The following is a 72,089-nucleotide window of genomic DNA, read 5'->3' on the forward strand; positions in this document are numbered from 1 at the left end:
TCCAAAAAAATCGCCTTAATCTCAGCGCAGTCGGAGTTACCGATCTCCCGGAATATAAGAAACAGTTTTCGACTAGATCTGGGGAACGCGAAACAGAAGAGAACAAAGAGGGAGATCCAATCTCGGAGGGGCTCCCGCCCCTCTGCCACCATGGAGGCCATGGACCAGAGGGGGAACTCTCCTCCCATCTAGGGGGAGGCCAAGGAAGAAGAAGAAGAAGGAGGGGGGCTCTCTCTCCCCCTCTCTCCCGGTGGCGCCGGAGTGCCGCCGGGGCAAGGACCGTGACAACGATCTACATCAGCAATCTTGCTACCATCAACACCAACTTTCTCGCCCTCTATGCAGCGGTGTAACACCCCTTCTCCCCGCTGTAATCTCTACTTAAACATGGTGCTCAACTCCACATATTATTTCCCAATGATATTTGGCTATCCTATGATGTTTGAGCAGATCTATTTTGTCCTATGGGTTAATCGTGATCTTGGTTGGTATGATTGTATATTTTATTTATGGTGTTGTCCTACAGTGCCCTCCGTCTAGCGCAAACGTGAGGGGCCCCCACTGTAGGGTGTTGCAATATGTTCATGGTTTGCTTATTATCAGTGTAGCGGGGGATGACAACAGCCGAAACGCGGATAAGTGGGTTATGGCGTATGGGATAAAGAGGACTTGATACTTAATGCTATGGTTGGGTTTCACGACCTTAATGATCTTTAGTAGTTGTGGATGCTTGCTAGGGGTCCAATCATAAGTGCACATGATCCAAGTAGAGAAAATATGTTAGCTCATGCCTCTCCCTCATGTAGAATTGCAAGAATGATTACTGATACTTGTTATCGATTACCTAGGGACAAATGACTTTCTTGTTGACAAAAGCTATCCACTTTTATTACCTTGCAATTTATTCATAGTTTTATTCTCGCAAAGTACTCGTAGTTTTATTCTTTCAAAATAGTTTCATACTTGTTTTAGGTAAAGCAAACGTCAAGTGTGTGTAAAGTTGTATCGGTGGTCGATAGAACTTGAGAGAATATTTGTTCTACCGTTAGCTTCTCATTGGGTTTGACACTCTTATTTATCGAAGAAGGCTACAAACAACCCCCTACACTTATGGGTTATCAACACCTTTTTCTAGCGCTGTTGCCAGGGAGCAATAGCGTGGGGTGAATATTCTTGTGTGTGCTTGTTTGCTTTATCACTAAGTAGTTTTTATTTCTTGTTCTAAGTTGTTCTCTATCTTTAGTTATGGAGATGGAAGACGAAACACCAAAAAAATTAGTTGTACTTGCTACTCATGGAGATGGGGAACCTCCTAAAACCCTCAATGCTCGTTAAGTGAAAAATATTATGCACTACTTTGATAATCCTGAGAAAACCCCATTCAACTTGTTAATGGGAGTAACATTGGATCAACGTGAATACTTTAGGGATTATCGCTTGACACAAAAAGGGAAAATATTATGGGATCAAATTCATATGTTGCATTGGTATGCTCGGGAACTATGGTTGAGATATGATTATACTTGTTGCTCTAGGATGAAGGCTCGACATCTTCCCTTTTCATGCAAATTTAACGATAATGAAACCTTAGCTTCTTATGCTAATGGTAGATATGATTACTATGATGTGGAAAGAATAGGAGAATTTGTTGCTTTTAAGGGTGCTTATGAAATTGAATCTTTGTTTGAAAAGTTTGAAGATTTTGATGATTCATTTTATAGACCTAAATTTTTTGCTATCCTTAAATATTGCTATGATAATTATAAATACAATTCCGATATTGATGCGTTTATTGAGAAAGTCTCCGCTGTCCAAGAAGAGACTAATATTTTGCAGGAGTCTATGGAAGAAGAAATTTATGAAACTATGAGCTCATTGGATGAAAAAGATGATGATGGGAGTGAAGAACAACAGGAGAAAGAACGAATTAGCTACCCGTGCCCACCTTCTAATGAGAGTAACCCTCCAACTCATACATTGTTTAATGTCCCGTCATTCTTTCAGAAGGATGAGTGCTATGATAATTGCTATGACGCCGTTGATTCTTTTAAAATATCACTTTTTGATGAACTTGATGCTTGTGGCCATGATGCCAATATGAATTATGCTTATGGAGACAAACTTGCTATAGTTCCACATTAAGAATGAAATTATTGCTATTGCACCCACACATGATACTCCTATTATCTTTTTGAATTCTCCCAACTACACAATATCAGAGAAGTTTGCACTTATTAAGGATTACATTGATGGGTTGCCTTTTACCGTTGCACATGATAATTTTGATGAATGTAATATGCATGTGCTTGCTGCTCCTACTTGCAATTATTATTAGGGAGGAACTATATCTTCACCTCTTTATGTTTCCAACATGATAAAATTGCAAGAAACTTCTTATGCTATGTATTGGCCTTTACTTCATGTGCATGAATTGTTCTTGTATGACATGTCGATGCATAGGAAGAGAGTTAGACTTCGTCATTGCATGATATATGTTGCTTTGTGCTCACTACTAAATGCCAAATCATTGTTAATTAAAATTGGCTTTGATATACCTTGGGATCTGGGTGGATCCATTACTTGAGCACTTTATGCCTAGCTTAATGGCTTTAAAGAAAGCGCTGCTAGGGAGACAACCCAGAAGTTTTAGAGAGTCATTTGTTTCTTTTGAGTGCTTTTATAAAGTTTAAAAACAAAAAAATAGAGGGGAACTTAAAACTTCACATCAAAAAGAAAAGTGAAAGTGAGATAGACGAGCACCGTGGAAGCGGGAGCATGCCTTGAACTTTGTTCATGCCCATGGAAACTTTTTGATCTTGAATTTCAGAAACTTATCAACAAAAATAATTATACTCTTGTACAATTCCATTCTATTATAAAAATAATGTGCCAAGATTTGCCTTTAGGATGTTTAGATTGCTTGTTGGTATGTGTGGTGCAGAAACAGAAACTTTCGCTGTAGTGCGCGATTTTACATTTTTTACTGGAACGTCCAAAGCTTCTGAATTTTTTTGCACAGTCTTTATATACAAAATATTTATTTTTCCTAATTGTTTCAGATTTTTTGGAGTACCATAAATATGGTTAATGTTCAGATTACTAAAGACTGTCCTGTTTAAGACAGATTCTGTTTTTGATGCATTGGTTTGCTTGTTTTGATGAAACTATCGATTCTATTAGTGGAATAAGCCATGTAAAAGTTATATTACAGTAGCTACAATGAAAAAACAAAATATTAATTGGTTTGAAACAGTACTTAGAGTAGTGATTTGCTTTATTATACTAACCGATCTTACCGAGCTTTCTGTTGAGTTTTGTGTGGATGAAGTGATCAAAGATCGAGGAGGTCTCAATATGAGGAGAAGGAGGAGAGGCAAGAGCTCAAGCTTGGGGATTACCAAGGCACCCCAAGTAAATATTCAAGTATTCTCAAGCATCTAAGCTTGGGGATGCCCCTGAAGGAATCTCGTCTTTCTTCAACAAGTATCGGTATGTTTTCGTTCTCGTTTCGTTCATGTGATATGTGTGAATCTTGGAGCGTCTTTTTTGTTTATTTTTCATTTTTATTTTAAGCACCATGCTGGTATGAGATAGTCCATGGTTGACTTAGAGAATGATCATTGCACTTCACTTATATATTTTGAGTGTGGCTTTATAGAATGCTTCATGTGCTTCACTTTTATCATTTGAAGTTTGGATTGCCTGTTTCTCTTCAAATAGAAAACTGTTGTTTGTAGAATGCTCTTTTGCTTCACTTACTTGTTAGAGAATGGTATTTTGTATAAAGAATTAAACTCTCATGCCTCACTTGGATCTATTTAGAGAGTCAACAGGAATTGGTCAATTGCATGGTTAGTCATAAAGTCCTACATAAAACTTATGGATCACTGAATAAGATATGTTTGATTCCTTGCAATAATTTTGCGATATAGAGATGGAATATGTGGGAGGTACTAGTAAATGGTTGTGTTTAGTAAGAATGTTGGTGTTAAGGTTTGTGATTCCCGAAGCATGCACATATAGTCTCTCATTATACTATGATGTTGGAGCATGATTTATTATTGATTGTCTACCTTATGAGTGGCGGTCGAGGACGAGCGATGGTCTTTTCCTACCAATATATCCCCCTAGGGGCATGCGTAGTAGTACTTTGCTTTGAGGGATAATAAACTTTTGCAATAAGTATATGAGTTCTTTATGACTAATGTGAGTCCATGGATTATACACACTCTTACCTTTCCGCAATTGCTAGCCTCTACGGTACCGTGCATTGCCCTTTCTCACACTGAGAGTCGGTGCAAACTTCGCCGGTGCATCCAAACCTCGTGATATGATACGCTCTATCACACATAAGCCTTATTATATCTTCCTCAAAACAGCCACCATACCTACCTATTATGGGTTTTCCATGGCCATTCCAAGATATATTGCCATGCAACTTCCACCGCTTTCCATTTGTTGACTTGAGCATTCATTATCATATTGCTTTGCATGATCATATAGTTGACATAGTAGTTGTGGCTCAGCCACCGTTCCTCATTTTTCATACATGTTACGCTAGATAATTGCACATCCTAGTACATGCCAGAGGCATTCATATAGAGTCATACTTTTTCATAGGTATCGAGTTGTAATTTTTATTTATTTTGAGTTATAAGTAAATAGAAGTTTGATGATCATCATTATTCATTTTTAGAGCAGTGCCCCAGTGAGGAAAGGATGATGGAGACAATGATTCCCCCACAATTCGGGATGAGACTCGGGACAATGAGAGAAAAAGAAAAGGAAAAAAAGAAATAAAAGAAAGAAAGAAAAGAAAGAAAGAAAAAAGAAAGAAAGAAAAATAAGAAATAATAATAATAAACAAAGAGAGAAGGGGCATTGTTAGTATACTTTACCACACTTGTGCTTCAAAGTAGCACCATGGTTTTCATATGGAGAGTCTCCTATGTTGTCACTTTCATATACTAGTGGGATTTTTTCATTATAGGATTAGATGCACACCCACTTAGTTTTTCATATTGAGCTTTCATACACTTATAGCTCTTACTGCATTCGTTGCATGGCAATCCCTACTCCTCTCGTTGATAACAATTGATGGGGACCTCCATAGCCCGTTGGTTAGCCGCGTCGATGTGAGACTTTCTTACTTTTTTGTCTTCTCTATATTTACCCCTATCATCATACTCTATTCCACCCGTAGTGCTGTATCCATGGCTCGTGCTCATGTTTTGTGTGAGGATTGAAAAAGCTGAAGCGCATTAAAAAGTATGAACCAATTGCTCGGCTTGTCATCGGGGTTGTTCATGATAAATACTTTGTGTTAAGAAGACAGAGAATGAAAAGACTATGATTTTGTAGGGATAACTTTCTTTAGCGTTGTTATTTTGAAAGACATGACTGTTTGTTGGGATGCCTGAGTATTGATGTCTTTATGTCAAATTATAGACTATTGCTTTGAATCACTTATGTCTTAATATTCATGCCATGGTTAGATATATGATCAAGTTTATGCTAGGTAGTATTCCACATCGAAAATTATCTTTTTTATCATTTACCTACTCGAGGATGAGGAGGAATTAAGCTTGGGGATGATGATACGTCTTCGTTGTATCTATAATTTTCGATTGTTTCATGCCAATATTATACAACTTTCACATATTTTGGCAACTTTTTATATGATTTATTGGACTAACCTATTGATCCAGTGCCCAGTGCTAGTTCCTGTTTTTTGCATGTTTTTTGCCTCGCAGAAAATCCATATCAAACGAAGTCCAAATGCAATAAAATTTTACACATAATTATTTTGGAATATATGTGATTTTTGGGAGTTGGAATCACAGCAAACGGTGCCCACATAGCCCACAAGACACTAGGGCGCGCCCCAGTCCCCTGGCGAATGGTGGTGGATTATGCCCTCCTCGAACATCGGTTGGAGCTCTACTTCAGGCGCAAGGAAGCTTATATCTGGAAAAAATCATGTTAAAATATCAGCGCAATCGGAGTTACGGATCTCCCGGAATATAAGAAACGGTTTTTGGCCAGATCTGGGGTACGTGAAGGAGAGGAGAATAGAGAGGGAGATCCAATCTCGGAGGGGCTCCCTACCCTCCGCTGCCATGGAGGCCATGGACTAGAGGGGGACTCTCCTTCCATCTAGGGGGATGCCAAGGAAGAAGAAGAAGGAGGGGGGCTCTCTCTCCCCCTCTCTCCTGGTGGCACCGGAGTGCCGCCGGGGCAAGGATCGTGACAGCGATCTACATCAACAATCTTGCTACCGTCAACACCAACTTTCTCCCCCTCTATGCAGCGGTGTAACACCCCTTCTCCCTGTTGTAATCTCTACTTAAACATGGTGCTCAACTTGATATATTATTTCCCAGTGATATTTGGCTATCCTATGATGTTTGAGTAGATCTGTTTTGTCCTATGGGTTAATCGTGATCTTGGTTGGTATGATTGTATATTTTATTTATGGTGCTGTCCTATGGTGCCCTCGGTCTCGCGCAAATGTGTGGTGCCCCCGTTGTAGGGTGTTGCAATATGTTCATGTTTTGCTTATAATCAGTGTTGTGGGGGATGACAGCAGCGCAAACGTGGATAAGTTGGTTATGGCGTATGGGATAAAGAGGACTTGATACTTAATGCTATGGTTGGGTTTCACGACCTTAATGATCTTTAGTAGTTGCGGATGCTTGCTAGGGATCCAATCATAAGTGCATATGATCCAAGTAGAGAAAGTATGTTAGCTCATGCCTCTCCCTCATGTAGAATTGCAAGAATGATTACCGGTACTTGTTATCGATTGCCTAGGGACAAATGACTTTCTTGTTGACAAGAGCTATCCACTTTCATTACCTTGCAATTTATTCATAGTTTCGTTCTTGCAAAGTACTAGTTGTTTTACTCTTGCAAAATAGTTTCATACTTGTTTTAGGTAAAGCAAACGTCAAGTGTGCGTAGAGTTGTATCGGTGGTCGATATAACTTGAGGGAATATTTGTTCTACCTTTAGCTCCTCGTTGGGTTCGACACTCTTATTTATCGAACAAGGCTACAAATGATCCCCTACACTTGTGGGTTATCAGGAAGTTTCATCACGTTTTATGATTCGGAGCCACCGCCACCTCCTCTTCTTCATCGGGAGGCCTGATCTGGAGTTCGTTCGGGGCTCCTAAGAGGGGGATTCATCTCCATCGTCATCATCAACCATCCTCCATCACCAATTCCATGATTCTCATCGCCGAGAGTGAGTAATTTCTTCGTAGGCTTGCTAGACAGTGATGGGTTGGATGATATTTATCATGTAATCGAGTTAATTTTGTTAGGGCTTGATCCCTAGTATCCACTATGTTGTGAGATTGATGTTGCTATGACTTTGCTATGCTTAATGCTTGTCACTAGGGCCCGAGTGCCATGATTTCATATCTGAACCCTTTATTCTTTCATGAATATATTTGTGTTCTTGATCTTATCTTGCAAGTTATACGCACCTATTACGTGTTATGACATGCATACCCCAAGGTGACAATAATTGGGATTCTTTCCAGTGATTACCATAGTTTGAGGAGTTCAGGTATTCACTATGTGTTAATGCTTTGTTCCGGTGCTCTATCAAATGGAGGCCTTAACATCCCTTAGTTTCCTTATGGACCCCGCTGCCACGGGAGGGTAGGACAAAAGATGTCATGCAAGTTCTTATCGCAAGCACGTATGACTATTTACAAAATAAATGCCTATATTACATTGATGAATTGGAGCTAGCTCTGTGTCGCCCTAGGTTGTAACTGTTACATGATGAGTGTCATCCAACATAATTATCCATCACCGATCCAATTCCTATGATCTCTTCACGTATTGATCTTGTTAAGTTATTACCGTTGTTACTACTGATGTTACAATTGCTACAAAACTATCACTGCTACTGTTACTGTTACTATTGCTATTGCTCCTATCACTACCAAACTATCATACTACTGTGCTACTGATCACTTTGTTGCAGATATATAGTCTCCGGGTGTGGTTGAATTGACAACACAACTGCTAATACTCGCAAATATTCTTTGGCTCCCCTTGTGTCAAATCAATAAATTTGGGTTGAATACTCTGCCCTCGAAAACTGTTGCGATCCCCTGTACTTGTGGGTTATCAATATGGCGGTTACCTTGCTCTGTTTCAGGAGGAGTTGCAAGGCAAGTATTTGTATTGTTGCTACTAAGAGTAAAATGACGGGATTTGAACATATTGCATGATCTTATTCTTTCTACATTATGTCATCTTGCTTAAAGCGTTACTCTATTTTTCATGAACTTAATACTTTGAGATGCATGCTGGATAGAGGTCTTGTGGTGGAGTAATAGTAGTAGAAGTCAGTAAGTTTAACTGTCTAATTGTCAGGGATGTAATGCATATATATAATTATGCCATGAAGAATCAGCATAACTATGCGATATTCTATCAATTGCGCGACCATAATTTGTCTATCCACCATTTCTATGCTTATGATAGAGATGTCTTTGGTGAACCTATGCCCCCAGGTCCATTTTCCATATTTACTAAAACCCTAAATTTTCTCACTATTTTTAGTTCTATTTTATTTTATATATCTACCACTATCAGATTTAATCCTTGGAATTGGCGAGAACAAGGGGATTGACAACCATCTTGCTTTCATTGGGTGCAAGCATTTGCTTTATGTGTGTGTGCATGTACCGCTTATCTTGTTTGTATGGTGTCTCCTACTAGTTCGATACACCTTGGTTCTTAACTGAGGGAAATACTATATGCTACTATACTACATCACCCTTCCTCTTAGGGAAATCCCAACGCCTATCACAAGTAGTAGTGGCGGCGGCTCGTACGTAAAACGCGATGAAACTTTCTCTCTGGTTTTTTTCTCAGTAAGATGGAATATATAGGCTTCGAATTAGGTCGGATGGAGGTTTATGGGGCCCACAAGTCACCTGGGCGCGCCCCTTGGCTTATGGCCCCATGGTGGCTCCCCTCTGGTACTTCTTTGCTCCGGTATTCTTTATTTATTCCATCAAAATTCGTCATGCAGTTTTGTCCATTTCCGAGAACTTTTTATTTCTTCACAAAACAACATCAAGGTAGTTCTGCTGAAAACAACATCAATATTGGTTAGTTTCACTCAAATCATGCAAATTAGAGTCCAAAACAAGTGCAAAAGTGTTTGGAAAAGTAGATACGTTGGAGACGTATCATCTCCCGCTGCATTCGGACGCCCGACGAACTGCACCGCCTTCGATGAGGCAGCAGTGACACACCTCATGCTGGATCCATGCGCCATTTGGGAGGATGCAATGAATACCCAAAGAATGGAGTCCGAGCGCTGCCATCGGACGGCCTCCTCCGAGGAGCATTAGATCGCAAGGCGGGCGGTGATTTCCTCCTCAGGGCCGCATGGGACGAGCTCTGGATCAATGGATTTGGAGGTGTAGGATTCAGATCCATTGCCTGCTATGCTGGAGAAGGCCGGAGACCTTCGGGTGGGAGCTTGGGGAGCGGAGTGGAGTAGAGTTAATAGGGTTTGGTGCGGGGAGTGGATGGGGATGAATATATGTGGGGCCGGCAGGGCCATCTTGGGCGGTTCCGATGTGGCGGACCTCCCGGTTGTGTCTGTCCCTCCCCATATCCGCGCCATATTTGGGCTGGATATGAGGGGTGTCATTCAGCCAGGGCATTTCAGGCCGGTTTGAGGCGCCCGTCAGGGTCTGATTTTTTAGTGACCAGTGACTGAGCTTTCCTCCTGGGCGTTTGAGGGGTGTTCAAGGCGCCCGACTGTAGTGCTCTTATATTGTGGGAGTGAGTGAGTACATTTGACAACAAATCTACATATATTTTTTGTAAAATATAATACATATTTCTATAGTTAAATTGAAGATCTAACTCAAGGGAGTACATAGTATAATTTGTTAGATTTGGTTACTGTATACCATCAGATATGTATTGTATATCCCGCAAAAAAGATATGTATTGTATATACGTAGCATGATCCTTGGTTGGCTCAAGGCTGATCCTTGAAGCTCATACATTTTTCTCGATGGATGTAAGTGCATTTAGTATCTTTTCATGGGTTCTAGATGTCTCACAAAATAAAGAGGATTAATGTATTTGTGAGTATACATAGGTGAAAGTCTCTGAGGTTTGATTTATTAGTGGATCATGACCCCCTAAAAATAATGTAAGAATGTTTAAGTCTTTGGAATGCCATATAAAGAATTGGAATCCGAAGAGTATAATTTTGTTTACTTGTTTCTTTACTCTTCATTGAGTTATAGGACAGTTCATAATATTAAGGGGTTGTAATTGAAGCAATAGTGCAATACTGAAAGTGTTTGTGTGTGTGCTCAATCGAACATATATACACTTGTGAGTGAAGGACTGGAAACTTCCTTCCACGTAAAACCTTCTAGCTCGTGTGTCGACGTTAATTCTTCAGACACTTGAGTTAGAATTTGATGGCACAACATTTCGGGGGTGTGCCAGCAACTAGAAGTCGGCCCATCAGGTTGTACCACTTACTGGACAGAAGTCGTCGTGGTTGTTGACAGTAAAAGCCACGGTGCCCACGTGGATCGTGCAGACAAGGTGGGTTGGTGTGTTCATGTGACCTGGACCACCCTATTGGCGGTGAAGGTGGGGGAGCCAAAGGTTAGGCTCTCTCCCAGCGAGAGGCCTCCATAGGATGGAGAAGACCCGATCTGAGATCGGTCTCCAGCTAATATGTCTCGTGCCTGGCGCACCAAGTAACGGTGCAGAAAACCGCCAGATCTCTCGGTAGGGGTCCAAGCATAGCTGGAAGTCACAGATCGGAAGTCACATGAGGGATTTACCCATGTTCGGGCCTATGGAGAGTAACACCCTACATCCTGCTTGTTATTGTTATTCATTGTAGAGGGATACCTCGGGCAGGGGGTTACAATGGTATATGAGATTGCTACCGAGAGTTTCTATCTGAGAGCAGATGGGAATGAGAGCCCTTGTAACATCCCAAAATTCTAAATTTTGGAATGTTATAATAAGTAGATAGATTTGATTGATTGTTTGATTGGTTGTCTGAAAGTGAGTGAATTCGAAACTTTTGAAAGTTAAATGAGAGGGAATAAAAGGACTTTCCCAAACTTTCATTTTTGCCTTATGCTCTTCGTGAATTCAAATACTTTTCATCACGAAACCCTGGAGAGAAGATGACATGACTTCTTCCATTTATTAAATGACAAGGGGTGTTGAAGATGTTTGAATTTCATTTGAGAATATTTCCAATTCTGAAACTTTATGCAACTCAATGATTTTCACGAGAGAAGATAAAATGACTTCTTCAAATTATGAAATATGAGTTGGGAGTTTCAAAGGATCAATTTCAAGTCCTTTTGGAATTAATTTTCAATTGGATTTATTTGAGTTTTATTCAAATTATTTTTCTCCAAAAATAAAATATATGGAAATTAGGGTAACATGATTCCCTACATTAGAAAATTGGAGAAAAATTAATTTGAAATCATTTTGGTATTTTTAAAATGAGTTTTGCTGGATTTTAATAGACCAGTAGCACTCTTTGAATTATCTGAATTTGTGTGTATCTTATTTAATGTTGGAAAAATGTCCATGTTGAAGAAAATCTTTTTCTGAAAATTTTGATATATTATATGCCTATATAATATTTTATTTTATTTTATTTTTCTTTCTTTCTTTGTCTGTGTTTATAAAAAAAATCCCCTCACCAACTGGGCCGGCCCAGCTAGCCAGCCAGGCCACGGCCCAGCCGGCCCACGCCGCTCGTCCCCGAGCTCGGGACGAAGTCCCGAGCCAGCACGCCACCGCCGCCGCCGTGCTTCGCCTGGCCACTCCCGCCGCCGCCTCTCCTACCCCTTCCCCAAGCCGCGCCTCCCCTCCCGACCTATAAAGGGCGCCGCCCCGGGCCCCGTCTCTCCTCTCCCCGCAACCGCCGCCTCCCGCCGCTGCTTGCTGCCCGCGCCGCCGACGCACATCGCCGCCGCCGCCGCTAGCTGCTGCTGCCGCCGCCGCCTCGCCCCGTGCCGCACCACCGCGCCGCTAGCCCGCCGGAGCCGCTGCTGCACCGCCACCGCGCCGCTCTCCGCCGGCTTGCCTCGCCCCGCTCGCCGGAGCCGCCGCCGTGCGCCTTGACGTTGACCTCGCCGCCGTCGTCGGTTTTATTCGCCGGAACCGCCACGAACCGGTATAAAACCAACCCCGGTCTTTTAAGTTCGTTTTTTTTTAAAAAAACCTAGACTAGATCTGTTTTTTTAGGTTTTATTAAACAGCGAACGTCCACTGTTTTGATCTTATATACGAGCGTTCGTTATTTAGTATTTTCGTTTTCTGGTTATTTTTCGGCCAGGGACCTATCCGTGAAGATTTTATTCACAGATTAGTCCCTAATTTTCAAATGTCTATAATTTTTTGCTCGTTAGTCGGAATTAGATGAAACCAACGCCCACGTCTTCGTTATGATCTCCTCTATCCAGTAATCCAACCCAAACATGTTTTTGAAAAGTTTAAAATTTGATTTAGATCAGATTTGAATTCAAACTTCGTTTGATCATAACTTGAGTTTCGTAGCTCCGTTTGAGTTGATTCTTTTTGCAAATCGAAGCTCTTGACCTAAACATTATGATAAGGCCAAATTCATATAATTTTGGTACTGTTAGAAATTGTTTTATGTTGCAAGAGTTATTTGCTTGGTTTTGAAGTTTTCCGAATCGTCTTCTTCGTTCTTTCTGATCTTTTGAGTGATTGCTTATGTGTGGTTACTATTGCTTGCTTACGATAGATTGACCGGAGTGTGACGAGTAGAGCTATCAAGAGTTTTGAGTGCGAATCATCTTCATCAACATTGCAGGCAAGTTCACACTTTGATCATACCTTTTCTACAACCCAGTTTTATTGCATTAGATCAATCCTCACACATTGCATGACTAGGATCTAATTAAATTGTGGGATGGGAAGTAGATGAGGTAGTACCTATTACCTGTTTATTATCAAACCTTTGGGAGTTACTTCTACGTTTGCTTATTATGCCATGCTGTGCTAGTAGACGTGGATTGGGTGAGTGATATCCATGACAGATGTGAGATTGTTAATTAATGGTTTATCTAAGGTGGCAACCTAACACACATCTGGGTGGATTGAGGCACCTGGGGTTACCAGGACTTGCCTGTTTTCTTGGACCGCCACCCAGGCTCAAAGGGATCATGAGATTTTTCATACTAGAAACTTCCGTGTGCAGCCACAAGCCATTATGGGCTCTGGCATAGTTGATTAAGTCGTGCGAACTCTTACGGGTAGACTAGCAGATGTAGGGGAAAGTAGGTGTACCGGTCTACCCACATGTAAGGTGCTAGCACTTCTGAAAGACTATGTCTCGATCATCCGTCTTCTCAAACACCCTGTAGTGCGAGAAACCAAACGGAGGCGATCGAGTCTTGTGGGGAAAAGTGCGCAAACCTCTGCAGAGTGTATAAACTAATCATGATTAGCCGTGTCCCCGGTTATGGACGTTTTGAGTATCTAGTACTTGGATATCATGTGAATCTCATCATGTTACTCTAATTAATATTGTTGGGATGTTAATGAGTACTTTTAATTGGGATTGAGAATGCTGTCAACCATTCTCAATGTTCAACAACCACCATGATAGTTAAATAAATTTATTCCTTTGCAGTAGGGAAAAATTGGCTTTACGCAAAAACCTTATAACCATAGAGCTTTTCCACCAGCCAAATATGCATGTAGTGATAGCCTTTATCCATCATTCTCTATGGTGTGAATTTGCCAGTACATTCAATGTACTGACCCTCTGTGGCTGCAACGTCTCATGTTGCAGGATTATCTTACGACGAGTAAGTGATACGTTAGGGTTACGATTTCTACACTCAACCTTGCCGTTGGTGTTGATGGGAATCCACAACCTTGTTGCTTCCGCTATATGGATTGAGGTAATAGTATTTACGTTACTTTATACATGTGATTTACCTCTGTTATAAATCCTTCGAGTACTGTGCGTGTCAGCATACCGATCCAGGGATGACACTTAAGCACAGAGACTTGATCCATTCGGGTCAGGTCGCTACAGCCCTCTAGCCTCCCCTTGTATGCACGATGAAGGCTAAGGTTTTACAGGTGGGCAGATGCTATCTTTATCGCCACCTCCCTTGGCTTGGGGAGCAAGGTGGTCTACGGCGGCCATCTTCTTTTTTGGGGCTCCCTTTTGTCGTGGGGCTTCATGGGCCCCTGGGCAGGCCTTCTATCGGTCTCCCCTTGGTGAACCACCCTCGGTGTATGACACCATCAATGTCTGCTCATGCCAGATTCACCAGGGAAGAGGAGAAATCATTGTTCGAGACCATTGGGATCCTCTTTAAGATGTGTCAATCATTCAACGCATACTGATTGATGATATCAACAAGGGCAAGCTATATAAGCGAAACAAAAGGCAGATATGGCAGCAACTGGCATGGAGACTCAGCTGATAACCCACAAGTATAGGGGATCATTTGTAGCCTTCTTCGATAAATAAGAGTGTCGAACCCAACGAGGAGCTAAAGGCAGAACAAATATTCCCTCAAGTTCTATCGACCACCGATACAACTCTACGCACACTTGACGTTTGCTTTACTGGAAACAAGTATGAAACTAGTTTGTAGGAGTAATGCTAGAACTATGTTGCAAGAATAAAACTAGAAGTAATTTGCAAGATAATAAAAGTTAGGTGTTTAGTAAAAGGGTTTGTGTCAACAAGAAAATTATTTGTCCCTAGGCAATCGATATCAAGTACCGGTAATCATTCTTGCAATTTTATATGAGGGAGAGGCATGAGCTAACATATTTTTCTCTTCTTGGATCATATGCACTTATGATTAGAACTCAAGCAAGCATCCGCAACTACTAAAGATCATTAAGGTTGTGAAACCCAACCATAGCATCAAGTATCAAGTCCTCTTTACTCCCATACGCCATAACCCACTTATCCGCGTTTAGGCTGCTGTCACCCCCGCAACACTGACAATAAACAAACCATGAACATATTGCAACACCCTATAGCGAGGGCCCCTCACGTTTGCGCGAGATGGAGGGCACCGTAGGACAACACCATAAATAAAATATACAATCATACCAACCAAGATCACGATTAACCCACAGGACAAAATGGATCTACTCAAACATCATAGGATAACCATAGATCATTGGGAAATAATATATGGAGTTGAGCACCAAGTTTGAGTAGATATTACTGCGGGGAGAAGAGGGGTTACACCGCTGCATAGAGGGGGAGAAAGTTGGTGATGACTGTAGCAAGATTGTTGATGTAGATCACCGTCTCGATCGTTTCCCCGGTGGCACTCCGGCGCCACCGGAAGCGAGGGGGAGAGAGCCCCCCTCCTTCTTCTTCTTCCTTGGCCTCCCCTAGATGGAAGGATAGTTCCCCCTCTGGTCCTTGGTCTCCATGGCCGCGGAGGGGTGGGAACCCCTCCGAGATTTGATATCCCTCTCTGTTCTCTTCTGTTTCGCGTTCCCCAGATCTGGCCCAAAACCGTTTCTTATATTCTTGGAGATCCATAACTCCGATTGCGTTGAGATTTTAACACGATTTTTTCTGGATAAAAGCTTCCTTGCGCCCAAGGTAGAGATCCAACCGACGTACCGAGTGGGCACCACCCACCACCATGCACCTGGCTCAAGGGTCGGACCCTGGTTTGTGCCCACCACGGGACTCCGTTTGTGGTGATTCCAACTCCCAAAAATCACATATATTCCAAAATAATTCTTCGTGAAATTTTATTGCATTTGGACTTCTTTTGATATGGATACTCTGCGATACAAAAAAACATGCAGAAAACAGGAACTGGCACTGGGCACTGGATCAATAGGTTAGTCCAATAAATCATATAAAAAGTTGCCAAAAGTATGTAGAAGTTGTATAATGTTGGCATGAAACAATCAAAAATTATAGATACGATAGAGACGTATCAGCATCCCCAAGCTTAATTCCTACTCGCCTCGAGTAGGTAAATGATAAAAAAAGATAATTTTTGATGTGGAATGCTACCTAACATAAACTTGATCATATGTCTAGTCATGGCATGAATATTAAGACATAAATGATTCAAAGCAATAGTCTATAATTTGACATAAAGACATCAATACTCAGGCATCCCAACAAACAATCATGTCTTTCAAAATATCAACGCTAAAGAAAGCTATCCCTACAAAATCATATAGTCTTGCCATGCTCTGTCTTCTTAACACAAAGTATTTATCATGCACAACCCCGATGACAAGCCGAGCAATTGGTTCATACTTTTTAACGCGCTTCAGCTTTTTCAACTCTCACGCAATACGTGATCTCAAGCCATGGATATAGCACTACGGGTGGAATAGAGTATGATGACAGGGGTAAATATAGAGAAGACAAAAAAAGTAAGAAAGTCTTACATCGATGCGGCTAACCAACGGGCTATGGAGATGCCCATCAATTGGTATCAACGTGAGGAGTAGGGATTGCCGTGCAACTAATGCAATAAGAGCTATAAGTGTATGAAAGCTCAATATGAAAACTAAGTGGGTGTGCATCTAATCCTATAATGAAAAATTCCCACTAGTATATGAAAGTGACAACATAGGAGACTCTCCATATGAAAAACATGGTGCTACTTTGAAGCACAAGTGTGGTAAAGGATACTAACAATGCCCCTTCTCTCTTTGTTTATTATTTTTTTATTTTTTTATTTTTTTTTAATTTTTTTTATTTTTTTTCTTTCTTTTACTTTTTCGTTCTTTTTCTTTTTCCTTTTTTCTCTCATTGTCCGGAGTCTCATCCCGACTTGTGGGGGAATCATAGTCTCCATCATCCTTTCCTCATTGGGGCACTGCTCTAAAAATGAATAATGATGATCATCACACTTCTATTTACTTATAACTCGAAAGAAAATAAAAGTTACAACTCGATACCTATGACAAAGTATGACTCTATATGAATTCCTCTGGCATGTACCAGATGTGCAATGATCTACCGTAACATGTATGAAAAATGATGAACGGTGACTGAGCCACAAACACTATGTCAGCTATATGATCATGCAAAGCAATATGACAATGAATGCTCAAGTCATCAAACAGAAGCGGTGGAAGTTGCATGGCAATATATCTCGAAATGGCCATGGAAAAGCCATAGTAGGTAGGTATGGTGACTGTTTTGAGGAAGATATAATAAGGCTTATGTGTGATAGAGCATATCATATCATGGGGTTTGGATGCACCTGCAAAGTTTGCACCACGTCTCGGTGTGAGAAAGGGCAATGCACGGTACCGTAGAGGCTAGCAAATTGCGGAAAGGTAAGAGTGCATATAATCCATGGACTCACATTAGTCATAAAGAACTCATATACTTATTGCAAAAGTTTATTTGCCCCCGAAGCAAAGTACTACTACACATGCCCCTAGGAGGATAGATTGGTAGGAAAAGACCATCGCTCGTCCCCGACCGCCACTCATAAGGAAGACAGTCAATAATAAATCATGCTCCAACATCATAGCATAACGAGAGAATATACGTGCATGCTTCGGGAATCACAAACCTTGACACCAATATTCTTACTAAACACAACCCTTTACTAGTAACTCCCACATATTCCATCTCTATATCGCAAAAACTATTGCAAGGAATCAAACATATCATATTCAAGGATCCGTAAGTTTTATGTAGGATTTTATGACTAACCATGCAATTGACCAATTCCTTTTAACTACCTAAATAGATATAAGTGAAGCATGAGAGTTTAATTCCTTCTACAAAATACCATGCTCTAATAAATATAAGTGAAGCAAAAGAACATTCTACAAACAATGGTTTTCTATGTGAAGAGAAACAGACAATCCAAACTTCAAATGATATAAGTGAAGCACATGAAGCATTCTATAAAGCCATACTCAAAAGAAATAAGTGAAGTGCAATGAGCATTCTATAAATCAACCATGGATTATCTCATACCAGCATGGTGCATAAAACAAAAGTGAAAACTAAATGCAAAAGACGCTCCCAGATTTGCACATATCGCATGAACGAAACGAATCCGAAAACATACCGATACTTGTTGAAGAAAGATGGGATGCCTTCCGGGGCATCCCCAAGCTTAGACGCTTGAGTCTCCTTGAATATTTACTTGGGGTGCGTTGGGCATCCCCAAGCTAGCGCTTTTGCGAAAGTGTGTTAAGTCGACTAGAGGGGGGTGAATAGGCGATTTTTATAAATTCTTCAATAAGGAATTTCAGGGTGAGGAAATTCCTAAGCGAAGAACTACTTGCAGCGGAATAAGTACTTAGATGCAGACATGACATAACATAAGCATGGATATCATGATGAATTGAAAACAAGGCATGGAGTACAGAAAGCGTAAGCACAGGATAAAACAGGGTGAAGACAAACGGACTGAAGAAATTGAACTAAGGAAATTGAGGAAGTCTTCAGTCAAAGCCTTCAAACAGATATGAAGAAGCACACAACACAGTAATGAGGAAATGAAAGGGTTGAGCAAATAGAACCAGTTAGCTCGGTGAAGACAATGATTTGGTAGACCAGTTCCAACTGTTGTGACAGTCATATGTCTGGTTGGAGCGGCTAGGTATTTAAACCTGAGGACACACTGTCCCGGACACACAGTCCTCACCGTATTCTCCTTGAACTAAGGTCACATAGACCTCATCCAATCACTCATGGTAAGTCTTCAGATGACTTCCAAACCTTCACAAACTTGGTCACCCAATGATCCACAATTTCCTCTTGGATGCTCTAGACCATGACGCCTAACCGTCTGGAGGATGCACAATCCTCAAAGGTAAAAAGCATCGGTTCCACATAGGACCAATCTCTTTAATGATGCTCAATCACTTTGGGTTTGTAGGTGTTTGGTTTGGGGTTTTGAGTTTTTCCTCACTTGATGATTTTCGCTCAAAGTCCTCGGAGGATGGGATGCTCTCAATGACAAGTGTCAGTTTCTCACGGAGCATCCAACCAGCTAGTGGTTGTAGGGGGTGGCTATTTATAGCCTAGGGAGAAGCCCGACATGATAAGACATAAATGCCCTTCAATGATATGACCGTTAGGTGGGTATATATTTTGGGACAGCTGGCGCGTAGCACAACAACGGTCGGAAATTTGGCTATCAAATTCCTCAGGGCTATCATGTTCCTCACTTGTAGGCAACCCGCACTTGCAAATTCCTAACTCCTTAGTCAAAACAAATTCATCAGAGACCAGAAGATCTTCGTCTCTGTCACTGAAGAAATTGACTGAACTGTATGAGATTTCCAATGCTTCACTCGAAGGAATTAGTAGGTGTAGGATTTTGAGATGAGCATCACTTCGAAACTTTTCCTTAGTTTTACCTCGACCCCCTTTAACAGTACGGTGTTTCCTATGACTCAAGAAAGAGAAAATGAAACTATGAAAACAAAAGTCTTCACGCTTCATGTTCCTCATATGAATATCAAGTCTTCACAGTCACACCAATTTCTTCACTTTCAAAGTTTTCAGAAAGTCTTCAAAAATCCAAAGTCTTGAGTCGAAGACATTCATTTTTAGGGGTCAACTTTCTCTGCAAATATCAAACTCCTCATAGACTTATAGACCTGTGTACACTCACAAATGCATTAGTCCCTTAACCTACAAGTCTTCAATACACCAAAATCACTAAGGGGCACTAGATGCACTTACAATCTCTCCCTTTTTGGTGATTGATGACAATATAGGTTAAGTTTTCAATGGGGATAAACATATGAAGTGTAAATACTGATATTGAGGAATTTGATTGCAAGATATAGAAGAACTCCCCCTGAAGATGTGCATAGTGAGGAATTTGCTTTTGAAGCAATGCACATTTGAAGAGTAAAATCATGGAGATCTCCCCCTATATCTTGTAATTCATATACGCATTTAACATAAGATATGAAGAATTTGAAATGCATGATGAAATATGGTGACCGATATGATTCAGCATGCGTGCATCTGCATATATGAGGAAATAGCATGCAGAAGAACATAGCAAAAGTATCAGACCACCATCGGGTTTAAGTTTACAACTCGATCCAATAAAACTTCAGAAGAACGAGAGTTGTAACTTAGAAAAAAATGCCCATATAAAGAGACCCGCTTGAAGACTAACTCAAATTTCTCCCCCTTTGTCATCGAATGACCAAAAGGGACGAAAAGTGAGGACTAACGCCCCTGAAGAATATCATCACTGAGTCGACGAAGGAGCGCCAGTGTTGTTGGGGTCGGTTGTTGAGGTAGGGCCTGCCGTAGTGTCGTCCAAATCTTCATGCTCATCAGTCTCACGCGATGAAGAATATGAGCTGACTACCAAGGAAGGAACTTTGGTCTTCTTGAATTTCTTCACTGGTGGTTGAGACTATTCAAAGTCTTGCTTGAAACCCATTTGCTTCAAATCTTCTTCACCATACAGATGAGATAGAACAGCACAGATGTGATTGAATACTTCATGGAGGTAGAAGTGGTTCTTCTTCACTGCACTGTGTGTAGCAGTCATGTTGTGAAGAATAGAACCAAACTGACGCTTAACCCATTTGTGGTTGCGATCGACCTTCTGGTGAAGACTGAGGAGAAGCTCACGATCAGTCATCACCCTTGGAGCTGTGCCTTGAGGATTTTGTTTTGAGGCATTAGCAGCAGAGTCATGAGTGGCAGAGTCATCATTGGTGGAATAAGATGCAGCTTTGCGGAACTGACCATCCAATGGACGGATGCCTTCATCAATAATAGCAGTAGCCTTGCCCTTTTCATCAGCTGAGGAAAATGTCCGCTTGAGGACTTCTATTGGGGGCAAGTAACTGACGTGATTCTGCAAATCAGCCTTGTAGTTGATTGAAGACCTTGATCTGAGTAATCTCATAATCCAGGGAGCGTAAGGCTTCAATTCAAAGGGAGACAATGCAACGTTGGCCAGAGTCCTCATGAAGAAATCATGGTAGTTGACAGGGATGCCATGAATGATGTTGAATAGCAGATTCTTCATGATACCAATGACCTCTTCTTCATTAGAGTCGTGGCCCTTGATAGTACTCAGAGTCTTGGACAAGATGCGATATATAGTCTGTGGTACATACAGCAATTCCTTCACGAGGAATTTGGTTCTTGAGGCTTGACCGGGCTTCAGCGGCTTCATCAACACTTGCATATAATGGTCAGTAAGTTCAAGTTCATGATACATACAACGTGCACCTTCAAGGGGAGGACTGACAGGCAGGGCATGAAGCAATTCAGAGGCCGGTGCTTTGAAGTGAGTATTCTTTGTCATCCAGTCCAATACCCAAGAGTTCACATCTTCAGCATTTCCTATGATGTGAAGCGTTGCATAGAAGTGAAGAATTAGTTCTTCATTCCAATCACATATATCAGTGCAAAAGTTGAGAAGTCCAGCATCGTGAAGAACACTGAGGACTAGCGTGAAGCAAGGTAGTGCTTCCATGTCCACATGAGGAATATTTGCATGATCAAATACTTTGTCCTTATTGAAATGTAGTGAAGAATAGAAGTTGGCTTGGTTGGCAGTCCAGAAACGCTTCCTTCTAAGACGAGCCGAGTCATACGGGTTGTAATCTGTGAAGAAAACGTGTTCATGGAAGAAGTCAGCGGCCTTGAATTTTGCTTCTTGGAGAAGGGATTCTTCGGCTTGAGCTGAGGAGTGTCAGTCAAAGTCATCACAGCCTCAAGAATCACGTTCTCAGGAACCACATGCTGAGGAATATCAGTTTCAGTTACAGCATGGTTAATCTTTCCTTCAACAGCTTTTTCATTAGCACTAGTGGCTGGAATTTCTTCAGGAATACGAGGTTCTTCAGAGCCCGTAACAACTTCAGTGTGCACAGGGGACTGAGGGATTTGTTGTAGTGGGGTGAAGAGTGGAGAGTTAGGGTGCTGACTATCCCAATAGTCATCATTTAGCACTAGAGTGGAGCACCCAATATCCATGTCTTCATCTTCTTCATTTAGTTCTTCAACGCCTGCCTCATCAGCTGTGAACTAAGGCATAGGTGATGAGATGATAGGAGTTGAAGGGATATCATCCGCTTCAATTTCTTCGTCCATCTGCTCTGTAGAAGCAGCAGAAGGAATGTCTTCATCCGATCCGCTTGGGATCACATAATCTTCACCAAAAAGAACGAGTTCCTTTGATGGCATGCTCGAAACTAGAATAGCATTAATCGGATTTTCAAATGAGCTGGTCAATTTATTCATCTTCTTTGGTGCTGAAGACTGAGATGAAGTAGATGCTTTCCTTTTCTTCACTGTTGTTCGCTCCGCAACTTTGGTTTTCTTCGCTTCTGATTTAGAAGGAAGAACTGAGCTTGTTGTTGGTGCAGGAGGAGCAGAGGAAATTGGTTCAGTTTCTTCAGGCGCAACTGATGCAGTTGCCCTGGTTGATTCAGATTCTTCAGGCTCAGTGGTTGATTCCTCAGCTGGCCTGGCTTATTCTTCAGGCGCAACACAAGTGGTAGCCCTGGCAATGTCATCAGTAGCTGGAATGCAGTCATCAGCCCTGTTACTCTTATTTTCTTCAGCATCCTGATTTTTATAAGTGGTGCTGGCATGTTCTTCAGTCGGCTGAGCAGATGCTTTAGCCTGAGGAATTTCAATGTGCGTTTGGGTAGCAACATTGGGGGTGAATGTCTTTGCCAATTTCACGAATCTGACCTTGGCTCCCTTCCAATCATCATGGTAGGCATCAAATTCATCACTAAGGTTTTTGATCTCAGCTTGAACAGCCACAAGTTCATCAGTTGTCATCTTGACAATGTTTTTCTTCAGATAGCGCTCTTTCTTGTACTGCGCTTTCTTCAGCTGACTGGCCTTTTCAAAACTTCCATTTTTCTTTGCCTATGAAGGCGGTCAGCATGTGACTTTGGCCAAAAGTCAGCTTGAAGTCTGGCATAGGAGTGTTGGGCTCCTTGTGCCAGAGATCAATGTATTCAAGGATCACCTTTGGATCCAGTAGGAGAGGAGCTTCACTTCCTTTGGCTCTAGCGGCCCTGTGCTGTCTGTCTCTGATGATTTCTTCAAGTTCTTCATCATCAGCTTTGTCATCACTGGATAGCACATGGAAGGCGACCTGCTTCTTTTGAGGACTTGGTCTAGTGCCTCGTCCAACAGTGGACTTGGTCTTCAGCAATGTGGGGCCTGTTCAGGAATTCAAAGGAGCTGAAGAACTTGCAGAGGCTCCTGAGGCAATTGATTTGCCCGTGGTCCTTTGACACGAGGCGATATGCACAGGTGCTGAGGACTTTGTCGGAGGAGCTGAGGGTTTTGGAGCTTGAGGAACTGGGGCAGCTTGAGGAGTTGGCCGTGAGGGCTTAGCAGAAGAGCTTGGCCGTGAGGGCATTTAAGAAGAAGTGCTTGGCTTATGTGCGGGCTTCTTGGGCATAGCCTTCTTAGGCTTGCTAGCAAAGTTCTCAGCAGTGGCATCAGCAGAGTCTTCATTGAATTTCCTCACTGCTTTTTTAGCCATTTTGGCTAGTTTTGCTTGGTGCTTGGCCCATTCATCAGGATAGTCCTCACCGCGCTTGAGGCTGGTGGGATTAGCTTCTTGGCCAGGTGCCAGTGGAGGTCTTGGGCAAGGAGGGTGAAGAGCGAATTTCTTCATGTACTTTGGAGTTACATACCTGTACTCCCTCCATTCCTGTGCCCATCTCCTCTCTATCCTTTGTATGCACACCTTGAGATGATTTTTGTCCTCCTTTCCATGTTTGGCCTCATCAGGAGTGCAATATTCCTCATAAATGTCATCAGGGATCTCAAAACCTGTGTTGACTTCCAGCTTCTTTCCTCCCTTCTAAGGTTTCTTTCCATCAGCCATTTTCTTCAGCTGAGGTTTTGAACAATTGAATTCTCTGAAGAGGTATGTTGTTTTTCTTCGAGGAACGGTGCAAATGAGTTAAGTTGATGAGAACCTAGTGATTCAGCAGCAGACATGTGTACGTGTGAACAGAGTATAGGTGCAAAGAATTTGGAGAGGTCGCATGCGTTCTCAGAAGTTTTTGCAAAAAGAACAAGTTTGAGGAATTTGACCAGATGTGTCTTGAGGAATTTCACTAAGTGTTCTTTGAATTAGGTTCCAGAGTTGTATAGATTGAAAATCCACACAATTGAGGAATCTTGAAGAAAAAACATGGCTTAGGAACAGATCAAGAACAGATGTTTGTGTGAGGTGTTTAGAGTGTGAAGATTGAAGAATAAACACCTTTTGAAGATTTTGACAAAACCACTAGAATCAATAAGGGCAGTAAAAGTAACTTTTAATTACCCTTGACGAAGAACACGACAAACTGGGAATGTAGATTGGAAGTTCGTCAGTGCAGATCTTCCACGCCATAACTTGGCAGAGGAAGATGGCTACGGCTGTGGCAGAGTGAAGAAGTCCGCGGCCGGTGTCGGTGTCAAAACCGGCGGATCTCGGGTAGGGGGTCCCGAACTGTGCGTCTAAGGCGGATGGTAACAAGAGGTGGGGGACACAATGTTTACCCAGGTTCGGGCCCTCTCGATGGAGGTAATACCCTACTTCCTGCTTGATTGATCTTGATGATATGAGTATTACAAGAGTTGATCTACCACGAGATCGGAGAGGCTAAACCCTAGAAGCTAGCCTATGGTATGATTGTTGTTGTCCTACGGACTAAACCCTCTGGTTTATATAGACACCGGAGGGGCTAGGGTTACACAGAGTCGGTTACAAGGGAGGAGATCTACATATCCGAATTGCCAAGCTTGCCTTCCATGCAAAGGAGAGTCCCATCCAAACACGGGACGAAGTCTTTAATATTGTATCTTCATTGTCCAACAGTCCGACCAAAGTGTATAGTCCGGCTGTCCGAGGACCCCCTAATCCAGGACTCCCTCAGTAGCCCCCGAACCAGGCTTCAATGACGATGAGTCCGGCGCGCAGATTGTCTTCGGCATTGCAAGGCGGGTTCTCCTCCAAATCCTGAGTACTTGTTGTAACGAGTTGTGTCCGGCCTCCCATGAATGTTGCACTCCTCGGCTTCTGTGCCTTAATAATGGCTATCTTCCACGTTTCGAGGGAATGCGAGAGGTCGGGTGGTTTTACATTTACCACCCTAACCAGACAGATGAATCGTCTATTTAAACAGTCGGGGATCTTCAGATCTAGATCACACCACCTTCCCACAGCGAGTATCCATCGGAGCATGCCCGGAAAAATCCATCCCATCATGGCCGGCCACCGCAGCTCCTCCTCTCGCCCCGTAGCCCTAAGCCAGGTAGTTGGGAGAAGTGTTCTACTCCCCATAGTCAGCTAGTAGAGTTGCAGACCCAGGGGTTTCTCCCTCCTGTGTACATGGTCCCCATCTGAGCCGTACTAGCCACTTATAATGGTGGGGAGCAAGCGGAAAGCTTTCCCAACCCATCCACGGGGGAGCGGGTATGCCTTGTCCCTTATTTATTGAGGGGATTTGGATTTCCAATCCATCCATTCCTCCGCGGGCTCCTGGAGTTCTATGGCCTCCAGCTGCATAACTTTACTCTCGCTTCCATATTACACATCGCAGGCTACGTTGCCCTTTGCGAGCTATTTCTGGGATGCGAAGCTCATTTCGCGCTATGGCAGAGGCTATTTTGCCTCGTGCCCCGTACACAGAAGGGGTCAATATTTCAAGTGGGCGGAGCCGAAATATGGCGCATCGCCGGGACCGGATACCTGTCCGGTACTCCGAAGAAGACATCCGAAGACTGGCCTTCGGAGTGGTTTTATATGGAGGACGTTTCCCTCCCAGACCCTATTCGGATGGGCCTTCCTGAGTTCAACAACGCCCCTTTGAAGAAACATCGTAGCTGGCGCCCTCGGAGCCCCCAGGAGGAAGATAACAGAGAGGTCCTTTACCTGATGAGCCGGATAAAGACACTGGCCGAATCAGGACTGACAATAATCGAGGTTATGTCAATATGTATAATGCGGGGGGTGCAGCCACTTCAATATTGGGGAAAACCCATGTGGCACTTCAATGGAGAAGACGATGCCACCCGCTGCGGCCGTAAAGGTCCGGACTCTGCCACCGCTCTGGCGAAAATACTGTCCGATTTATATAAGGGAGAGGAAGAGGAGTTCATCCATATTAAGCCGCGGGATGGATTCTCCATGTACAACCCCCCAAACTGGGTGAGCTGCTACTTTTTACTCCAAACCTTCCCTCTTTCTTCCCGAACCATATGGCCGACGTCGGACCTGTAGGGCCTGATGGGAAAGAGATCTCCGTCAGCTTGGTGTATGACCAGGTGAAATTAGCCGCAAAGTATTCCCAACAAGATTGTAGGCTAGACAGCCTGTTGGATGGTATAGAAGAAGAATTTAGTCAGTCTAAGTGACTGTGTACTTCGAGTGACATATATTGTCCCTAGCCGGATTGTAAATCATTTGTCATGGCGGACCTTTTCGCTTCGACCTTCGGACCCGACAATCCGGAGTGTATCCGAATACCCGCTCGGTTATGTAAAAACCGGGGTACGCGTGGAAACCAAGCGTAGGGGTGATAAGTGCTTGAACAGACAAGTACCCAACTAGTTATGTTATATTACATGGATAGTAAGAAACATCTTCCAGGGAGAATAGTTCCGTTAAGGGTTTCTTTCCCTAGGTACGCATGCATTAATGTGCATGTCCAAACTGCGACAAGAGACGCAGGATATAAACATCTGGGGGTATGTATTCTAATAAGTAAAAAGTCATCCTTTGTTCACCGACCGAATATTCCCTTAAGAACGCTAGCTTCCGACTTCACCCAGTCTGAGGTACACGTCCTGCTGACCTGGCAATAACAATCGCAGATGTGCTCCCCTTATGCCCTAGCCGACTTAACGGGAACGTAGGGCATAAACACAAGAGCCAGGCAACCCAGCTTGGCCAAAACTTATGTCATATCGATGCATATAATGGCAAAGAAAAGGTGCATGTGTAAAAATAACACATGTGCGGCGGGCATAGAGCCCGAATCATAATTATATTAAGTTTCTGTATAAGAAGCCCCCAGGTAAATTAAGTGTGCTTAACGCGTACAAATTGTGCAGTCAAGACACATTTTAACCTTTGAAGGTCGTGAAGAAAAGGAAGGAAGAGAGAAAAATATAGATAACGAATATGTATAAAAAATTGACGGAGGTAAGGAGACGAACACAGAGTCCGGCGCTAGGCGTAGAACCTTCGGAGTCTGGTCGTGTTCCATGGGTCTGGCTCGAGTCGATTGTCCGATGCATCCCGCAGACGGTATGCTCCACCGGTCAGAACTTTGTAAATAACAAAGGGACCTTCCCATTTGGGTTTGAGCTTGTCCTTTTTCTTCTCTGGTAGGCGTAGAACGAGTTTGCCAACATTATAAGTTTTGGCCCGTACTTCTCTGCTTTGATATCGTCGAGCCTGTTGTTGATAGAATGCGGATCAGGCTTTTGCCACGTCATGCTCCTCCTCTAGGGCGTCCAAACTGTCCTGCTGATCTAGCTCAGCTTCTTTCTCTTCGTACATGCGCACGCGGGGTGAGCCATGAATGATGTCATAGGGCAGTACCGCCTTTGCGCCGTACACCATAAAGAAAGGTGTGTATCCGATAGTGCGATTTGGCGTGGTCCGCAGCCCCCATAGTACGGAGTCGAGCTCCTCGACCCAGTGCGAATCCGATTCCTTCAAGGACCGCACTAGTCTGGGTTTAATGCGCTCATTATAAGACCATTTTCTCGTTCGACTTGACTGTTCGTTTGAGGGTGATAGACGGATGCATAATCGAGCTTAATGCCCATGTTGCCGCACCAAGTTTTAACCTCATCGGCTGTAAAGTTCGAGCCGTTATTGGTGATGATACTATGGGGGGATACCGTAGCGGTGTACAACCCCAGATATGAAATCTATCACTGATCCGGATTCGGCCGTTTTAACTGGTTTGGCCTCTATCCAGTTGGTGAATTTATCCACCATGACCAATAGGTACTTTTTCTTATGGCTTCCTCCTTTAAGGGGTCCGACCATATCAAGCCCCCAGACCGCGAAGGGCCAAGTAATGGGGATTATTTGGAGAGCGGTAGGTGGCATATGGATTTGGTTTGCAAAGAGTTGGCAACTGACGGAAAATGTTGAATGAGGTCCTGTGCGTCTGCTCGAGCTGTCGGCCAGTAGAAACTTGTACGGAAGGCCTTACTTACAAGGGCCCGAGCTGCGGCGTGATGGCCGCTTAGGGGGTCCTGGATTAGGGGGTCTCCGGACAGCCGGACTATCTCCATTGGCCGGACTGTTAGACTATGAAGATACAAGATTGAAGACTTTGTCTCGTGTCCGGATGGGACTCTACTTGGCGTGGAAGGCAAGCTAGGCAATACGGATATGGATATCTCCTCCTTTGTAACCGACCTTGTGTAACCCTAACCCTCTCCGGTGTCTATATAAACCGAAGGGTTTTAGTCCGTAGGAAAACAACCATAACATACAATCATACCATAGGCTAGCTTCTAGGGTTTAGCCTCTCTGATCTCGTGGTAGATCGACTCTTGTACTACCCATATCATCAATATCAATCAAGCAGGACGTAGGGTTTTACCTCCATCAAGAGGGCCCGAACCTGGGTAAAACATCGTGTCCCCTGCCTCATGTTACCATCCAGCCTAGACGCACAGTTCGGGACCCCCTACCCGAGATCCGCCGGTTTTGACACCGACATTGGTGCTTTCATTGAGAGTTCCTCTGTGTCGTCGCCGTTAGGCTTGATGGCTCCTACTATCATCAATAACGATGCGGTCCAGGGTGAGACTTTTCTCCCCGGATAGATCTTTGTATTCGACGGCTTTGCACTGCAGGCTAATTCGCTTGGCCATCTGGAGCAGATTGAAAGCTACGGCCCTGGCCATCAGGTCAGATTTGGAAGTTTGAACTACACGGCCGGCATCCGCGGAGACTTGATCTTCGACGGATTCGAGCCACAGCCGGGCACGCTGCACTGTCACGATGGGTATGACCTAGCTCTGCTGCCGAACAGTACCGCAGAGGCCGCGCCTGCATCAGCTCCGACCCTTAGCTCGGAGTCAACTGCGCCAATCGAGGACGGGTGGTTAGACACCGCCTCAGGGGCTGCAGTCTCAACGACGATCGAGCCGAACACCAGCCTAATCCTCTGCGCAGCCCGTGACCCCAAGGTGCCGGACTCTTTTTCTAATTCCGAACCGCCTGCGCCCCGGCCAATCGAATCCGATTGGGCGCCGATCATGGAATTCACCGCCGCGGATATCTTTCAGCACTCGCCCTTCGGCGACATTATGAATTTACTAAGGTCTCTCTCTTTGTCAGGAGAGCCCTGGCCGGATTATGTCCAACAAGATTGGGATGCGGACGACGAAGAAATTCGACGCCCACCCACCACCCACTTAATAGCCACTGTCGATGACTCAACCGACATGCTCGACTTCGACTCCGAATACATCGATAGTATGGACGACGATGCGGGAGGCGAAGAGGAACCACCGCCCACAGGGCGCTGGACGTCCACCTCATCATATAACGTATACATGGTGGACACACCAAAAGAAGACGACGACGAGGAATAGAAGGACGCTTGTTCCCTCAAGAAGCAATCAAAGAGGCAGCGCAAGCGCCGCCCCAAATCCGGCCTCGGCAGAAATAACGATCATACAGACCCAGTGTTGGAGCAGGGCGAACCACCGCCAGACCATGGCAATACGGAGAATCAAACCGGACAAACCAATTCTGTCAAAGATGATAATCTAGATGACATAACACCAGACAAGCACCCAGAGCAGCAGAATGCCCGCCAAAGGCTTGTTGCCACCGCGAGGAGTCTGAAAAAGCGGAAGCAAAGGCTCAAGGCTGCGCAGGACACACTCCAAATTAGATGGAGTAAAGTACTCAACACAGCAGCGAAGTACGGCGGCAATCACCCCACCAAGAGCTACCCAAAGTGGAAGTTGCTACCTGAATTCGATGAGGAGGCCTCAGACCCCCCACAACCAAAAATTAAAACAGCCATCTGGCCAGATAGACGACCTCACGGCCAACATAAAGCGTCAAGCAATGCCGCACATAAGCCAATACGCGGTCTACGCAAGGGCTCGCATCAAAAGGAGGGCGAAACCAGATCCATCTATGGACCACGCAAGCGTGCTCCAGCATACGATGCAACACAACAAACATCCGAACAACGCGGTACACCCAGATATCAGGGTGCCGCACACCCCCTATGTTTCACCGATGAGGTGCTGTACCATGAATTTCCAGAGGGATTCAAACCCGTAAACATAGAGGCATACGATGGAACAACAGACCCTAGGGTCTGGATTGAGGACTATATCCTCCATATCCACATGGCTCGGGGAGATGATCTCGACGCCATTAAGTATTTACCCCTCAAACTCAAAGGGCCAGCTCGGCACTAGCTTAAGAGCCTCCCCGAAAGCTCCATTGGAAGTTGGGAAGAGCTCGAAGACGCCTTTCGGGCAAATTTTCAAGGGACTTATGTCCAACCTCCGGACGCGGATGATTTGAGTCATATAACTCAACAGCCCGGAGAGTCAGCCCGAAAGCTTTGGAACAGGTTTCTTACTAAAAAGAACCAAATTGTCGACTGTCCGGACGCCGAAGCCTTGGCAGCACCGTGACAAATGGCTTGTTAGACACCTCGGCTAAGAAAAGCCGAGAACAATGGCAGCATTAACAAGCCTCATGACCCGCTTTTGCGCGGGGAGGATAGCTGGCTAGCCAGATGCAGCACCAGCGACCCCAGTACATCCGAAGTTAGAGATGGAAATAGGAAATCACGGTGCAACAGCAATAACAAACGCCGGAATAAAGAAGACAGCACGAAGAGTACGGCAGTAAACGCCGGATTCAAAAGCTCTCGGCCAGGTCAGCAAAAGCCGCCCTATAAAGGCGCCAGAGACGAACTGTCCAGCCTAAACAAAATTCTGGACCAAATATGTCAAATCCATAGCACCCCTGGTAAACCCGCTAATCATACTGACAGAGAATGTTGGGTCTTCAAGCAGTCCGGCAAGCTCAACGCCGTACACAAGGGGGAGGATACACCAAGCGAAGACGAGGATGAGCCTCTCAAGCAAGACACTGGGGAACAAAAGAAATTTCCACCAGAAGTCAAAATAGTAAATGTGTTACACGTGATCAAGGGAAGAAACAAAACGGCACTCGCAGAAAAATATGCCCAAGGGCCTATCACCGCGGAGTCCTGCCACTGGTCGTCTCAACCGATCACTTTCGACCATCGTGATTACTCAGCAAGTATCCGGCGTGCAGGATGGGCTGCCCTGGTATTAGACCCAATAATTGACGATACCACTTCACACGAGTCCTGATGGACGGTGGCAGCAGTCTAAACCTGATATACCAGGATACAATCCGCGAAATGGGGATAGACCCAACAAAAATTTGCCATAGCAATACTACCTTTAAAGGAGTAACGCCAGGCCCAGGGGCTCATTGCACGGGCTCCCTGCTACTAAAGGTTATATTCGGCTTCCCTGATAACTTCCGTAGCAAACATTTAACCTTCCACATCGCTCCGTTCCAAAGTGGCTATCAAGCACCTACTCGGACGCGAAGCTTTCGCTCGCTTTAATGCAATACCGCACTACGCTTCCCTCACACTCAAGATGCCCGGCCCACGTGGCATCATTACAGTGAACGGAAGTATTAAGCGATCTTTGCACGCTGAAGAGAGTGCAGCTGCCTTGGCAGCCGCACACTAAAAACGGCCTCACCAACTAAAGCATTTAACAGGTCGTCAAGACCTCGGGCACGGTTAGACGAGTCTGGCGCAGCTATATGTAATTCATACCGGATCAATGGTCACACCCCAATTACAAATACAAGGGGCTCAACGCGTGCAGACAAGTGGCAATTTTTACTCATCTTGAATTATACATGGTTTCTTTAAAAACTATCTTTTTGCACGATAACTTTTTCACCTAAGTTCCTCTCTTTTACAGATGATCATCGTGCTACACCCGTCCAGGATACGGCACAACGGAGACACAGGCGCAAACGTGCAGCAGGGACCCGCTCCAAGGATTCTTTTTAGATTAAGACCCTGCGTAAACCTTTTTTATTGTCTCTTGTTGATACACATCCACCAAATTCTCAGCACAGTTGAGAAGGATGCTGACGTCTTGGCATGTGGCCAAGTCAGAATAATGCACGTACCTGGACACAAAGGGCTTCTTACAAAGGGCACTATTTAGGCCCGGTTTATACCATAAAGACCGAATACCTTAGGGAGTGTTCGGCGTCGCAAGTTTGGCCTTATATGCATCAGCTCCGAATCATTGTCTTTGGTCAAATGTTGGGTTTGCCCGGCTCCTGTGTTTTTGTGCAGTACGTTCCGCTTTATCGGCTAAGGTAGCACCAGGAGAACTACTGCGATTGTGCCCTGGTTCATCCGGATGAGCACCTCAGTAGAGAAAGCCGAAAACTGACTGTCATGATATAGCGTGAGACTGGTCAACCACTCGATGACCTATCGGAATGTTAGAATTCCTCCGCCTTAACGAAGGGCCGTTTTCCGGCCAGGCATGTATGCACCCCGTGATCGGGAGAGTGCGGAGCCACCAGGGGCTATCTAGTAGCCCCACTGTCAAACTCCTATGGCTAGGTGAAAGTGTTAAAGCATTATAGTCTGGTTGCCTCATTCACTATGCTATCACCTCCTTAATAGGACCAAGACGTTGGGTTAAGTGTGAACACGCGTTTTTCGCGAGCACCTCCGCATTATATGTGGGGGTTGAAGCCGACGGCTGCAATCTTTCAGGTTATACACATGTATACATAAACGGCCGCACAGGAGGCATCATACTACTTTCAGGCAAAAGTATAAACATAGCCTTATAAAACTTCATAAAAGCATTGTGTTTACAATGAGAATACATATCACTCAAACATAATATTCTTCGAGCACTGGGCCTCTATCAAACGAGCACCCTCGAGAACCTCCTCGAAATAATGCTCGACAGCCACTCGGCCTATGGCCAAACCCTGCGCCGCAACAGTGGTAGCGTCCATCTCCACCCAGTATGCTTTAACATGGGCAAGGGCCATCCGCGAGCCTTCTATGCACGCTGACCTCTTCATCGCATTAATGCGCGGCACCGCACCAAGGAACTGCTGCACTAAGCTGAAATAGCTGTTCGGCTTTGGCTTTTCCGACCATAGCCGATCCACAACAGACCTCATGGCGAGTCCGGACAACCTATTCAGTTTGGCCCATTCGGCTAGCTGGTCAGTCAATGAAAGCGGACGCTCTGGAACGTTGAATTGCGACCAGAACAGCTTGTCCACTTCACGATCTGTCTGACCTTGGAAGTACTTGGCCGCATCGGCAGCGCTCGCCGCCAAATCCATATACGCATCTGCCGAACTCCACAGCCGATCCAGAGGGGCATACCGTGGATCTCCGAACTTCCTCCGTAACATGAAGGGTTTCCCAGCCGCAATATCCCCGGCTTCCCGCAGCTCCTCCTTCTTCGCTCTCATAGCAGAACGGGTGTCTTTGTCCGCCGTCGTGGCCTTCTCAAGGTCCGTTGCCTTCGCTCGGTTTTCTTTTTCAAGGACCCGGCAACGGTCGGCAGTGTCTTTTAATTCTACGGCCATCTTGGCCATCTTCTCTTGGCTCTCGCAATGTGCGGCCTTCTCGGCCTTCAACTCTTCGGCCGCCTTCAAAGCAGCCGCATTACTAATCCTCGCTTGTTCCTTGACTCGGGCAAGTTCTGCCCTCAAGGTTTCCACGGTGGCAGCTCCATCTGCAGTCACAACATATTAAAGATATTGGCATCATGCTACTCTTACTATGTGGCGTTCACCAGATAATAACACTTACCATGTGCCTCGCCAAGCCTCTTGTTAACAAGCTCGATGTCGGCGTCTGCCGCATCCAGTTGCCATTTTAATTTGGCAAACTCACTAGTCCGGCTAGCCACCGGAGCTTCCACCACCTGCACATAGGGGCAGTCTGGTTATTGCCTGAGAATATGATCCTCTGTTCGCCGCCGTTCTCGACGACAACCAGAGTCTCAGGGGCTACTATCTACACAGGGCACACCTAACATGTGCAGTACTATCACATATTATCTCACGTACCTCAAAGCCTGTTAGTAGACTCATAAAGGCTTCATGTAATCCGCTTTCGGTGGACGAAATTCTCTCCATCACCGTACCCATCAGCGTACGGTGTTCTTCTGAGATGGCCGCTCGCCCCACCAACTCCCTCAGAACGTCCGACCGCACACCAGACGGTGCCGGACTCTTTTGTCTGCTCTCTTCGGGAGCCGGACGCTGGGGACTTCGGGGGTCTATGGGATTATCTTCTGGCCTCACCGGATCCGGAGAGGCCCGCCATGACGACACTTCAGGGTCGCCCGCTTCTTGAGCGGAGGAGTCCGGGGGAGGCGTTTCGCTCTCCATCATCTCTGGAAGAAGATCCCCCGAAGACGAGCTCAGCTGAGAGGGGCTAAGGCCCGAACTGCAAGATATATGCGGTGGTTATTTTCTCAGAAAAAAGATAGCATACCTTTACTATTAAAGTATTTTGGATCACTTACGAATTGTTGGAGGGCTGATCCCCCCGCGGACTTTGTGCGGCAAAAGCACCCCCCGAGGCAGGACCCTCTGTGGGAGACTTCTTCTCCCGTTTGGAGGCTTCGGCCTCTGGATCCTTGAAAGCAGTCATTTTCCTCCCCCGATTATCTTCCTTCATGGAGATGCTCATTCCCTCGGTTGGAACGGGCAGCGATGGGGGCCCACATCCTCCCGTATTATCCCCCCGTATCTTCCTTCGAGGGCTCCGGGCAAGGTGCGACCTCGAGCATCTTTTCCAATACCGGATTTTCCAAACCCTCAGGGAGGGGGGCCAAACACCAAATCATCTTCGCCTTTGTTAGCCAGTCCTGGTCAAAAAGCAAACTCTCAGAAATAACTTCATGATGAATAAAAGACAGTGTGTTCGGCCAGAGGATTTCTTACTTGTTCGGCGGCGCGGTTAGTGCTCAGGCCCACGTCCTCGGTAATGTCCAGACACTCTACTTGAGGTCCGAAGAATGACTTGTACATCTCGTCGTGCGTCAGGCCGAGGGAACTTTGAATGGCACACGGTCCCTCTGGGTTGAACTCCCACAAGCGAAGGGGCCGGCATTTGCAAGGCTGGACTTGACGAACCAACATAACTTGTATTACCACAACCAAATTAAAATCTCCCTCGAAGAGATCTCGGATGCGGCTTTGCTGTATAGGCACGTCCTTGGCTGGACCCCAGCTCAGACCTCTGCTAATCCATGACATTAGTTGTGGTGGGGGGCCCGAGCGGAAAGCGGGGGCAGCCGCCCACTTGGCACTTCTGGGAGCCGTGACATAAAACCACTCTCGTTGCCATAATTTAGACACCCCTGGAAAGGAACCTTTCGGCCATGGAGCTCCTGCCATCTTGCCTATTGATGTACCTCCGCACGCTACATGTTGCCCCTCGATCATCTTCAGCTTTACTTCAAAGGTCTTGAGCCACAGGCCGAAGTGAGGGGTAACACGGAGGAAGGCCTCACACACGACAATAAATGTTGAGATGTGGAGAAAGGAGTCCGGAGCTAGATCATGGAAATCTAGCCCGTAATAGAACATCAAACCCCTGACGAAGGGATCCGGAGTGAGGCCTAGACCTCAGAGGAAGTGGGATACGAACACGACGTTCTCGTTGGGTTCGGGAGTAGGGACGATCTTCCCTCGAGCAGGCAGCCGATGCGAAACCTCGACGGTCAGGTATCTGGCCTCCCTCAACTTCTTAATGTCCTCTTCCGTAACGGAGGAGGGCATCCATCAGCCTTGAAGGCGGGATCCGGACATGATTGAAGATTCAGAGCACCTAACCTGGGCTTTGGGTGTTAGAACCCAAGGCGGGGGAAGGGTTCGATTGAGCACGAGAGGGAAAAAGTGAAAATCTTGTCCCTTTATAAAGAGGGTGAATATCAAGCATCCTCTCCGTAGCCGTTTAGGACTTGCCTATAATCTAGGAGTCCTAGACACGGTTGGGTTACCCACGACCGCATTAATGAGAATCCCGTAATTGGAGGAACACGATCTCCGCTTCGACAAGACGTGTTAAGAAACCGCCTCGCGTTATGTGTGGAGCTGGTTAAAAGAAATGGTTCGAATAATCACCGGGCCATGACATAACGTCGTGCTGCCAAAACAAGCTAGAAAATTAGATCTATGAAAATATTATTCTCTCTACGGTGGAATGTGGAACTTATTTTGCAGGGTCGGACACTATCCTCATATTCAAATTCTTTTGTGATGTATTCGGAGAAGGAACCCGCCTTGCAATGCCGAAGACAATACTGCGTGCCGGACTCATCGTCATTGAAGCCTGGTTCAGGGGCTACTAAGGGGGTCCTGGATTAGGGGGTCTCCGGACAGCCGGACTATCTCCATTGGCCGGACTGTTAGACTATGAAGATACAAGATTGAAGACTTCGTCTCGTGTCCGGATGGGACTCTACTTGGCGTGGAAGGCAAGCTAGGCAATACGGATATGGATATCTCCTCCTTTGTAACCGACCTTGTGTAACCCTAACCCTCTCCGGTGTCTATATAAACCGAAGGATTTTAGTCCGTAGGACAACAACCATAACATACAATCATACCATAGGCTAGCTTCTAGGGTTTAGCCTCTCTGATCTCGTGGTAGATCTACTCTTGTACTACCCACATCATCAATATCAATCAAGCAGGACGTAGGGTTTTACCTCCATCAAGAGGGCCCGAACCTGGGTAAAACATCATGTCCCCTGCCTCCTGTTACCATCTGGCCTAGACGCATAGTTCGGGACCCCCTACCCGAGATCCGCCGGTTTTGACACCGACAGCCGCCGAGTCCAGCATGAATTTCTGCCAAAAGTTGCCGTCCTTCCTCCTCGGAGATGCACCTTTGCAGTACTCCAGTAACGCTTTTCTTATAAAGCTCTCCCTCGTGGACCTTGTAAGCTTTAGACTGCCACACAATGCAACATGCCTCGTTTTGGTCCTCAGGGAGTTCTTGCCTATTTAGGTAAGCCAAGAAGGGTTCTGTCCACGGGGCGATGACGGCCATAATCACGTGGGCCGAAGGTGTTATCTCGGTGGCGGAGCCTCCGATTACGTCAGAGTGTTCGGGGTCTGGTGTTGTGGCCGAATCTGAACTATTGTTGCCGGTCTCCCCTTCCCACACCACGGATGGCTTAAACAGCCTTTCTAGGAAGATATTAGGTGGGACAGGGTCGCGCTTAGCGCCGATTCGGGCGAGGATATCCTCGCTTGATTGTTTTCTCGGACCACATGGTGGAATTCGAGCCCCTCGAATCGGGCTGACATTTTGAGGACGGCATTGCGATAAGCCGCCATTTTTGGGTCCTTGGCATAAAAATCTCCATTTATTTGAGATATTGCGAGGTTCGAATCCCCACGCACTTCTAGGCGTTGAATGCCCATGGGGACTGCCATCCAGAGACCATGCAAGAGGGCCTCATATTCAGCTGCATTGTTGGAGTCTGTGTATAATATTTGGAGTACTTATTGGACTGTATCTCTGATTGGGGATGTTAGGATGACGCCTGCTCCCAGACCCGCCAGCATTTTAGAGCTGTCGAAGTGCATGATCCAATTGGAGTACGCGCCGTATTCTTTAGGGAGTTCGGCTTCTGTCCATTCGGCGACGAAATCGGGCAGTACTTGTGACTTAATGGCTCACCGTGGTTTGAATGATATGTCGAATGGGAGGAGCTCAATAGCCCATTTAGCAACCCGGCCCGTGGCATCGCGGTTGTTTATAATGTCGTTGAGTGGAACCTCGGAGGCCACCGTAATTGAACACTCTTGAAAGTAGTGTCGTAGTTTTCAGGATGCCATGAAGACCGCGTATGCTATCTTTTGATAATGTGGGTACCGGGATTTGCATGGAGTGAGGACAATAGATACGTAGTATACTGGCTTTTGAAGCGGGAATTTATGTCCGTCCGTTTCTCGTTCGACGACGAGCACTGCGCTTACAACCTGGTGTGTTGCCGCTATATATAACAGCATTGGTTCGCCGATATTTGGCGCGGCCAAGATTGGGTTGCTGGCCAAGGCAGATTTTATTTCTTCCAATCCGGCCGTAGCCGCGTCCGTCCACTCGAAGTGTTCGGTGTGCCGAAGAAGGCAATAAAGAGGTAATGCCTTTTCTCCCAATCAGGAGATAAAGCGGCTTAAGGCCGCCACGCATCCAGTTAATTTCTGGATTTGCTTGAGGTTTGTTGGGATAGCCAGCTATGACAGAGCTTGGGTTTTAGCCGGATTCGCTTCAATTCCTCTGTTGGAAACGATGAAGCCCAAGAGCTTTCCGGCGGGTATGCTGAAAACGCATTTTTCCAGATTGAGCTTAATGTCATATGTTCGGAGATTGTCGAACGTGAGCATCAAGTCGTCTATCAAAGATTCGATGTGTCTGGTTTTAATTGCCACATCGTCTACGTATGCCTCCACTGTTTTGCCGATTTGTGCGTCCAGGCATGTCTGAATCATGCGTTCATAGATCGCACCGGCATTTTTGAGCCCGAAAGGCATGGTGTTGACACAGAAGGGGCCATATGGAGTAATGAATGCCGTTGCGGCTTGATCGGCCTCCGCCATCTTGATTTGATGGTATCCGGAGTATGCGTCGAGGAAACACAATGAGTCGTGTCCCGTGGTAGCATCGATAATTTGATCGATGCGGGGGAGGGGGAAGGGATTCTTGGGGCAAGCCTTGTTAAGGTCCTTAAAATCGACACATAGGTGCCAGGATTTGTCCTTCTTTGGTACCATCACCAGGTTTGCTAGCCAGTCCGGATGTTTTATTTCTCTAATGAATCCGGCCTCGAGTAACTTGGCTAGTTCTTCTCCCATGGCTTGTCGCTTGGATTCAGAGAAACGCCGAAGAGTTTGCTTGACCGGCTTGTATCCCTTTAGAATGTTTAGGCTATGCTCGGCCAGCCTGCGTGGGATGTCTGGCATATCTGAAGGATGCCAGGCGAAGATGTCCCAATTCTCGTGTAAGAACTCCCGCAGTGCGGCGTCTGTTGTGGGGTTCAGCTGTGCCCCGATGAATGTTGTTTTTGTAGGGTCCGTTGGGTGGACCTGGAATTTGACTATTTCGTCCGCTGGTTTAAAAGAGGTGGACTTGGGTCTTTTATCGAGTACCACGTCGTCCCTATCCACTGTAGAGCATAGCGCAGTTAGTTCTTCGGCCGCGAGGGCTTTGGATAATGCTTCGAGGGTCAGTGCGGCGGTTTTGTTTTCGGCGCGGAGTGCTATGTCCGGATCACTAGCTAGAGTGATGATTCCATTGGGTCCGAGCATCTTGAGCTTCATGTACCCGTAATGGGGTATACCTTGGAAGATCGTGAATGCCTCTCGCCCTAGAAGGGCATGGTATCCGCTGCTAAACGGGGCCACTTGGAATGTGATTTCTTTGGACCTGTAATTCTCCAGCGTGCCGAATACCACATCTAGTGTGATTTTTCCCGCACATCGTGCCTCCCGACTAGGGATGATTCCTCTGAAGGTCGTGCAACTTTGCTCTATGCGGCTCTTGTCTATTTACATTTTTCTAAGAGTCTCCTCAAATATGAGGTTTAATCCGCTGCCACCGTCCATGAGTACTTTAGTAAGCCGGAAGCCGTCCACAATTGGACTAAGGACCAAAGCGGCTGGAGCTCGGGCTATGCGGAATTGAGGTTCGTCACTTGCATTGAAGGTTATGGCCATGTCGTTCCATGGATTTATCGTTGCAACATGGCAAACTTCGGCGAGGCTGTGAAGTGCCCGCTTGCGCCTATTGTTTGAGGCGAAAGTCTCAAAGACTGTCAGTACTGTATTGTTATTTTTCGCGGGAGGGTGCTCTGCGGTATTGTTGACGAGGAAATCCTCGCCGCTCCTGGCCACCTGCCGGAGTATCCAACATGCCCTAAGGCTGTGTGTTAGCATGGTATCTGATGTACTATGAATTTTGCATGGCCCATTGAGCCATCCCTCCAATATGGTTCTGCGCCCTGTAGTGGGTTTTGGCTTCTTTGTAATTGGATTGGGTGACTTACAAGAGTACACCCTTTTAGTTCGAACAGAGGGTTTAGTTAGAGCCGGAGGATCCCAGAATTGTGTTTGGGTTTTCCAAGTGCTTTCCATCGCACAGTACTTCCGTACTATGGACGCCAAGTCAGCGAAGTGTGTTATATCACGGTTACTTATGGCGTTGAGGATTCCCTTGTCCGTGCAATTTTTGCAAAAGAATGAAATTGCGTCTTCCTCGCGACAGTCCTTCACCTTGCTTATTTCAAGGAGGAATCTGGCCCAATAGTGATGTATTGTCTCTTGGGGCTCTTGTCTAATATGGGAAAGATCACTTATGTGAGGGTGGGTGGGTAGATTTAAGTCCAAACCCTAGCCCGGTCTGAGACCCAAAGGAGTTTCCCAAACACTTGGTGGACGCAAGCTTGGCAATTCGGATTCTAGGACATTGCCCAACGGTACTAGCCCGTTGTTCGATTCCAGGTTCGAAGCTTGGGCCATGTCCTCCCGTAGATGGGTATCCGGCTCGGAGAGCTCGGGAATCCGGATGTAGTTTTCCTCAAAATAGAGAAAGAATCGTTGCATCGCTCCTCCACCACCGCTATCTGATGGGTAACCGGCGGAGAGTTAATCTCCCTTTGGTCGGGTTTAAGCCCAAGCCGATCATAGTCCGTAGTGACTCCCAAGGCGGCGATGGGATCCAAGAGCTCGTTCAAAGAAGAGAGCTCCATTGGATCCATCTGCTCGGTGAATCCCAAGCCGACGTGGAGGTTGTTTTTGATGACCCGAGAAGTCATCGTCGGCGTGACGGCTGATAACCCACAAGTATAGGGGATCGCAACAGTTTTCGATAAGTAAGAGTGTCAAACCCAACGAGGAGCTAAAGGCAGAACAAATATTCCCTCAAGTTATATCGACCACTGATACAACTCTACGCACGCTTGATGTTCGCTTTACCTAGAACAAGTATGAAACTAGAAGTAATTTGTAGGTGTTGTTGGATAGGTTTGCAAGATAATAAAGATTGCGTAAATAAAATGTAGGGTCTGTTTAGGTAAAGACACAACTAAGTTAGTTTTAGTAGAGAGTTTGTTGTTACGAGAAAGTTATTTGTCCCTAGGCAATCGATAACTAGACCGGTAATCATTATTGCAATTTTATATGAGGGAGAGGCATAAGCTAACATACTTTATCTACTTGGATCATATGCACTTATGATTGGAACTCTATCAAGCATCCGCAACTACTAAAGATCATTAAGGTAAAACCCAACCATAGCATTAAAGCATCAAGTCCTCTTTATCCCATACGCAACAACCCCCTTACTCGGGTTTGTGTTTCAGTCACTCATGCAACCCACTATAAGCGAATCATGAACGTATTGCAACACCCTATAGCGGGGATCCCTCACGCTTGCGCGACACGGAGAGCACCATAGGACAGCACCAATAATAAAACATGCAACTCAAACCAATCTTGATCATTAAATAGCCCATAGGACAAAACGGATCTACTCAAACATCATAGGATAGCCATACATCATTGGGAAATAATATATAGCGTTGAGCACCATGTTTAAGTAGAGATAACAGCGGGTAAGAGAGAGGTTACACGGCTGCATAGAGGGGGGAAGAGTTGGTGATGATGGCGGTGAAGTTGTTCGTGAAGCTTGCGGTGATGATGATGGCCCCCGGTGGCACTCCGGTGCCACCGGAAGCGAGGGGGAGAGAGCCCCCCTCCTTCTTCTTCCTTGACCTCCTCCCTAGATGGGAGAAGGGTTTACGTCCTTGGTCTCCATGGCGTGGGAGGGGAGAGAGCCCCTCCGATATTGGATCTGTCTCTCTGTCTCTCTCTGTTTCTGCGTTCTCGGATTCTACCCTTTCACCGTTTTTTATATTCCCGGAGATCCATAACTCCGATTGGGCTGAAATTTAAACACGATCTCTATCCGGATATTTGCTTTCTTGCGGAGAACGAAGGGCACCAACCGCCTTACAGGGTGGACACGAGGATCAGGGGTGCGCCCAGGGGGGTGGGGCGCGCCCCCCTGCCTCATGCCTCCCTCGGAACCATCTCGCATGGATTTTTCTTCCCAAAAATCATATATATTCCAAAAAAATCTCCGTCAGTTTTTATCCCGTTTGGACTCCGTTTGATATGGATATTCTGCGAAACAAAAAACATGCAACAAACAGGAACTGGCACTGGGCACCGGATCAATATGTTATTCCCAAAAATAGTATAAAAAGTTGCCAAAAGTATATGAAATTGGAATGAATATTAGCATGGAACAATCAAAAATTATAGATACGACGGAGACACATCAGCATCCCCAAGCTTAATTCCTGCTCATCCTCGAGTAGGTAAATCATAAAAAAGATAATTTTTGATGTGGAATGCTACCTAGCATAATCTTGATCATGTATCTAATCATGGCATGAATATTAAGATATGAGTGATTCAAAGCAATAGTCTATCATTTGACATAAAAACAATAATACTTCAAGCCTACTAATAAAGCAATCATGTCTTTTTAAAATAACATGGCCAAAGAAAGTTATCCCTACAAAATCATATAGTCTGGCTATGCTCCATCTTCACCACACAAAATATTGACATCATGCACAACCCCGATGACAAGCCGAGAAATTGGTTCATACTTTTTAACACGCTTCAGCTTTTTCAACCCTCACGCAATACATAAGCGTGAGCCATGGACATAGCACTATAGGTGTAATAGAATATGATGGTGGAGGTTGTGTGGAGAAGACAAAAAGGGAGAAAGTCTCACATCGACGCGGCTAATCAACGGGCTATGGAGATGCCCATCAATTGATGTCAATGTGAGGAGTAGGGATTGCCATGCAACAGATGCACTAGACCTATAAGTGTATGAAAGCTCAAACTGAAACTAAGTGGGTGTGCATCCAACTTGCTTGCTCATGAAAACCTCGGGCATTTGAGGAAGCCCATCATCGGAATATACAAGCCAAGTTCTATAATGAAAATTCCCACTACTATATGAAAGTGATAACTCAAGAGACTCTCTATATGATTAACATAGTGCTACTCTGAAGCACAAGTGTGGTAAAAGGATAGTAACATTGCCCCTTCTCTCTTTTTCAATCGGTTTTTTATTTATTTTATTTTTTTCATTTTTTGGGGGCCTTCTCCTTTTTTTGGCCTTTCTCTTGTTTTCTTTTCTTTCTTTCTTTCTTTTTTCGTCCGGAGTCTCATCCCGACTTGTGGGGGAATCATAGTCTCCATCATCCTTTCCTCACTGGGGCAATGCTCTAATGATGATGATCATCACACTTTTATTTACTTACAACTCAATATTACAACTCGATATCTAGAACAAAGATATGACTCTATATGAATGCCTCCGGCGGTGTACCGGGATGTGTAATGATCTAGCGTAGCAATGACATCAAAAAACGGACAAGCCATGAAAACATCATGGTAGCTATCTTACGATCATGCAAAGCAATATGACAATGAATGCTCAAGTCATGTATATGATGATGATGGAAGTTGCATGGCAATATATCTCGGAATGGCTATGGAAATGCCATGATAGGTAGGTATGGTGGCTGCTTTGAGGAAGATATAAGGAGGCTTATGTGTGACAGAGCATATCATATCACAGGGTTGGATGCACCGGCGAAGTTTGCACCAACTCTCGAGGTGAGAAAGGGCAATGCACGGTACCGAAGAGGCTAGCAATGATGGAAGGGTGAGAGTGCGTATAATCCATGGACTCAACATTAGTCATAAAGAACTCACATACATATTGCAAAAGTTTATTAGCCCTCGAAGCAAAGTACTACTATGCATGCCCCTAGCAGGATAGATTGGTAGGAAAAGACCATCGCTCGTCCCCGACCGCCACTCATAAGGAAGACAATCAATAAATACCTCATGCTCTGACTTTGTTACATAACGGTTCACCATACGTGCATGCTACGGGAATCACAAACCTTAACACAAGTATTTCTACTAATCCACAACTACCCACTAGCATGACTCTAATATCACCATCTTTACATCGCAAAACTATTGCAAGGAATCAAACATATCATATTCAGTGATCTACAAGTTTTATGTAGGATTTTATGACTAACGAGTTTAATTCTTTCTACAAAATATATGCCCACGCTCTAACAAATATAAGTGAAGCAAAAGAGCATTCTACAAATGGCGGTTTTCTATGTAAAGAGAAACGGGCAATCCAAACTTCAAATGATATAAGTGAAGCACATGAAGCATTCTATAAAGCCATACTCAAAAGATATGAGTGAAGTGCATAGAGAATTCTATAAATTAGCCAAGGACTATCTCATACCAGCATAGTGCATAAAAGAAAAAGGAAAACTAAAAGCAAAAGACGCTCCAAGATTGCACATATCGCATGAACGAAACGAATCCGAAAACATACCGATACTTGTTGAAGAAAGAGGGGATGCCTTCCGGGGCATCCCCAAGCTTAGACGCTTGAGTCTCCTTGAATATTTACTTGGGATGCCTCGAGCATCCCCAAGCTTGAGCTCTTGCCTCTCTTCCTTCTTCTCACATCGAGACCTTCTCGATCATCGAACGCTTCATCCACACAAAACTTCAACAGAAAACTCGGTAAGATCCGTTAGTATAATAAAGCAAATCACTACTCGAAGTACTGTTGCAAACCAATTCATATTTTGTTTTTGCATTGTGTCTACTGTAATATAACTTTTTCATGGATTAATCCACTGATATAATTTGATAGTTTCATCAAAACAAGCAAACTATGCATCAAAAACAGAATCTGTCTAAAACAGAACAGTCTGTAATAATATGAACATTCACCATACTTATGATACTTGAAAAATTATACCAAAATTGGAAAAATAAACTATTTGTATATAAATACAGTTCAAAAAGAATTAGAACCATTTGATGTTCCAGTAAAAAAATGTAAAATCGCGAACTACAGCCAAAGTTTCTGTCTCATACCGCACAAACCAACAAGCAAAGTAAACATCCTAAAGGCAAATCTTGGCACATTATTTTTATAATACAATGGAATTGTACAAGGGGATAATTATTTTTATTGAGAAGTTTCTGTAATCAAGATTCACAAAGTTTCCGTGAGCATGAACAAAGTTCAAGGCTAGCTCCCACTTCAACAATGCTCGTCTTTCTCACTTTCGCTTTTCTTTTTGAAAAAGTTTTGGGTTCCCCTCTTTATTTTTGTTGTTTTTAAACCATATAAAAGCACTCAACAGAAATAAATGACTCTCTAAAACTTCCGGGTTGTCTCCCTAGCAGCGCTTTCTTTAAAGCCATTAAGCTAGGCATATAGTAGTGCTCAAGTAATGGATCCACCCGGATCCCAAGGTATATCAAAGCCAATTTTAATTAACAATGATTTGTAATTTAGTAGTGAGCACAAAGTAACATATATCATGTAACAACAAAGTATAACTCTCTTCCTATGCATCGGCATGCCATAAAAGAACAATTCATGCACACATAGTAAAGGCCAATGCATAGTATAAACAGTCTCTTGCAATTTTATAGTGTTGGAAACATAGAGAGGTGGATATATAGTTCCTCTCTCATAATAATTGCAAGTAGGAGCAGCAAGCACATGCATATTATATCTATCAAAATCATCATGTGTAGTAGTAAAAGGCAACCTATCAATATAATCCTTAATAAGCACAAACTTCTCCGATATAGTGTAGTTTGGAGAATTCAAAAAGATAATAGGACTATCATGTGTGGGTGCAATAGCAAAAATTTCATGTTTAACATAAGGAACTATAGCAAGTTCATCTCCATAAGCATAATTCATATTGGCATCTTGGCCACAAGCATAGCAAGCATCATCAAAAAGGGATATTTCAAAAGAATCAACGGGATCATAGCAATTATCATAGCATTCATCCTTCGGTAAGCATGAAGGGAAATTAAACAATGTATGAGTTGAAGATTCACTCTCATTATAAGGTGGGAACGGGTGATCAATACGCTCTTCCTCCTTTTGTTCTTCGCTCTCCTCCTCATCTTCTTCATCCAATGAGCTCACAGTTTCATCAATTTCTTCTTCCATAGACTCCTGCAAAATATTAGTCTCTTCTTGGACAGCGGAGACTTTCTCAATAAGTGCATCATAAGAAAGCTTCAAAGCAATATTTCAATATAGCAAAATTTTCAAGCCTATAAACATCATCATCAAAAGCTTCATACTTTTCAAAGAAAGATTCAATTTCATAAGCACCTTTAAAAGCAACAAATTCTTCTATTTGTTCCACGTCATAATAGTCATATATACCTCTAGCATAAGAAGCCAAAGTTTCATTATCATTAAATTTGCATAAAAAGGGAAGTGTGGAGCCTTCATCCTAGAGCAACAAGTATAATCATATCTCAAACATAGTTGCCTAGCATACCATTTCAACATATAAATTTGATCCCATAATAGTTTCCCTTTTGAGGCAAGCAATAATCCCTAAAGTATTCATGTTGATCCAACGTGTCTCCCATTACCAAATTGAATGGAGTTTTCTCTGGATTATCAAAGTAGTACATAATATCTGTCACATAACGAGCATCGAGGGTTTTAGGAGGTTCCTCATCTCCATGAGCAGCAAGTACACCTAATTTTTTTGGTATTTCGTGTTCCATATCCATAACTAAAGATAAAGAACAACTAAGAACAGCAAATAAAAATTACTTAGTGATAAAGCAAACAAGCACACACGAGAATATTCACCCCATGCTATTGCTCCCCGGTAACAGTGCCAGAAAAAGGTCTTGATAACCCACAAGTATAGGGGATCGCAATAGTTTTCGATAAGTAAGAGTATCAAACCCAACGAGGAGCTAAAGGCAGAACAAATATTCCCTCAAGTTCTATCGACCACCGATACAACTCTATGCATGCTTGATGTTCGCTTTACCTAGAACAAGTATGAAACTAGAAGTACTTTGTAGGTGTTGTTGGATAGGTTTGCAAGATAATAAAGATTGCGTAAATAAAAATTAGGGCCTGTTTAGGTAAATACACAACTAAGTTAGTTTTAGTAGAGAGTTTGTTGTTACGAGAAAGTTATTTGTCCCTAGGCAATCGATAACTAGACCAGTAATCATTATTGCAATTTTATATGAGGGAGAGGCATAAGCTAACATACTTTCTATACTTGGATCATATGCACTTATGATTGGAACTCTATCAAGCATCTGCAACTACTAAAGATCATTAAGGTAAAACCCAACCATAGCATAAAGCATCAAGTCCTCTTTATCCCATACGCAACAACCCCCTTACTCGGGTTTGTGTTTCAGTCACTCACGCAACCCACTATAAGTGAATCATGAACGTATTGCAAAACCCTACAGGGGTGATCCCTCACACTTGCGTGCCACGGAGAGCACCATAGGACAGCGCCAATAATAAAACATGCAACTCAAACCAATCTTGATCATCAAATAGCCCATAGGACAAAACGGATCTACTCAAACATCATAGGATAGCCATACATCATTGGGAAATAATATATAGCGTTGAGCACCATGTTTAAGTAGAGATAACAGCGGGTAAGAGAGAGGTTACACCGCTGCATAGAGGGGGAAGAGTTGGTGATGATGGCGGTGAAGTTATTGGTGAAGATTGTGGTGATGATGATGGCCCCCGGTGGCACTCCGGTGCCACCAGAAGCGAGGGGGAGAGAGCCCCCCTCCTTCTTCTTCTTCCTTGAACTCCTCCCTAGATGGGAGAAGGGTTTCCCCTATGGTCCTTGGTCTCCATGGCGTGGGAGGGGTGAGAGCCCCTCCGAGATTGGATCTGTCTCTTTGTCTCTCTCTGTTTCTGCGTTCTCTGATTCTACCCTTTCACCGTTTCTTATATTCCCGGAGATCCTTAACTCCGATTGGGCTGAAATTTTAACATGATATCTATCCGGATATTAGCTTTCTTGCGGCGAAAGAAGGGTACCAACCGCCTTAGGGGGTGGCCACGAGGGTCAGGGGTGCGCCCAGGGGGGTGGGGCACACCCCCTGCCTCGTGCCTCCCTTGGGCACCATCTTGCATGGATTTTTCTTCCCAAAAATCATATATATTCCAAAAAAATCTCTGTCAGTTTTTATCCCGTTTGGACTCCATTTGATATGGATATTCTACGAAACAAAAAACATGCAACAAACAGTAACTGGCAATGGGCACTGGATCAATATGTTAGTCCCAAAAATAGTATAAAAAGTTGCCAAAAGTATATGAAAGTTGTATAATATTGGCATGGAACAATCAAAAACTATAGATACGACGGAGACGTATCAACGGCCGACGGGGCGGTCACGATGAAGCCGCCTAATCGGAGGGTTTGGCCTACAGCCAGGGCTCCCCCAGAGGTAATGTTGTCCCTGACAACAAGACGAGCCATCAGGCCTTATCATGACGGCGCAGTGGAACTCTCAATCAAAGCACCAATGTCGGTGTCAAAACCGGCGGATCTCGGCTAGGGGGTCCCGAACTGTGCGTCTAAGGCGGATGGTAACAGGAGGCGGGGGACACAATGTTTACCCAGGTTCGGGCCCTCTCGATGGAGGTAATACCCTACTTCCTTCTTGATTGATCTTGATGATATGAGTATTACAAGAGTTGATCTACCACAAGATCGGAGAGGCTAAACCCTAGAAGCTAGCCTATGGTATGATTGTTGTTGTCCTACGGACTAAACCCTCCAGTTTATATAGACACCGGAGGGGCTAGGGTTACACAGAGTTGGTTACAAGGGGGGAGATCTACATATCCGAATTACCAAGCTTGCCTTCCACGCAAAGGAGAGTCCCATCCGGACACGGGACGAAGTCTTCAATCTTGTATCTTCATAGTCCAACAGTCCGGCCAAAGTGTATAGTCCGGTTGTCCGAGGACCCCCTAATCCAGGACTCCCTCAGCCGGCGCAAGTATGACGGCGATGAGGTCGAGGCAGCGAAGCTCTTCCTCACCAGCGACGATGAAGTAGCGGCGGCGCTAGGTTTTGAGAGCTCGAGCTAGGGAGTGAGCTCGAGTGGAGTAAAACAGACTGAGGAAGGGAAGGGGTATATATAGCCACTGTGAAAAACTGCTCGTCCAAGGAAAATGGACAAACGTGCCCCTGACCTTTCTCATCTGTGCGACATGTGTCACCCCCATACTGTGAGGTGGAGATCATGTGAGATCATGGGTGAATAGATAAGTATAGTCGTGGAATGTGGAACTGTTTGAGCGGCAAAAGCTGAAAATTCAGATATGAGAATTTTAATGTTTCGTTCGCAAATTCTTCAGCTGACACACAGTGAAGATTTTGAACGGGTTTCAAATAGAATGCACATGAGGAATTTGTGAACAGACTGGGTTGAGTTTAGCATAGAGGGGGAAGGGTCTGATCACATTCACTTAGCAAAAAAACAACTTGAAGAAATAGCTATAAGTGAATGTTGTAGAGGACATAAACTCATATATGTATATCATATATATAGCCAAAGAAGAAAAACGATGGAAACAATGAAGACATTGCAAAGTTGAAGAAATCGAACAACTGGGGAAATTCAAAAATGAAGAAAAACTCAAATTAAATATTTCCAACTTTTGTTGGTGGCATGACCCACCGTATAAGAATGATGATTCCAGGCACCGCGTACAATTATCGTAGGGCTCTGAGAATCAAATTCTTTGTTAATTTCTTCACACTTAGAGGGTTAGTCTTCATTGATTGAAGAAAAACGTTACTTCATGTGTTGCACATCTAAGTCATCATTTTTGCATAAGTGTTAGGATGTGTGTCCTTCTCAAAGGTCATTCGAAGATTCTAAGATATTTAGCTCACACCGCAACTTGCTAAATCTCTTCTCATCCAAGGTCTTTGTGAAGGTATCGGCTAGTTGTTCTTCAGTCTTCACGTGCTTGATGGAGATGTTGCCCTTCAACACATGATCACGAAGAAAAAGATGACGAATCTGAATGTGCTTTGTCTTCGAGTGTTGAACTGGTTTATGAGCAATCTTGATGGCACTCTCATTGTCATAATAGAGTGGCATATTCTTCACATTGATGTCGTAGTCCTTGATAGTTTGCTTCATCCATAGCAATTGATCACAACACGATCCAGCAGCAATGTACTTAGCTTCAGCAGTAGAGAATGATACGCAGTTCTGTTTCTTTGAAGACCAGCAAACCAAGGATCATCTGAGGAAATGGCATGTGCGTGATGTTGACTTGTGGTCCACACGATCACCAACATAGTCAGAGTCTAAATATCCAATGAGATCAAAAGCCAAGCCCTTGGGATACCATAGTCCAAGTGTTGGAGTGTGAGCTAGATATCGAAGAATATGCTTCACAGCCTTATGGTGTGATTCCTTCAGTGTAGCTTAAAAATGGGCACACATGCAAACACTAAGCATAATATCTGGCCTAGATGCACATAAATACAATAAAGAACCAATCATGGAGCGGTATACCTTTTGATCGAAGTCAATACCATTTTCATCAGTGCATAGATGGCCATTTGTAGGCATAGGGATTTTGACGCCTTTGCAATCTTGCATGCCAAATTTCCTCAATACATCCTTGAGGTATTTCTCCTGATATATGAATATGCTAATGCACTATTGACGAATCTGAAGACCATGCCCAAGGGGCCTGCTTGAGGCCATAGAGGGCCTTATTGAGTCTGAAGACTTTGTCAGGATGCTTTGGATCTTCAAAACCTGGGGGTTGAGCAACATATACTTCTTCCTCAAGCCTACCATTGAGGAATGCACTTTTCACATCCATTTGATATAAGATGATATTATGATGGTTAACATAAGCAAGTAATATGCGAATGGCCTCAAGTCTAGCAACAGGTGCAAAAGTTTCATCGAAATCAATTCCTTCAACCTGTGTGTAGCCTTGAGCTACAAGTCGTGCCTTATTCCTCACAAGGCCATTTTCAACTTGCTTGTTGCGTTAGATCCACTTTGTACCAATGATATTATGCTTGCGATGATCTGGTCGCTTGACAAGTTCCCAGACGTTGTTGAGCTCGAACTGATGTAATTCCTCTTGCATAGCTTGAATCCACTCGGGCTCTAGAAATGCTTCATCTACTTTAGTGGGCTCTGTGATAGAGACGAAATCAAAGTGCCCACAAGAGTTAGATAAATGTGAAGCTTTTGAGCGTGTGAGGGGACCTGGTGCGTTGATGTCGCTGATGATTTTCTCTATCTGCACTTCATTAGCGACGCGAGGATGAGCTGGTTGACGATGAGGAATTTGCTTAGCATTTTCTTCAGAGCCATTTTCTTCAGGTATACCAACATGATGTTCTTCATGTTTTGGAATGACTTCTTCAGCAGATTCTTCGGTAGGAATGACATCCTCAGTAGCCTTAAACTTAATAGATTCCTCAGGAGGTATTTCATCTGTCACAGGAGGTAGGTGCTCTCTTTGCGAGCCATTAGTCTCATCGAACCGCACATCTACAGTTTCAACAACCTTGTGGTGATAGATGTTGAAGACTCTGTAGGTCTGCGAGTCCTTGCCATAACCAAGCATAAAACCTTCATGTGCTTTCGGTGCAAATTTAGAGCTGTGATGAGGATCTCTAATCCAGCATTTAGCACCGAAGACTTTTAAATAACTCACATTGGGTTTCTTGTCAGTGAGGAGTTCATATGCAGTCTTATTGAAGAATTTGTGAAGATATACTCTGTTGATGATGTGGCAGGCAGTATCAATTGCTTCAGGCCAGAAGCGAGGAGGCGTCTTGTACTCATCAAGCATAGTGCGGGCCATCTCAACAAGAGTCCTGTTCTTGCGCTCCATGACGCCATTCTGCTGAGGAGTATAAGGAGCAAATAACTCATGAGTAATACCAAGTTCATCAAGATAGTCATCAAGACAAGTCTTCTTGAACTCAGTTCCATTGTCACTTCTGATGTGCTTGATCTTCACACCAAAGTTGGTTGAAGCCCTCAAGGAAAATCGTTTGAAGACTTCCTGCACTTCAGTTTTGTAAGTGATGATATGCACCCATGTATAACGAGAATAATCATCAACAATGACAAAGCCATATAAAGATGCAGCATTAGTAAATGTGGCATAGTAAGTAGGGCCAAAGAGATCCATGTGAAGCAATTCAAATGGACGAGTGGTAGTCATGATGGTCTTTGAGGGATGTTTGGCCTTGGCCATCTTTCCAGCTTCACAAGCTCCACACAAATGGTCCTTGAGGAATTTCACACCCTCGATGCCAATGACATGCTTTTTCTTCGCGAGCGTGTGCAAGTTCCTCATCCCAGCATGACCAAGTCGTCGATGCCATAGCCAGTCTTCTGAAGATTTTGCAAGTAGACATGTAGCAGGTTGTGGTCCTGTAGAGAAATCAACAATATACAAATCTCCTCTCCTAAAGCCTTCGAAGACTTTGGAATTGTTAGCTTCCATGATCACAACACAACGATACTTGCTAAATACAACAACCATATCAAGATCACAAAGCATTGAGACAGACATGAGGTTGAACCCTAAGGACTCGACAAGCATGACTTCGTCCATGTGTTGATCCTTTGAGATTGCAACCTTACCTAGACCTAATACCTTGCTTTTGCCTTTGTCAGCGTAGGTGATATGCTTCAGATGCGATGGAGATAAGGGAGCGTCCATCAATATATTCTTGTCACCAGTCATGTGATTTGTGCATCCACTATCGAGGACCCACTCAATGGCTTTGGGTTGATCATCCTGCAGATGAATTAGTGCAGCTTACGATCTCATATACTTCTTCCTTGAAGAATATGACATCAAATTCGTCAGATCAATTTCATCAAACAGTAGAACGGATATAGCAATATGAGGACGTGAGAAATGAAGGTTCATTTCTTCATGATTAGCTTGCGTCCTTTCAAGCATATTCAGGTCTCCAGCAAATTTTTTAGACGTTTAGGTTCGTCTGGAGACCTGACCCTGCATGAGAGATTAGTTCTTTTTCTTCACCACCCACATCTGAAGGGGTGGCAAAGAGTTCATCATTCTGCGAGCTCCATGAGAGAAAGGTGGCATAGATGCCAATCCACTTTGTTTCACATAAGAGGGGTTAGGGTAAGCATATGAGTAAGCAAAGAAATTCTTCAAGGATTTATGAACATAATGATTTGAAGAATAGTGCACATATCCATAATCCTTAGCCTTACCCTAAGAAACAGAGGTGTTAGCACGATGATGTTCATGTGAGGACTTTGATCCTTTTGAGGAATGCGGTCCATATGAGGATTTGGATCCATATGAAGACTTTGGTCCATATGAAGAATTTGATCTGGGGTTCCTATTCTTCACAGGTGGTGTCATGATGACATTCACCTGAAGACTTTCAAGGCACCTTTTGGGAACCCAGATTTTCTTCATAGGAGGACCGTTCTGCAGTTAGTGCCAACATATCTAGCAAATACTTCACCATTCTGATTTTTGAACAGTTTGTAATTGGAGTCAAATGACTCATCAGAAGAATATAAGATTCACATGTAAAGCCAGATAAAGTAGATGGATCCAATGAAGGTCCCTTTGCAGCAACCCATGAGGTTTTGGGATACTGCTCAGGTTTCTAGTAGGTCCCATCAGCATTAAGTTTCCTCTCAAAGGCAATACCCTCTTTCCTAGGGTTCCTGTTGAGGATCTGCTTCTTAAGCACATCACAAAGAGCCTGGTGCCCTTTGAGGCTTTTGTACATGCCTGTCACATACAATTCCTTCATCCCTGCATGGTCAGTGATACTAGAAGCATCCTCAGATGAGGAATTAGTGATAGCAGAGACAGTTGAAGAGTTTGCAGCAATAGAAGCATTTGAACATTCAGGTGAAGAATTAGCAGATTCACGTTCAATGCATTTCTGAAGATCTTCATAACTCACTCTTAACTGCTCAAGATCTTGCTTTCTTTGAAGGAATTCATGATAAAGCTTCTCATGGTCAGATAAGAGAGTGTTATGATGGCTCTGAAGATTGTCAAACTTGGACTGAAGTATCTGAAGATTTTCAGTCAAAATTTTCATGCGATCCATTTCTTCACCATACATATCATCGCTTTTATCTACCATGTTTTGAACTTTTTCAAGAGCCTTTTGAAGTTTCACAGCAATCTTAGCAAGTTTAGAATAGCTAGGTTTGAGGTCTTCATCAGATTCATCCTCACTTGATTTAGAGGAGGGATATTTGAGTACCTTTGCACCTTTTGCCATGAAGCAATAGGTGGGAGCGTAGTCATCATCGCCATCGCCAGTAGTGTTGGGGAGGTCCTTTTCCTTAATGTTGAAGATGGACTTGCTGACGAACGTTCTAGCGAGGGCTAGCCTCGCCACACCAGAGTCCGACTCCTTAGATTCCTCCTCTTCCTCTTTTCCTCAGATTCAGCCTCAGAGTCCATTTCCTTGCCAATGAATGCCCGAGCCTTCTTGGAGCTGCTCTTCTTGTGAGATGAAGACCTTGAAGGTTTTGATGAAGAGGACTTTGAAGATTTCTTCTTCTTCTTTGAATCATCAGAACTGTAGTCCTTGTACTTCTTCTTCGTTGATTCCTTTTCCCACTGAGGACAATCTTGAATGTAGTGACTGGGTTTCTTGCATTTGTGGCAAAGTCTCTTCTTGTAATCACGGGATGAGGAATCTCAACTTAAGTCATCACTTCTTGAGGATTTTCCAAAACGACCACGTCTTGAAAACTTCTGGAATTTCCTCACGAGCATTGCTAGCTCCTGGCTCAGTTCTTCAGGATCACCAAGGCTGCTACCAGAATCTTCACCTTCAGATTCAGACACTGCCTTGGCCTTCAGAGCTCGTGATCTGCCATAGCTTGGTCCATAGAGATCTCTCTTCTCAGCAAGCTAGTGTCGGTGTCAAAACTGGCGGATCTCGTGTAGGGGGTCCCGAACTGTGTGTCTAAGGTTGATGGTAACAGGAGACAGGGGACACGATGTTTACCCAGGTCCGGGCCCTCTCTATGGATGTAATACCCTACTTCCTGCTTGATTGATCTTGATGAATATGAGTATTACAAGAGTTCATCTACCTCGAGATCATAATGGCTGAAACCCTGCAAGTCTAGCCTATGGGATTATCATTGTCTCTATGGACTAAACCCTCTGGTTTATATAGACACCGGAGGGGACTAGGGTTATACAAAGTCGGTTACAGAGAAAGGAATCTTCATTATTCGAACGCCAAGCTTGCCATCCACGCCAAGGAGATTCCCATCCGGACACGGGTGAGAGTCTTCAGTCTTATATCTTCGTAGCCCATCAGTCCGACCCATGTCCAACAGGCCGGACGCCCGAAGACCCCTTAGTACATGACTCTCTCAGTAGCCCTTGAACCAGGCTTCAATGATGAGGTGTCCGGCACGCAGATTGTCTTCGGCATTGCAAGGCGGGTTCCTGCCAAACACTCCAAAATAGTCTCCGAACACAAGAATCGTGTCCAACTCTACAAAACAAATCTCATACACAACTGCAGAGAGTATAATACTTCACGAGTCCAATCTGCTGACAACTTTTTGTAGCGTGATATCACATCACCACCAGGTTATTATTTCGAACTGTTTTTTAGCCCGTCGCTCCATGTTTCGAGACGCGGTTTTATTGGCACGTCTTGTCGAAGCAGAGATCGTGTCCCTTTATTGCGGGATTCTCATCAATACGAGTGTGGGTATCCCAACCATTCTGTTGGCATGATTCCTTAGGAATAGGCAGGTTTTAAGGCCTAGGAGGAGGCGTTCGATATTCATCACCTTTATAAAGGGGCTACGACCCGGCTTCTCCTATACTCCAACCCTTTCCTCAACCTCTCCAACCTCGAGTTCCAGCACCCAAGGTTCAATTTAATTGCTTTGAGCTTCTCAGTCATGTCCGGACCTAGCCCTCAAGGCCAGTGGGTGGCTTGCTCTGTCACAGAGGAGGATATTGCGAAGCTCGGGGCGGCAAGGTACCTGACCAGGGAAATCCCCCACAGGCTCCCTGCTCAAGGGTAGGTTATTCGTACTCCCAGATCCGGCGAGAGGGTTGCATTCATCTCCCACTTCCTCCGAGGTCTAGGGTTCACCCTTGACCCCTTCGTTCGAGGGCTCATGTTCTATTACAGGCTAGATTTTCACGATCTAGCCCCGGACTCTTTTCTCCTCACCTCGGCATTCATCGTCATGTGCGAGGCCTTTCTACGTATTCCCCCACACTTCGACTTATGGCTTAGGACCTTTTATGTGAAGCCGAAGGTGATCGAGGGGAAGCAAGCAGAGTGTGGCGGTGCCACGGTGAGCAAGATCACCAACGCTCTTTGGAAAAAAGGATCCTTCATAGAATCTTCCAACTTATGGCAGCAGGAGTGGTTTTATATCACTGAACCCCGTGGTACCAAGTGGGTAGCTACACCTGCGTTCCGATCCTGTCCTCCAATTCAGCTCGCATCATGGATCAACAAGGGGCTGGACTAGGGATCAATCAACGAAGTGTAGACTCTACAGAGCCGCATCCGGAGTCTCCTTGAGAAGGATACCGATCTCATCGACATGATTCAAGTAATGTTAGTCCGACGGGTCCTCCCATGCCAGCGACGGCCCCTCCGTATGTGGGAGTTTAATCTGTAAGGAGCACAAACCCTTCAGCACTTCTTCGGCACGACGCACAGAGGAATGTGGAAGTTATTTTTCGGGACACAAAAACAGTGGCCAGACACTACCGAGGACATCGACCTTGACTGCAATCATCCGGATACCTCGGTAAGCGCCTGACTCCTGAACATAGCTTAATTAAATGTCTCGTGATAAGATACTGAGAAAACCATCTTTTTCCAGGGCTGGACGAAGAAGGCAGAGCGAATTAGGTGTTCGGCCCCTCTTCCCGAAGACTTAGCTAGTCCTGTGCTAACATGGATGCTAGTCCCGGCACCATTCCAGGTGCCGATGAAAGAGTACAATGAGGAGAGCGGGAAGGCCAAAGGTGGCCTCTATTCCGAAGGTACACCAAACATTGTATCCGGAGAGATTAAGGTTCCCTCTTCCGAAGATAAAAGAGAAAGAGAAGCTGACATCCTTTCTCCCCATGATAAGAAAAGGGCCACCTCCGAAGGTTGGGAGGTAAAGGCTCCTAAGCGAGGTAAGACGCTCCTATCAGGCGGTTCGGGTTCAGAAGACGACGTTGTCACGCAGTTCCTCCGTAAGGACGAGCCTTTAGCCGAATCGTAAGTAAACAAGGGTGTTTTAAACATATCATGTTCCTTTTCCTGTTACAAGGGTAACATCTAGAATACATGTTTTGCAGTCCACCACGCGGTCTTCCTCAACAATCCTCTTCGGGGGATCTTCTTTCGGAGATGATGGAAAGCGAGACGCCTTCACAGGATTCCTCGCCCAATAGGGCGGACGACTTCGAGGTGTCGTCCCGGAGGATCTCTCCTGATCAACAAGTGGTGCAGAGGGTAATGAAGACAACGCCCCAAGGTGAAACTTCGGTCGCCCAGGGTCCGGGGAGTGCAGTCCCTACATGACCAACAATAAAGGCCCTGGACTATCCGGTTTACAGCCAGAGACGACTCTAGGGTCGGACAAACATATCCCTTCAAAGGGAGTCCGTACTCCCACAGCTGCTTCCCTGGGTCCGGAGGCGCCGGATACACTGATGGACATGTTGCAATATTCGTTTGTCTCAGAGGAACATCGTACCTTGATGGGTACGGTGGTTGAGAGGATTATGTCCACGAAAAGCGGATTGAATGAAGCTTTCACGGGCCTGCTAAGAGGCTTCGAGGTACGTAATGTAATATTTTCTATTGTGCTTTATACGCAAAATGCTCCTGTGTATAGATAGTAGCCCCTGAGACTCTGGTTGTCGTCCAAAGGGAGGCAATCAGAGGATCAAAAAAAAATATGCCCAGGAAATAATCTAATTAATTGGAACATAGGCTGTTACATCCACGACGACTGCCCATGCTACAGAGGTTGCAGGTCTGGAGCAGAAACCTGATGCGGCAAATGACAACGTCACGCTTATTAATAGGCGGCTTGACGAGGCACAAGGTATGTTTTGAGGTGGTCAGTGTATGTATGTATAATAACATGAGCATGAAGCTAAGAATTATATACTAAGACATGCATAACTGGAGATAGTGCTACCGCGGTGGAGGCCCTTTGGGCTAAACTTGCCCGAGCCAAGGAGGAAGCCCGGATGGGTAATGTGGCTGCCAAGAAGGCAGCTGATGAGTTGAAAGCCAAATAGGCTGCTCGGCGCCAGTGTGAGGAGAGAATGTCTACCATGGCGCGCGCTAAAGGAAGCCACTGTCCGGTGCGAGTTCCTCGAGAGGGATAACAAAGCCAAAATGGCCGATGTCGACAATGCCTTACAAGAGGCAAGGGAAGCACAATCTGAGTCTAGGGCGGCTCGGGAGGAGATCCGGCAAGCTGGGGAGATAGCGGCCGGTAAGCCCTTCTTATTGCAGACTAAATTCGGTGATCCGAAATATGCCCCGCTTAATCAAATGCGGAGCTCTCCAGACGCATTCTTGGACTTGCCGAAGAGCGCCTCCGATGCAGCGCAATTTTACCAAGCACAAGAAGGGTATGTAATGGAGAAGCTTTTCCGGACACAATTCGGCACGCCAAAGCACCCGCTGTTGCTGAACAAACAGATGGCCCAGTGGGCCGAGCTCCACAAGATATCCGGTTCTGCCATGAAGGACGTCATGGTCCGGCTGTGGCTGACTGAGCCAATTCCAAATAGTTATTTTGGTTTGGTGCAGCGACTTATGGATGTGGTGTCGCGTATAGACGCCGTGAATTGATCGACGTGCATTGAAGGTGCACAGATGGCCTTTGCCCGTGTCAAGATGTATTGGGCGAAGATGAAGGCCACCGATATTGCAGCGAAAAGTCCACCCGGGGGCAAGGACAAACACACGCCGGAGCATTATTTTGAAGATGTCCTAGAGGGCGCCCGCTTAATAGAGGTTCAGTGCTCAAAGGATATGGTCTTTGAGTGAATGTGCCGAGATTGTAAAAACAATATTATGATATTTTAAGGCTATGCCTAAAAGTTTTGGCTCCTCCTGTGCAGCCGTTTTTGTATAATCTGAAAGTTTTCCAGTCGTCGGCTTCAGCCCCCTCGCATAAAATACGGGGGTGTTCGGAAAACACTTGATCACTCTTGACCCAATGTCTTGGTCCGTGAAGGAGGTGTTAATGCGGCGAACTAGGCAATCGGACTATAGGGCTTTAACACTTTCACTTAGCCATAGGAGTTTGACGGTGGGTCTACGATATAGCCCCTGGTATCTACACGGCTATCCGAATACGGTGTGTTACATAGGTGAGCAGAAGAATGGTCCTTCGTGTAATACGGAAGGAATCGTGAAAGATTCTGATAAGTCATTGAGTGGTTGACCAGCTCTCGCCACATCATGACAGTTAGTTTTTGGCTTTCTCTACTGAGGTGCTCATCCGGATAAACCAGGAAACAATCGCAGTAGTTCTCCCTTTACTACCCTAGCCGATAGAGCAGAATGTAAGGTATTAAGCATAGGAGCCAGGCAACCCAACTATTGACCAAAGACATGATTCAGAGCTGATGCATATAAGGCCGAACTCGTGGCGCCGAAGTGTGCTATAAAGCTGTTCAGACTTGCCGGCAATTTATTTGTTCCCATATTGAGCCCCTGGCAATTTGTGCCGAGGTGCGTGTGTGAAACAACCGAAGAAGCAAAATTCAGTTCTTTTGGAAAAAGTGAATACTGAATACGGATTATGTTCACTGGAACCTGATTGATACGTCAATTGCCATTGTACCGATAATAACGCCATGACCCGAGCCATTTTACATGCCAGTGGTCGAAGGTCGAGGGGGAAGGCACTTTACAGGCTCTAAATAGAGAGTGCGATCTAATAAGAATTACTTGGACCTCCTGTCGCATGTCTGCGCCGCCTTGCCTCAGTGAAAGGACTCCTTAACAGGAATAGCCTTTGGGTAGGTGAACGAAGCTGAACTCCGAAAGAGTCCGTGAGATGACCATTTGAGCCACCTGTGGTAAAAGATAAAAAATAGTTAGAAAAGAAAATAAAAGGAGGCTATGGGAGAGCTTGTAGGCCTGTCCGTATTGTGCCTTTGCCGATGACCAAGGTATTCTGAGTACATCATTATGTATGCGTGGTACAAACTTCGCAGGTATATGAGGCGAACGACAGAGGCCGAAATGCTAATCTAGCTCTGAGATTGATCGGCCCCATTTAATAGAGGCAAACGACTTAATGGCCGATGAGATATGCGGCTTGATGAGGCCGCTTTGGTACCTTAACTGTGGTAGTCGTAGTATGACTCGTGGCGAAGTTCTGGGGGGGAACGGCTCTATTGCGTATGCGTCCCGTAGTGCGCGCCTGCGCTCCCCTGTAGGGGTGTCCGTCACGTATACCATGTTTACAGTTTTACTTCGAGGGGAAATTGTTTCTGACCCCCGGTATTTGGCTGGCGAGTCTCTTCGTCATCGCTGTCACTGGGCGGCCCCTTCCCCTTGTGTTCGGCACTAAGCTTGTCGGCTTGTTTGAAGACCGAGCAGCTTCTGTTGGTGTGAGTAGCTGGTTTATCGGGGGTGCCGTGAATCTGGAAGGGCCGATCCAGTATTTTGTCTAGATTGGATGGTCCGTCTCTATTTGCCTTGAATGGCTTTTTCTGTTGACCGGGTTTGGAGCCGCTGAATCCGGCGTTGACCGCCGTGTCTTGCGTTCTTTCGTTATGATTGCAACGTTTGTATTTATTGCGTCGTGGCTTGCTGTTGTAGCCTCGGACTTCAGAAGTGCCTGGATCGCTGGCGCTGTTGCTTCTACGAGCGAGCCAATGGTCTTCTCCCGCGCAAAAGCGGGTCATTAGAGCAGTAAGGGCTTCCATGGATTTTGGTTTTTCTTGACCGAGGTGGCGGGCGAGCCACTCATCCCGGACGCTGTGTTTGAAGGCCGTGAGGGCTTCGGTGTCTGGATAATTGACAATTTGGTTCTTTTTAATTAGGAATCTAGTCCAGAGCTTCCTGGCTGACTCTCCGGGCTGCTGAATGATGTGACTTAAGTCATCGACACCTGGTGGCCAGACATATGTACCTTGGAAGTTATCGCGAAAGGCGTCTTCCAGGTCTTCCCAGCTGCCAACGGAGCTCTCTGGAAGGCTGTTTAGCCAATGCCGCACTGGTCCCTTTAGTTTTAATGGGAGGTATTTGATGGCATGAAAATCATGACCGCGGGCCATGTGGATATGGAGAATAAAATCTTCAATCCATACCGCGGGATCTGTTGTTCCATCGTATGATTCAATATTCATGGGTTTAAACCCCTTTGGGAATTCGTGCTCCATTACTTCATCAGTGAAGCAAAAAGGGTGTGCGGCGCCTCTATATCGGGCCACATCGCGACATAGCTCAGATGGAGTCCGTCCGCGGCATTCGGCCCGTGCGTGATTAGGCTTGTCACGTCCGAATAAATAGCCGTCGTCACGTGTCGGGGCACATCCCCGCGATCCGTAGATCGATCTGGTATGTCCTGCTCTACTGTACAGGTCCTGCCGAAGGTCATATGTATATGCCCAAGTTGTTTTATCCCTGCCTTTATAGCGAGGTAGTACGGGCTGGTATTCGGCTTGAGTTGCCGCTTTGTCCCGGCCACGTGGTGGTCGGTCAGCCGCATTGTGCGCTGACGTCACGGGCTCCAGCGCCTCATCATCGAATTGAGGTAGTAATTTGCGCTTCGGGTAATTTTTGAGTGGTCGCTCGAGACTATATTCCTCGGCTGTCATGACATTAGTCCATCTATCATTGAGCAGATCTTGATCAGCTTGAAGCTGCTGCTGCTTCTTTTTTACGCTCCTTGTAGTGGCTATTAGCTGGTGCTTAAAGCGCTCCTGCTCGAGAGGTTCCTCGGGAACGATAAAGTCCTCATTGCCGAGGCTCGCCTCATCCTCGGAGAGCGTAAGGTAGTTACTGTCCTCCGAGTCTTCGTTCATGGCCTGTACATCAGGGCTAACTCACCCATCTTCCCGTTCGTCATGTTCGGAAGTTGGCTCAACGGGGTCTTCATTGTCTCCGGCATTGTCTAGAGTATTGTTTTCTCCTGTGCCGGTATTGCTGTCTTTTTCACGGCATGACTTAGAACGGCGCCGCTGTCGTCGGCGCTTTGGCTGTATCTCAGGAGGTTTATCTTTCACTGGGTCTTCTTTGTCATCGTCGTTAACTTCTTTGGGTGTGTCCACCATGTATACGCCGTAGGAGGAGGTGGCCGTCCAGCACCCGGTAAATGGCGGTTTTTGGGCCTGCTCCTCTTCTGCATCATCGTCCATACTGTCGATGTCTCTGGAGTCGTAGTCGAGCATGTCAGTTAGATCTTCGACAATGGCTATTAAGTGGGAGGTGGGTGGGAAGCGAAATTCCCCGTCATCAGCCCCCAGTTCAAACCGGATATAATTCGCATGTGAGTCCCCTGCTAGAGAGAGGGTTTTTAATGAGTTTAGCACATTGCCTAAAGGTGAGTGCCGGAAGATGTCTACGGAACTGAATTCGACGATCAGCGCCTGGTAAGGCTCGGCAGACGCGGATGCACGTAGTTTAGAACCAGTGGCCGGAGATGAATCTGGGGGTATGGTGACGTAGACCCCGCTCGAGGTTGGGTCTATGTGCGGCTCCAACGCTGCTAAGTCTGTGGCTTCCGTGGCGAGGTTAAGCTTCCTGTCTTCGGATGGCGTAACCTGCTCCAGATCTAGGGCTAGAGCGCTTACAGGTGCGATCTCCTGGGTATGGTCCGATGACAGATTTGGGTCATGTTTATCGTGGTGGCAGGGAGTGGCTGCCATGGGCTCAAATCCATCAAAGATCAAGTCTCCGCGGATATCAGTGACGTAGTTCAAGCTTCCAAACCTGACCTGACGGCCAGGGGCGTAGCTGTCGATCTACTCTAGATGGCCAAGTGAGTTGGTCCGCAGTGCGAAGCCGCCGAATACGAAGATCTGGCCAGGGAGAAAGACATCCCCCGGGCAGCGTTGTTCTAGATGACGTATGGAGCCATCGAACCTTCTGATGACGGCACAGTGGAACTCTCAATGAAAGCACCAATGTTGGTGTCAAAACCGGCGGATCTCGGGTAGCGGGTCCCGAACTGTGCGTCTAAGGTTGATGGTAACAGGAGACAGGGGACACGATGTTTACCCAGGTGCGGCCCCTCTCTATGGAGGTAATACCCTACTTCTTGCTTGATCTCTCTATATGAGTATTACAAGAGTTGATTACCTCGAGATCGTAATGGCTGAAACCCTAGAAGTCTAGCCTATGGGATTATCATTGTCTCTACGTACTAAAGCCTCCAGTTTATATAGACACCGAGGGGACTAGGGTTATACAAAGTCGGATAGAGAAAGGAATCTTCATTATTTGAACGCCAAGCTTGCCATCCACGCCAAGGAGAGTCCCATCCGGACACGGGTGAGAGTCTTTGGTCTTGTATCTTCGTAGCCCATCAGTCCGGCCCATGTCCAACAGGTCGGACGCCCGAGGACCCCTTAGTCCAGGACTCCCTCAGCTGGAACTCATGAGTGTTTAGCCTTTCGAGGATATCAGCGGGATCAAGTGACTTCTAGTCTCCTCGTTCTTGTATCATCAGTGCAAGGGTGTCAAATGAGGAATCAAGTGATCGAAGCAATTTCTTCACCACACCTCGTGGTCGGTGATGTCAAAGGTACAAAGTGCTTGAAGCTCATTCAAAATGTCAGTGAGGCGATGGAAGGTTTGCTGAACATTTTCATTGTCAAGTCTTTTGAAGCGGTTGAAGAGATTGCGAAGAACGTCAACTCGAGAGTCACGCTGTGTTGAGACTCCTTCATTGACCTTGGACAGCCTATCCCAGATAAGCTTTGCTGTCTCCAAAGCACTCACTCTTCCATACTGCCCTTTGCTCAGATGGCCACATATGATGTTCTTCGCTTGAGAGTCGAGTTGCTTGAATCTCTTCACATCATCAGCGTTGATGGTAGGAGTGACAGAGGGAACTCCATTTTCCACAACGTACCAGAGATCGTTGTCAATTTCCTCAAGATGCATGCGCATCCTATTCTTCCAGTAGGGGTAATCCATCCCATCGAAGGTAGGACACCCAGCAGAAACCTTGATCATACTTGTGGTCGACATAACTAAAACTCCAGGCGGTTAAACCAAAATCACACAGAACAAGGGAGTACCTTGCTTTGATACCAATTGAAAGTGCGTTAAGTCGACTAGAGGGGGGTGAATGGGAGATTTTTATAAATTCTTCACTGAAGAATTTCAGGGTGAGGAAATTCCTAAGCGAAGAACTACTTGAAGCGGAATAAGTATTGAGATGCGGACATGACATAACATAAGGATGGATATCATGATGAATTGAAAACAAGGCACAGAGTACACAAAGCGTAAGCACAGGATAAAACAGGGTGAAGACAAACAGACTGAAAGTTGAACTGAGGAAATTGAGAAAGTCTTCAGTTAAAGCCTTCAAACAGATATGAACAAGCACACAACACAGTAATGAGGAAATGGAATGGTTGAGGAAATAGAACCAGTTGGCTCGGTGAAGACAATGATTTGGTAGACCAGTTCCAACTATTGTGACAGTTGTACATCTGGATGGAGCGGCTAGGTATTTAAACCTGAGGACACACAGTCCCGGACACATAGTCCTCACCGTATTCTCCTTGAACTAAGGTCACATAGACCTCGTCCAATCACTCGTGGTAAGTCTTCAGGTGACTTCCAAACCTTCACAAACTTGGTCACCCGGCGATCCACAATTTCCTCTTAGATGCTCTAGACCATGACGCCTAACCGTCTGGAGGATGTATAGTCCTCAAAGGTAACAAGCTTCGGTTCCACACAGGAACAATCTCTTCAGTGATGCTCAATCACTTTGGGTTTGTAGGTGTTTGGTTTGGGGTTTTAAGTTTTTCCTCACTTGATGATTTTCGCTCAAAGTCCTCGGAGGATGAGATGCTCTCAATGACAAGTGTCAGTTTCTCGCAGAGCAGCCAACCAGCTAGTGGTTGTAGGGGGCGGCTATTTATAGCCTAGGGAGCAGCCCGACATGATAAGACATAAATGCCCTTCAATGATATGACCGTTAGGTGGGTAGATATTTTGGGACAACTGGCACGTAGCACAGCAACGGTCAGAAATTTGGCTATCAAATTCCTCAAGGCTATCATGTTCCTCACTTGTAGGCAATTCGCACTGGCGAATTCCTAACTCCTCAGTCAGAACAAATTCCCCAGAGACCAGAAGATCTTTGTCTCTGTCACTGAAGAAATTGACTGAACTGTCTGAGATTTCCAATGGCTTCACTCGAAGGGATTGGTAGGTGTAGGATTTTGAGATGAGCATCACTTGGAAACTTTTCCTTAGTTTTACCTCGACCCCCTTTAACAGTACGGTGTTTCCTATGACTCAAGAAAGAGAAAATGAAACTACGAAAACAAAAGTCTTCACGCTTCATGTTCCTCGTATGAATATCAAGTCTTCACGGTCACACAAATTTCTTCACTTTCAAAGTCTTCAGAAAGTCTTCAGAAATCCAAAGTCTTCAGTCGAAGACATTCATTTTTAGGGGTCGACTTTCTCTGTAAATATCAAACTCCTCATAGACTTATAGACTTGTGTACACTCACAAACGCATTAGTCCCTTAACCTATAAGTCTTCAATACACCAAAATCACTAAGGGGCACTAGATGCACTTACATTTTGCCTCTCCTCCTTCTCCTCACATCAAGACCTCCTCGATCTTCAAACACTTCATCCACACAAAACTTAACCGAACTTTTAGTGGCAGGATTAGTGAATATGGCAATGAAATCCCATCATGTACTGCTGTAACATTCACTACTGTGGGATGCTGCTAACGCGACACTACGATCAGAGACCCTTCGAGAAACTGTGTGCGATGCAATAATCACAAACTGTGGTGTATGAAAACCGTCAAAAAAGGTGCAAAACGTTTGCGATGGAGATGCATCAAATACGGTTCAAATTTTAGTTGCGTGTGTGATGAAGGGCATACGGTTCAGTTCAATTAACTGTTTTTGATGAGGAGGAACAAACGAAACGGGCAGCCAGATGAAGGCGTGTGTGATACACAACATACGGTTCACTCGGATAAACTGTTTGTGATAGGCAACAAAAAAGAAACGGGCAGCCAGATGAAGGTGTGTGTGATATACAACATACGGTTCACTCGAATGAACTGTTTGTGATTAGGCAACACAAAAGAAACAGTCAGCCAGATCAAGGTGTGTGCGATATATGGCATGCGGTTCACTCGGATGAACTGTTTGCGTTGAAACAAGAGAACAGAAACGATTCAGCTTAACAAGGCATGTGTGTTGTGCGATGGGATTGCATGCGGTTCACTTGGCCCTTGTCATCAGTGTGTGACCTCTATGGCAACCGTTTGCTCCCCAAGCGCCTCTTCGTGTACCGTGGCAACCGTCCACCGACTCTTCGCCTTTCCCTCTTGATTTGGAACTGCTGTCGCATGCTAGCTCTTCCTCCCTCCTCCATTTGCCTTCACCCTTCCTTCTGCCATTGTTTGATCGTCTTCTCCATGGAGGGAACAAGCCGGAAACGACCCCGTTATTCTTGCCCCGATCTGAATGATGACGCGGTGGAGGAACTCATTGATCGGTGCGACGTCATCACCTCGGCTAGCATGGCAGGTTCGTTCAAGACCATTCTCGACTCAACTAATAACATCATTACAAGGAACCCAAGGGTCCAGGAGCGGTTTGATCTCCCCTATCTTCTTCGCCATGACCCTGCTGACTGGCGCGGGGACGAGGGAAGCCTCGCCTTGTGTAAGTTGATGCCGCTTGATAATGATACGTATGATGTTAAGATGCCATCGCTTGAGGGCAAGGCTTGGGCAGGCGCAAATGGAGATTGGGTTGTTTATATTGGGTACAACTATGAGTGGTAACTTGTAAATGTGTACACTCGTCACCGGGTTCCACTTCGAAAAATCTCAGACGACTGCCCAGAGGTTGAGTACACCAGTATTCTACGTGAGTTCAAATACGACCATGCTGACTGTCGTCTACGGAAGATAGCAATTTGTCGAGTTCCCAACCGGTCTTGGGGTTATAGGAATGCTTGTGTTGTCGCCATCTTCGACAAGCTTGTTGCCATCCTTCATGGTTCGACTCGATGGATATTGCTCAAAAATTAGTTTCTATACAAAGATGAGTACTGTGATGCAATTCAATATGAGGGTCTTCTATTTGCTGCCACCACTCGTGGCACTGTTTTACATAGAATCCTTATGATTTTGGTACGTTTGTCTTCCACCGTAATTATAATTGTTTCATCCACATGCATGCGGTTAGCTAGTTTCCCTTTACTAATTAACCTTCTTGTGTTTCCAAGGTCCTGTGAACATTCCACCACCTATACTTGAAAATTTTATTCACGAGCAGGACCCATATACTCAGTGGTGCCTGGCAACTTATTTTGATGGATCACCTCTTCTTGTCTGTATACAGGGCACTACTGATGTTACTAAGGAAGCAGGTGTTGTCTCGTATGGTCACACTCTCCGGACCTACTCCAACATCCATTGCAGGGTATTCGGGATGGATACTAGTGTACTAGCGCCAACACCTTCTCCCTGGTTCAGTATTGAAAGTCTTGGAGGAAACTCGCTCTTCCTTGGACAAAACTATCCAATGATGGTGGAAGGCGATCCAGCTGTTGTTGACACAACGTTACTACCATTTATGAGAAGCAACTGTATCTATACCTCGGACATTACTATGCTTCCCTACCATCCCAATATGGGTCCTGGCATAGGTTGCTTTAGCCTCGATGATCAGTCCTGTGTTGCTCTCGAGATTGACAGTACCTGGCCCTTCCGAGAGAATCACTTCTGGTTCAAAGCAAGTATTTCCAACGCCGACGAGTGGTTGAGCTGAAGTTCATTTCATCGCTTTGTTATTTATTGTGTGAGAAAAACTTTACTAGAATGTTTTGTTGGAAATGATCTATAATCCAACGTGTATCCTTGTTGTCGTTGTGGGTTGATGACTTGTTGTATGTAATCAATGGTACATTAGCATATGCGTCCTTGAACTCACGCCTGCTAGTGGTGTCCATATGAACAGTGCTAGTGATTTTAGTTGCAAAAGTTAGATAGTGCTAGTGATTTGTAGCTGCATATTTTGACAAATTGCAGTGTTACAAGGTTGACAAATGGCAATGTTACTAGATAAACAAATGTCAATCTTTCCAGTTTGAGAAATGGCAACATACCCAAAATGATAGATATGCAAATCTTACCCAATTGTTTGTACGTGGTTGCACACGGGTCATGCAAAACAACTGTTTGCGTTGAAGGGATGCAGAAATCCTGCTCGCCACATTTTCCCTTGGCTTCCTGGGGAAGCTATCGGTTGGCATACGGGTGTTCTAACTAAAACGTTTTCGATGAGTGTTTTATATTTAAAAACCATTGACGTTTTTTCCAAAAGAAAATTGGTTGATAAGTCTGTACATTAAGAGAGAAAAATGCAAATTCGTTCAAACCATATCTTTCATTCAGTCACACTGCGAATTTATATTCATATGATCAAGAATTCGAGATATAGTATTAAACCCCAAAAAAACTATTTTCGGCGGCGGCGGAGGCGGTGTGCCGCGCCGTCATTGTCGTTGTCGTCCTTCGGGACGCCGTTGTTGAAGTCTTCAAGGCAGCACAGAATGTTCTTCACTTGTAAATCAAACATCATGTCATCGCGCGATCGACGGGCGGGGAGCGGGAGAACGGCAACTGGCGCCGCTGAGAGGTATCGGTCGATGGCAGTGTCCCATGCCGCTGAGGGGGGCGTGCACACGAGCACGGGCGCGGCGGGTGCAGCCAAACGCACGGGGACCGACACCGCGATGGGTGGAGGGGCACGCACGGGCGTGACGGGTGCAGCCAAACGCACGGGGGCTGGTGCCACGATGGGTGGAGGGGCACGCACTGGCGCGGGCGCTGGCGCTGGCATGTACACGAGCTCGCGCGGGTCCGCGGAGACCTCGCTAACGCCCGCAGCTTCCAGCTCTACGATAGTGCTCGGCGACCAAGCCGTCAATGCTACGGGGATGGTCGCTGGCGCGGGCGCAGGGATGGGAGCTGGGACGGGAGCGGGGGCAGCAATCTCCGCAGCCAGCTCGTTCTGGGCCATGTCCATGATGCCTCATTCCTCCATATTTTCTATCTCCTCCGGCTCGGAGTCGACTTCACCAAACTTGAAGACTAGTGGCAGATGATCATTCCGTGCCATGGCGGTGGAGGTCTACGGGGGGAGGGGAATGGGGGGCCAACAGTAAGGCCACCCGTATTAAACAGCGGCTCGGGTGCCATTAATGGATAGGAAGGCGGGCGGCCATGGAAGTGAAAGGGCTCGCTTCCCAGTGAGCCTGCTCAGCATACAGCTCGCACGCTTCCCGGTGAGCCTGCGCATTGGAGGACAGCTTGTACGCATCTCGGTCAGCCTGCGCACCGGACTGCGCTCGCACGCCTCCCGTTCAGTCAAGGTTAAGCAGTTATCCGCACGACACCTCCTACATCCATTAAAACCAAGACACGTGGCGTCACATGAATAGTTAACAGAACGCACACGGTTTGAATTATACAAACGTTTGAGATATTAAAGTGGCAGCTATTTTTTCAAAATGCCTTTGTTGGCTGTCATTATTCGAGTGCGCCTTCTCTCAAAATGGACATGAAACATACCACATCATGTCGGGTGTCATTCCATGATAGCATGCCAAGTTTCATGAATTTCAGACGAGTTTTGGATTTACTAGAATTTAAAAACCAGGCATATCAATGTTTTGCCACAATCAACGGTGCCCTGGTGTCTGAAATTCATTCTCATTTCTTGCATGGGACCTAAGAATGCACCCAAGAACACAGATTTGATTTTTCAACCAATTTATATGCACTGGAGCATGTGCATGTAGTTCAAATTTGAATTATGCACATAAATGCATTGAAAACTCAGTTAATGCATAAAAATATCCAAAAGAACCCCAAAAAATCACAAAAAATTGACACAACACTCCTGTTGTTCTATGTTGACACAAGAAAAAAATTGGAAGCAATAAGAGGCAGTGGATATCGTTTCGTCCCCAAAGGTGGGACGTTCCTACCGAAACCATGATGCTTGTTGTGAGAAGCATATACCCAAACCTACCCCAAACGGGACAATTTTTTTACCATGGCATGTTGATGCCGCTCCATGAAAGCATGCCAAGTTTCATGAATTTTGGACGAGTTTTGGATTTACTAGAATTTAAAAATGAGGCATCTCAATGTTTTGCCGGTAATCAACGGTGCCCTGGTGTTTGAAATTCATTCCCATTTCTTGCATGGGACCCAAGCATGCACCTAAGGACGCAGATTTGATTTTTCAACCAATTTATATGCACTGGAGCATGTGCATGTAGTTCAAATTTGAATTATGCACATAAATGCATTGAAAACTCAGTTAATGCATAAAAATATCCAAAAGAACCCCAAAAAATCACAAAAAATTGACACAACACTCCTGTTGTTCTATGTTGACACAAGAAAAAAATTGGAAGCAATAAGAGGCAGTGGATATCGTTTCGTCCCCAAAGGTGGGACGTTCCTACCGAAACCATGATGCTTGTTGTGAGAAGCATATACCCAAACCTACCCCAAACGGGACAATTTTTTTACCATGGCATGTTGATGCCGCTCCATGAAAGCATGCCAAGTTTCATGAATTTTGGACGAGTTTTGGATTTACTAGAATTTAAAAATGAGGCATCTCAATGTTTTGCCGGTAATCAACGGTGCCCTGGTGTTTGAAATTCATTCCCATTTCTTGCATGGGACCCAAGCATGCACCTAAGGACGCAGATTTGATTTTTCAACCAATTTATATGCACTGGAGCATGTGCATGTAGTTCAAATTTGAATTATGCACATAAATGCATTGAAAACTCAGTTAATGCATAAAAATATCCAAAAGAACCCCAAAAAATCACAAAAAATTGACACAACACTCCTGTTGTTCTATGTTGACACAAGAAAAAAATTGGAAGCAATAAGAGGCAGTGGATATCGTTTCGTCCCCAAAGGTGGGACGTTCCTACCGAAACCATGATGCTTGTTGTGAGAAGCATATACCCAAACCTACCCCAAACGGGACAATTTTTTTACCATGGCATGTTGATGCCGCTCCATGAAAGCATGCCAAGTTTCATGAATTTTGGACGAGTTTTGGATTTACTAGAATTTAAAAATGAGGCATCTCAATGTTTTGCCGGTAATCAACGGTGCCCTGGTGTTTGAAATTCATTCCCATTTCTTGCATGGGACCCAAGCATGCACCTAAGGACGCAGATTTGATTTTTCAACCAATTTATATGCACTGGAGCATGTGCATGTAGTTCAAATTTGAATTATGCACATAAATGCATTGAAAACTCAGTTAATGCATAAAAATATCCAAAAGAACCCCAAAAAATCACAAAAAATTGACACAACACTCCTGTTGTTCTATGTTGACACAAGAAAAAAATTGGAAGCAATAAGAGGCAGTGGATATCGTTTCGTCCCCAAAGGTGGGACGTTCCTACCGAAACCATGATGCTTGTTGTGAGAAGCATATACCCAAACCTACCCCAAACGGGACAATTTTTTTACCATGGCATGTTGATGCCGCTCCATGAAAGCATGCCAAGTTTCATGAATTTTGGACGAGTTTTGGATTTACTAGAATTTAAAAATGAGGCATCTCAATGTTTTGCCGGTAATCAACGGTGCCCTGGTGTTTGAAATTCATTCCCATTTCTTGCATGGGACCCAAGCATGCACCTAAGGACG

Source organism: Triticum urartu, chromosome 7 (assembly GCF_003073215.2).
Source record: "Triticum urartu cultivar G1812 chromosome 7, Tu2.1, whole genome shotgun sequence".
Lineage (NCBI taxonomy): Eukaryota > Viridiplantae > Streptophyta > Magnoliopsida > Poales > Poaceae > Triticum > Triticum urartu.